The following is a 60948-nucleotide window of genomic DNA, read 5'->3' as shown; positions in this document are numbered from 1 at the left end:
TTTAAACTTGTAAGATGTTTCTCATGGGCTGTTTATAGACTGGTTGGCTCTTCCAAGGCCCAGAGGGAGTTTTTCAGTAGAGCGAGCCTGAGAACTTCACTCAGGAAGACCAGCCAGGAAACCAAGTTATTTATTTATTACCCTCAGAGGCACAGCTCACTGAAGAGGGTGAATCCTGCAGACTTAATGCAGCTTCTCAGCTCAGACTGACCACACTGATGCTGAGGGAACTGCTCAAAAGATTTCAAATAAAGGCTTGTATGGAGGTGTGAGGGGCTGGGGTCACAGAGACTCCAGTACCCCAAATCTGCCCCTTTTGAAAGCCAGGCTGCTGCAGACCTCCAGCTGCTGTGCTCCTGAAAAGCTGGAGAAGAGCACAGACACCTCACCAAGGAGAGCTTGTTTTGGAGAAGGCAGGGTCACACCTGACTGACTCAGTGTACACTGGTTTCCTACTTGGTTTCTGCTCTGCTGGAAAACTTGCAGCCTGACTGGATTCATTGCTTTGGGGCTTAAGGGGAGAGTTAAATCCCTCTTCTGCTCAGTAGTGCACATGGAGAGGTTTCTTCCTGAGAGCAAACCCCTCTGCAGTCAGGATTGAGCATCCATGTGCAGGAATAAAGGCAAAGAAATAAAGAGTCCTCTCTGAGGTTGTTATAGAAGGCACTGTGCAATAATACCTCAAATTATTGTCTGTATTTGGGTTATGTAGATGGACAAGATAGGATCTTTTCCCTGTGTTTCCTCAAATTCCAATTTGGTGGGAATGAATTGTTAAACTCGAGCAGTTCAACAAAGCAAAGGCAGGTAATTGGTCTTCTAATGCTTGTGTAAATATTTCCAGTTCTTGTGATGGAACAGGATGGTGTGCACTGTGACTTTAATAATCTTCTTTTATTTTCAATCTTTCTTAAATAGATGCAGAAATTCCTTCTCCATTGTTCATCGCTTTGGGCTGTGTAACTGTGTCAGCTGCTGACTGAGAGCCAGGGGAGCAGGAGCCTCTCTGTTCATTCTCCCAGGTCTCCTTTCTAAGGATGTTTTTATCTTTGGATCACAGCAACTTCTGCTGAAGGGTTTGTGGCTGGCACTTGGTGCATTTTTACTGCATTTAGATCAGCAGGGTGATGCTTGCATGAATCCTCATCACTGGAGTGTGACTGTGTTCACAGGGGTCTGAGGATGAGGGAAGAGATGAGGATCTGACTCCATGTTTCAGAAGGCTGATTTATTATTTTATGATATATATTACATTAAAACTATACTAAAAGAATAGAAGAAAGGATTTCATCAGAAGGCTGGCTAACAGTAGAAAAGGAATGATAACAAAGGTTTGTGGCTTGGCTCTCTGTCTGAGCCAGCTGACTGTGATTGGCCATTAATTAGAAACAACCACATGAGACCAATCCCAGATGCACCTGTTGCATTCCACAGCAGCAGATAACCATTGTTTACATTTTGTTCCTGAGGCCTCCCAGCTTCTCAGGAGGAAAATTCCTAAATAAAGGATTTTTCGTAAAAGATGTCTGTGACAGTACTGGTGTAATTCTGGTATAATTAATTTATCTGTTATTGAACTTGCTCAGAGTTTGATGGGAAACCCAATAAACACAAAAGCACTTTCTGGGTGCTGGATGTCATTCAGTTGTCAGTGGTGTGACTGGTGTTGCCCACTTTCTTGGGCAATATTCTCTAGGCATTAGGGGAGAAAAAGCCATATAGCCCATGTGGGAAGGCAAATAAAATCAATCACTACAGCAACTGCAGTCATTGTTCATCACACTAAGTTTAGTTCCCCTGTGCTATGTAAAAATAACCTGTGTGTCAGCTTCCTACCTGGCTGGGGGCTGTCCTGGCCCCAGAGCTGACAGAAACTCTGCAGGGTAACTCCACAATGAGTGCTGGCTGTACCCACGTGCCAGGAACCCCGAATTCCTTGGGATGAACTCCCTGCAGCTCCAGAGGGTGCTGCTCCTTCTCCTGCAGGACTTGGGCTTGTTCTCTTCTAATCTGGGGCCTTGGCCTTTTACAGCTGAGCTGGTATTTCTGTTCAATTCAAGGCGAGGCACAGGGGCACTGAGAACTGATTTGCTTTAAATGAAGTTTCAGCCTGTGGGCCTGAAGCGCTCTTACAGTGGTGAGAAAGCTCCCATTGCCTGGAGGGACTTTTCCTCATCCCTTCCTGGAACGGGGCCACCACAATCCAGGCAGAAAAGGAAAGAGTGAAAGAGTTCTTGGAAGCTTTTCCTGTGATGGGTACAAGGGGGTCTGTGCCTCTGGGAGGTGACATCTGGTGACATCTCACATCTGATGAGTCCCAAGGGATGTGCAAGGTTCCCTCCTCCCTGAGCGTGGTGCCTGTGCCCTGATCATCCTTTGTTCCTTTTGTGATGCTGGGAAGGGAGAGCTCTGAAGGACACGGAGCTGTTTGAACTGTTTAATGTTCATTTCCTTGCTGCTATCAGTTCTGCTTGACTCTAAACCCAGTTCTTATGTTTGTATCTGAAAATTCAGCAAAGTCTCCCTTGGGGTGTCCTCTGGGCATTGGGTCTGCATGCAGTGAGATGATTCATTCAAAGCCAAATAGATTTTCCTTATCACAAAAGAAAAGGATGCAAAGTAGTGCAAGGGGTGAATTTCAGTCATTTAGCTCATTTTTCATATATTGAAGGTGCTGAAAAATAGGTAAAGGAAGGTTTGACTGCTTGCTGAACACCATGTGATACTGCTGGTTACACAGTGCTTGGTTTAAAAAAAAATCCAGGTAAATGGTTATGAAATTATAATCTCTTTTAATGGCAGCAAACCTGCCTGCTGAAATGAAATTACAAGCTGCTCATAAACCTCAGAAAGTAGAGAGCTGTACAGTCATTGAAACAAATGGGAGCTGTACCTTCTTTTCAAGGAGGAGAATTTTGCTGTCACTTTGGAAGTGTGAATTGAAATCTGGGGATTCTGGTGTTGTTCTGCTTGTGCTGGTGTGTGTGTTTGGCCTTTTCTGTGTGTTTTTCATGAAATTGGTGTCACCTGGATGGTGTTATCCAGCAGTTTGGCCAGAGGAGCTGCTGGGCAGCCCAGGCCGGGTGCAGCTGCTGTCCCTGGTGCCAGATGTGGGGATGGGTGAGGGCTGTGGTGCTGAGCTGACCAGGAGAGGAGGCTGGGGAGGTACCACTGGAGAATATTTTTATTTACAGCTACAACATCCTGCATGTTTCCAAGCAGGGCAGGTACAAGCTGCTCTCAGGTGGGGTTTGCAGCAGGTTACAGGGTTAATGCGACAGAAACCAACAATTTGTGCTGAAAACACACATTTTTATCACAAACCATGAATTATTTCAAGTCTCCAAGACACCTACCAACACCAGATTTGTATGCTCTAAGAACAAATCCTTACGTGTACAAAACCCACCAGTCACAGAGCTGCAATACTGCTATTAATGCACAAATTCATACTGGAATTTAACAATCCACCTAGAGACAATATCAAGGGAAAAGATGAACTGGAAAATTCCTGGCATGCTTTCTAATTGGAAAATAACAAACTACTCTTTAAAAATATGTGCTTGGGAATAAATAATTGATTAGTATTGCTTAGCAGTAAGTGCATCTATTGCTTATATTTCATCCACTAATATCACCTCAGTAAAAACCTCAATTCATGGCTTCTGCTTCTGTATTTTAAAACATTTGGTGTTATGTAGGTTATTAGCACAGTTGTGGTTTAGGGATAAAAAAAGAAATAGGTTGTGAAATAATGTTGTGACTACAATAAAGATTTTGTTAATATTGCAAAGAAAAACAAACCCACATCCCTAGAAGAAAAAGACAGCTTTGATCATCTGAAAAATCAAAAATATCCTTTTGGAACAGGTACCCTGGTAATGATATGCACAGTGTTCACTCCCCAAACCCCTTTGCTGGCTAATTATGGTAATTACAGCACTGTGCTACAAATTTTTGACAGCTGTGATGGCAGGGCTGTGGATTTGCTTCTGTGTGAAACTCCTCTGAAAGAAGGCATTCCCATGTAGTTTGGGGCTAGAAAAGTAATTTTCCACAGAATAGTGCCATTTCATGTTTTCCTTCAAATCTGGGATGAAAATATTGTCAAATATTTTCAAATATGTCAAAATATTGAGATTGTGCTCAGAGTTGATGAGGGAGAAGGTTGTTCCCTCTTTGTTTGTTTATCATTTTTCCTCCAGCTGCCCTTCTGGGGCTTCCCAATGCTTTTCTGTTTGTAGGAGGCACCACTGTCCCTCCCTCCCCAAAAATGCCCAGGAGGAGGAACCTGCAGAAGGATCCCTGGGGGGAAACAGGGACAGCTCTGGGTGGAAGGAGAATTGTTGTTTCAGCAGAATTGTTTTGTCGGGATGTCTGTCTGGTCAGAAGGACCCCGAGAAAAGTTCCAAAGTCTCTTTTCCCAGCCCAGCACTTGAAGAAGGAGTCAGGGCTCTTCATTTCTCGGTCTCAAGGTTGTTTATTGCATCTTATCTATAAAATTCTTTCTCCTGCCCTGCCGAGGTCCGTCCAGCAGGACAGTTCCAGGCACTCTGCCTGCCCCCTTTATGTCCTTATACTAAAATCTACCTGTACAATGTTTACAATTACTTCCCAATACCCATCACCTGTGTTAGACAGTGAGCTTCTACTCTAAACCAATCTGTCAGTGCCACCATCACAGCAGAAGATGGAGGCCAAGAAGAAGAAGGAGAAAGGCTGGACATGCCCAGATCCCTCCATCTTGCCTCCTGAAACTCCATACCAAAAACCCCAAAATCTACTTTTCCACCCTGTGATAACTTCACTATTATTCTACCTAAACTGTTGTGACTTGCAGATCTTCATCTAAGGTTGGTAATTTGCTCCATGGGTCATAATCAAACCCACAGGTGTTTTGGGCTCTGTGCCAGGGTCTCTGAGCCCCCTGGCAGGGGTCTTGGCTGCTCAGGACAGGCAGAGGGATGTCCTGGCTCCTGACATTGCTTCCCCAGAATTGTTTCCCAGCTCTGTTGCCACTGCTGCCCAGGGCTGCCCTGCACTCTCAGCCTCCCTGGCTCCCCTTGCCCCCATAGGTGCCCCCAGAGACCCCCTGCCCAAAGGATCCCTCTGCTTTGTTCCTAAAGCTCACCAAGTGGCATTTCCAGAGATTCCAGAGACAGGGGCTGTGCATTCAGAGCTGCTCCTTCACTGAGTGCTGGGGGAAGTTATCTTTTGCTGCACTAACTTCATAAGCTGACAATTAAAAGGTCCCTCAAATACATATTTTCCTAAGCTTCAGCTGCAATTTCTAAAGTTTGAAGCATAACCAATACATGCACTTTAAATTTTAGCAGAGCTTTACCCTGTAACTGCATAGTTCATCATTATCTGTTTGTGTTTGTTTGAAAAGCAACATGAGACTTTTTAGAGGAGATAATCCAAGCCAGGGAGAGTGGGGCCATCTGCAGGCTGGCCATTCCCTCCTGGAGAGCCTTGTTCCCCTCTCCTCACATGCAGCTTATTTCTTGGAGCCCTCCCACAGCACCAAGCTCTGGATCTCTCCTTTGGGCTTGGCTGGGCTTTGGCAGAAGCTCTTCAGAACCTGGGGTTTGTTCTTGCTGTTTCAGCCTGGGCAAGGAGCTCTGGGGGGATTTGTTGCACCTCAGGAGCTCCACAAAGCACCTGTGAAACTGGCACACAAAGAGAACAGCAAGTCAGCAGGAGTTAAATTCAGCTCAGGTTTTATAAGCTGGGCTTTATCTCATGATTTGGTGTTAATTAAGTTCCTGGGATAGCTCTGGAACAGGATGGGTGTGACAATATTTTGTATTGGAGGTTGAAATGTTTTCTCAAATAAAATATATCTATTGAATGCAGGGGATGATTGGCATCTGAGTCCATTATTAAGAATGTTGAACAATTGTTTATTAAGCTATACTACATTACATTAATGCTATATTTTAACTATACTAAAGAGATGCTATACTATACAAAAGAGACTAAAGAAAAAACTGTGACTGAGACAGCCTGGACACAGCTTTGAGCTGTCACAGATATCTTTTATGAAAAATCCTTTCCTTAGGATTTTTCCTCCTGAGAAGCTGGGAGGCCTCAGGAACAAAATGCAAACAATGGTTATCTGCTGCTGTGGAATGCAACAGGTGCATCTGGGATTGGTCTCATGTGGTTGTTTCTAATTAATGGCCAATCACAGTCAGCTGGCTTGGACACAGAGCCCAAGCCACAGACCTTTGTTATCATTCCTTTCTTTTCTATTCTTAGCCAGCCTTCTGATGAAATCCTTTCTTCTATTCTTTTAGTATAGTTTTAATATAATATATATAATAAAAAAATAAATCAAGCCTTCTGAAACATGGAGTCAGATCCTCATCTCTTCCCCAGTCCAAGAACCCCTGTGAACACGGTCACATTGAGCCAACTGGCCAAGGAAACAAAACAATCCTCAGCAGAATCCAACTGACAAATCCCTTCAAGTGAACAATCTCCATAACACACTCCACATGTGCAAAAGCAACAGGAGCAGAGAATAGAGATAGGAATTTTTCTCTTCTTCTCTCTGTGCTTCTCCAGGAAAATCCTGGGAGGGAGAATTGTGTGTCTCTCTCTCCAGAGACTGTGAATGTCACACATGTCCTTGTGCTCAGCAGAGCAGCACAGAGGGGAGGGAGCCTTGAACAAAGTTCTGGGACAGGTCACAGGCCTCCAGCAGCTGTCCTGTGTTTTATTGATCACAGATATTACAGAGTTTGTGCAAGGCAGAGACTAGAAGGGACTAAAACTTCTCCTTGTAGGATCTGTCACCTGCTGCAAACCCTGCTGTGCACAGGGATTTTGGGGAGCTGAGAGTCACTCCTGCTGCCTCCATCAGGGTATGGATACATCCCCTTGCTCAGAGTGGGGAATGGATTGAATTAATTGAGTTACCAATCAAACTGCTGGCTGCTTTGGTTTGGGTCTGACCAGGGAAAAGATGAGATGTTTAAGCTCTCAGGAGGGGCTGGTTCAATACCCATAACTGGAGGGATTTTTTCAGTTGCACAGCAGAACATTCTGTGGATCTGAGAGCAGAGGGAATGTGCAAAGCATGAGGACAAGGAAACTGCCTGTAGCTGAAAAAATGGGGATTTTAGGTGGTGTGGATTGTGTGCATGGCCTCCCCAAGGCTGCAGGGTCAAAGGCTGGTAACTGATCTCTACACTCAAGAGTCCAAAACAACATTACTGGTAATTCTTTGTACAACACAGCTGCTAGAAATGAGCTCTGACAACTCTTGTTATCAACAGCCAAGTGGAAAATCATGCTGGTTTTTCATCAGCAGCCTTGCTTGCTGGGCAAAGTGGCTTTTTTAAAGTTTTACACAATTTTTGTATCAGCTGAGGTTCCTTTTTTTTTCAATGAGAAACTGCATTTTGTCAGGACTAAAAACTTACTTTGTAGTAATCAGAATTTTTTCATCAGCATTGAAATATTAAGCAGCTTCAAAACTCATGGGCAGTACTGTCTATTTTATATTTTTTCTTTGCCCTCATAGTCAAGCTCACATGGTTCTTCCCAGGTACCTTTCTGCAGCTGTTTAATCCCCAGTGAATTCCTGTTTCACTGGAGAGTCTCCTCAATCTGCTTAACCTTCACCTTGTCCTTGCCTGGATGCATTTCCTGCATGTGAATGTTATTTTATCTGGCCTGTTCTCAGATTTTATCCAGCCTCATTAGAGATTTCTGAGCATTGGCCAGAGCATGGGGGAAGCCTGGACACAGAATTGTTTCAGGAATAGCCCAGAATTAGAGGGCAGTGTCACTGTGGGAGCTCTCAAGGCATCTCCTCCAGGTTCCCACAGCCTCAGGAATGCTGTTGGTGTTGAATGTGGTTTTCTGGGTGACCTGAAACACCACAACAATTCATTAACACCTGAAACACCACAACAATTCATTAACACCACAACAACAGCTCCTGCTCTCCCATGCCTGGCACTCCTGGGTGGCTGCAGCATCTTCTGGCCTGAGGTTCTCTCCTGAGGGCAGGGAAACCCAAACTATTGACTTCTCATTCTGCACTGAGTATAGAACCCTGAGCACTGATTGCTGCTGAAATACCAACTGAGCAATGCAAACCAAGTGGAACTGAAGAAAAATTTAAAAAACCCAACCTCAAAACCCCCTCCACAAACAAAATGAAGCGTGTGTGGAGCACCTGGAGTAAAAGTTCATGGTGAACTTCAGGAGTCTGGCATGGACAAACCCAGTTTAATTTGTGTCTAGCTGCTGTTTGTGTCAGCAAGCTATTCAGTAAAAAGATTAATTTAGAATTGTCTGTAGAAGACTCCTGTGCGCAGTCTGTGTTGTTTTGGAGAGCTCTTTGCACATGAACAAGTTCAGATCAGCCTGGGGGCTCTGAGCTGCCTCTCTGGGGTGAGCAGGGCTGGGGGTGTTGGGAGTGAGGCAGAATTACCCTCTGTGTGCTGGGCTTTCCCTGGCAGGGGATGGCAGCAGCTCCCCAACACTGCAGGGGTTTCATCAGAGACCTTATTCAAGAGCTAAATTATGGAGGAGAAGGGAAAGAAGGGCTCCTATCCCAGGGAAGGTGTCAGGGAATTCTGCACCCCCTGGGCTGTTTGTGGCACTGAGTGGAGCTGGAGGATGCTGAGGAGATGATGGATGCTGAGGAGATGATGGATGCTGTCATGGAAACTTTGACTCCCTGGCAATTTCTCATGTCCCAGGAAAAGCACCCACAGCTAATTCAAGCCAGACTTAAATCAATCTTTTACCATCATCATTTGTTTCCGAGAGAGAGTGAGCAATTTACTGTCTGTGCTTCCTAACAGCTTCCAAAAACCATTTCAAGTGGACAATTTGCTGGACCCAGGGAAACAAATGATCCACCTGCTGTAATCCCAGCAATGCAAAGATTCAGTGCAATGGGCTGGTGGAGCTGGAGCTGCCTGAGGGATTGGAGGAGCTCTGATGCTCTCTGGTTTTCTCTGTAGATCTCTGCTCATCCTCACTTTTATTGTCAGTCCCTGTGCCAGGGGCCAGCCCAGCTCCTCTGGCACTGCAGATCCTCACCAGCTCCTGGAGGGGAGAGCAGGACAAAGAGTGGCTGAAGGATTTCAGGGGGGTTAAAAGAGTAAATCAGGAGTAAATCAGAGAGCTGGGGTTGTGAGGAGGAGGAGTTGCTGCGGGCAATGTGCTGGGCTGGGTGTGGGGCAGCAAGGGCTCACATCCTCACAACACTTCACATACCTGAGACACCTCAGACAATGCCTGGTGCTTCCACTCTTGCCAGAACACGGATTTCTTCTCTTTTTGGTGAATTGGGCAATGGAAAGGAAGGACCAAAAAATCATTTGCTATTTGCACATGTGGGGAGCTGCTTGCCCAACTGCCAAAAAATGCAGATTTGTTGAATAGATTTGCTCCTTGGAGCTGTTTTTCAGAGCTTCCCTCTCATGGATCTGGGTGATGTCACTGATGCTCTCTTTATCTCCCGTGGTTATTAATTGTTGTGTTGTTGTGGGTCCCAGGATGAAGTGAGAGATGAGAATTGACTCCAAGTTCTTAGAAGGCTGATATATTATATTACTTTACATTACATTACAATATTATATTATATTATATTATATTATATTATATTATATTATATTATATTATATTATATTATATTATATTATATTATATTATATTATATTATATTATATTATATTATATTATATTATATTATATTATATTATATATTATATTATATTTTATGATATACTAAAACTATACTAAACAAAGAGAAAGGAGACATCAGAAGGCTAGAAAGGAATGAATAATAAAAACCCCTGACTGACCAGTCTGACACAGCTGGACTGTGATTGGTAATTAATTAAAAGCAATTCACATGGAACCAATCAAAGATGCACCTGTTGGTGAGCAACCTCCAGACCACATTCCAAGCAATCAGACAATATTGTTTACATTTCTTTTCCGAGGCTTCTCAGGAGAAAATCCTGGTGAAGGTTTTTTATAAAACATGACAGTGCCAATCTCCCCTCCCTATTTTGTCCCTCCTTGCACAGATGGAATCTGGAGGGAAGGGAAAGGAAGGGAAGGGAAGGGAAGGGAAGGGAAGGGAAGGGAAGGGAAGGGAAGGGAAGGGAAGGGAAGGGAAGGGAAGGGAAGGGAAGGGAAGGGAAGGGAAGGGAAGGGAAGGGAAGGGAAGGGGAGGGGAGGGGAGGGGAGGGGAGGGGAGGGGAGGGGAGGGAAGGGAAGGGAAGGGAAGGGAAGGGAAGGGAAGGGAAGGGAAGGGAAGGGAAGGGAAGGGAAGGGAAGCATTTCACTGACCTGTTTGTTCAGAAACACGTAGATGATGGGGTTGTAGACAGTGCTGCTCTTGGCAAGGATGGCTGGGACGATGCTGGCTGCAGGGCTGATGAGGCCAGGCTGCCCGAAGGTGGCCAGCAGTGCCACAGCCGCGTAGGGCAGCCAGCAGAGGAGGAAGCACAGCACCATCACCATCACCATGAGCAGGACGCGCTGCTCCCGGCCCCGGCCCGGCCCCCGGGGCAGGCTGCTCACCTGGGGACAGAGCACAGCCACAGGGAGGGTGCTGCTGTGTCCATTGGGCATTGCACAAACAGGGCAGCCCTGCTGGGGAACCTTCCTCGAGCTTTACTGCAGCATCAGCCTCGGGACACGGCTGAGGCAGGGGGAGCATGGCAAAGCTCAGGTACAGCCAGCAGCAGCCAAAGGTGGCTTTGATACAGAGCATCTTAAAAGCTTTCTAGCCAATGGCACATTGCTAAAGCTTACAGACAGTTCTTCTAGCTAATTACTAAAAGCACATGTACACCTGCTTCACACAATGTTTGCTTGTCTTCTTTCTATTAACAATACACAATACAACATTATTTAGCTTAAAACCTTCTACCATCTTGCTAAGCACATTTTCCTGCAGTCTTAAGGTATATCTTAGCAAAGCCTAAGACCCAAGCTACTGTTCTATATCCTTGCTTGCTGTACCATTGCAACTTTTTCTACCTCCAGACTTTGCAGCTACAGCTGATTCTAAGTTCCTCTGCTGTTTCTAAGGTGTTCTTTCTTTTTTTTTTTTTTTTTTTCTGAAAATCTTCTTACCTTTACTATTTCCCACACCTGGGAGCTCCTGGGGTGGCTGCACTAAGGGCAGGGCTGGGGTGGTGAGTGCTGAGTGTGTCCCTGACAGCTGGGCTGTGATGCCTTTTGGGGCTATCTGAAAACCAGAGGCCAGACAGAATTAGGGGAATAAAAGCAGTTCTATTTATGGAAGGACCTTCAGGTACATTCAGGGCAGACAAAGCCCCCCAGGGGCTACACCCAAAATGGACCATGGCTCACAGGTTTCACACTTTATAAGTTTGGACCATTTGCATATTGGGGGTTCATCTGACAATTCCAGCTTCAGGTAATGAAGCCATGTACCCCAAGTTTGCTCCCCCCAACTCACTTTTGTTTCCATCTCTGGGGCCTGAGGCAGTGAGGTGTCCTTGATTGGAGAGGAATTGTTGCGTCTGCCCAAAATGGGAAAGCAGCAGCTCACACTGTGTGTGGAGTTTAGAATCACAGAATCACAGATTAACAGAATCACAGAATAATGAGGTTGGAAGAGACCTCTAAGATCATCCAGTCCAACCTATGCCCTAACACCTCAACCAGACTATAGCACCAAGAACAATGTCCAGCCTTTTTTTAAACACATCCAGAGATGGTGATTCCACCACCTCCCTGGGAAGAGCATAAGGAGTTATACACTAAAGAACTGCAGGATTACAAATACATGAAAAATATACAAGCTGAAATCCCAAGGCATCAGCGGGACCAGCACAAGTGCTCTGCATCTACAACAGCCCCCTCCAGCTCCCTGCAAACCCCAGATTTTAGCAGGATGCCCTGGGCAGGAGGCAAGGAGGGGAATGAGCCTGGTGTGAGCAGAGGCAGCAGCTCCCAGAGCCCCAGAGCCCGTGCCCAGTCCTGCAGGAGATCCCCAGGCAGGATGGATGTGCCTGTACCCACAGCACTGGGGCTGAGGGAATCCCTTCCCTGGATCCATGGCAAAAGGCATCGCCTGAATTAAAGTGATTTACAGCAGGTTCCTCCTCTGGGCTCGGGGCTCACAAACCTGAGAGTAAATCCCACTGCATGAAACTGTGCTGGCCTGCTTTGCTGTTGTCTGTGTGCTTGGAAAACCAGACTTTTCAGTGGCTGCTGTGTCATGCCTGCACTCAGAAGTGCTGCAGTAAGCACAAGGAACTCATTATTACAAGCAGTTTTATGGGGAATCCCTCAGGATGTATTTGAGTGTTGGAAGTCACCTTGAGACTAATTGAAAAGCCTAACCAAAACTGTTCAAAAAATAGAACATATCTGTAATTGCCTGCTGAGGGAACTCAAATATCAAGTACTTTATAAATATCTTGTTAATGTGCAAATGAAATCTTTTATGACACTTGTCTGTAATTTAAAAGGAAAAAAAGTGGCATTTGCTGCTAGGCAAATAAAGTTGTTAATCAAAATATTTCCATTAGCAAGAAGTGAGTATTTCATTCAGAGCCACCCACAGGCATCAGTAGCTCAGATTTATTCACAGTCATCTCAGACAAATCTCACATTTATCTTCTTCCATTGTATCTCGTGGAGCTGATAAGAATTTTGCACTCCACATTTCTTGTGGATTTCTTGAGAGTCTGCCATGCCTTGGTATAAAACTTCACCCAGGCTGTGTGATGAAGTCCAGACAGCTGGACTGGTGTGGGAGCAGGGCTGGAGACCAGAGAGGGGCTGAATTTCCATATTGTGTCCTTGGTTTGGTTTGTGAGGGTCCTGAGGAGAGGCACTGGAAGGCATCAGCACCAGCTGCCAGGGCTCTGCATCCCCACACCAATCCCATCTCTGCATCCCCACACAAATTCCAGCCCTGCATCCCCACACAAATCCCAGTTCTCCATCTCCACACCAATCCCAGCCCTGCATCCACCACAAATCCCAGCTCTGCATCCCCACACCATTCCCAGCTCTCCATCCCCACACCATTCCCAGCTCTCCATCCCCACACCAATCCCATCTCTGTGTCCCCACACAAATCCTAGTTCTCCATCCCCACACAAACCCCAGCTCTGCATCCCCACACAAATTCCAGCTCTGCATCCCCACACCAATCCCAGCTCTGCATCCCCACACAAATCCCAGCTCTGCAATCCCAGCTCTGCAATCCCACCTCTCCATCCCCACACCAATCCCAGCTCTGTCCCCACACAAATCCCAGCTCTGCATCCCCACACCATTCCCAGCTCTGCAATCCCAGCTCTGCATCCCCACACCAATCCCATCTCTCCATCCCCACACAAATCCCATCTCTCCATCTCCACACAAATCCCAGCTCTTTATCCCCACACAAATCCCATCTCTCCATCTCCACACAAATCCCAGCTCTTTATCCCCACACAAATCCCATCTCTGCATCCCCACATCAATCCCAGCTCCTCTGAGCCCCCCTGAGCCCTCCTGTCCCCCCCATGCCAGGAACACCTGAGGAGGAGGTGGGTGAGGCCTTGCCTGTGGAGCACCTCAAGGAAAGCCAAAAGCTCTCTTTGGTTCTATTGATTTCCATCAATTCCAGAAAAGGAAACCCAACCACCTCTTCCTTCAAATAAGGCCAGAGAGGACAAATGTTTTACTGGTGTGTTCTAGCTGGACAGCAGTTTCATGTTCACACTCAGGTGTTTATTATTCCTTATCAGTAAAACAGTCTCACTGCTGTGAGTTCAGCAGCTTTGCATTAGAAGGCACAAAATGGCCAACAATCTCTTGGTACAAGGTCTTTTAAGACTAAACTATCCAGTTAAGAGCTGACACCTGGATTATTTTCCCTTTTAACCCAATAACTGATCCCACAGAGCCCACAGTGCAGACTCTTCTGCCCAATTACAAAATGCCACCCAAACCCATGGAGAAGGAGGAAGAAGAAGCTGAAGAAGAAACCCAGGACAGCACCCTGTGCCCTCCATCTTGCTGCCATCCACAACACACTAAAAACCCCAAACCCTCAATTTCTCACCCAGTGACGCACCTGCACTGCTCTCTGTAATCTATTTCACACTTTTGTGGGTTCCAGTCTGTCTTGAAGTGTGGGAAACTTTCTCCATGGATGAGGGTCAGAGTCAGTGCTGCCCTGGGGGTCAGGGCACCCCAGAGCATGCAGAGAAATATTCCCAGTGCCCTGGGTTTCCATAAGAAATTTTGAATGTCCTGTCACTTCTGTAACTCTCCTTGAAGCATTTTTTGCTTTTGGCTACAAGACTCCCCTGGTCAGCCAAGGAAACCTGAGATATTAATATTTGGCACACATGCAGAAAATTTCTTCAAAACCAAATCAAACCCATCAACTTTGAAATGTTGCTGCCCCCCATAAGCAGATGGAGACTTGGCTTCACCCTGTGGCTGTGGGCTGTGCCTGGCACCAGATCACCCTCTGGAGGTGGGCAAAGCAAAGAGCTCTGCTAAAGTGATGCTGCTGAATGGTGCTGTGGGCTTTTAGCTTAATTTTGTCGTAATTATTATCACTGCATTAATTAAAGGGGGGGGAATATTTTGGGGCTATGATTTACTGCTCAGATAACCATCAGTCTCAGAGGCTGTGAGATTTTAGAGGAGCAAGCAGCCAGCCACAGCTCAAAGCAGTCACAAGGCAATATAAACCTTCTGATCCAATGGACAGTTGCCACAGGATTAATTTTGCTTTTCTAACCTTTTACCTTTACTCACTTCTACTGCACTGTGGATACTTTTACCCCATGGTGTCACATGCTCACGAATGCTTCTATCATAACCTCTGAACTCTCAGCTTATTCCATACAACCCCATCCTTACATTATGAACCCTTCACATTTTATCAATCCAATTTTTTACTTACTTAAGGCATATTCTTCCTTACAATAGAAACATAAGTTTATGATTTTTCTGCTTAATGTCTGTGTATTGTATTTTTACATCAATCCAGGCTTCTCCCAAGGCTGCAGACCAAACCCTCCTCTGTGTGTGGAAGTTTCTGCCTTTCCATTTCCCACAGTCTCAATAACTTCCAGGAGAGCCAAGAGCACAGGTCTGGCCTGTGCCTGCCCTTGGTTCTGGCCCATGGAGGGTGGCATTCAGCCCAGGCTGCTCCTGGCTCAGCAGCAGCAGCAGGAGTTCAGCACAGGGGAACCCTGGCTCTGCATTGTCCTCTGCTTCTGGCTTGACCAAAAATCTCAACTTCAATCTGCTCTGCAAGAAATGTGTTTTTAAAATCTCACTGTTTCTGTAGGGTTTGGTAGAGAAAACAGCTGTGAAAAATGTGCTTTAATTGCCTTTGTATTTTCTTCAGTGGAAATTGAGTCTCTGTTTCTTCTAAAATTATCTTTTCAGTTTCCTAAAATTCATTTTGCCTCCGTATCACAGCTTCAGTGTTGAATGTGTGTCCCAGTGTGAGCTGCCCAAGGTGGATCCATTGAGGAGATCCTTTTAATAAATCCCTAATTTATTCTTTAGCCCCATCCATCCTCTGTTCCAGGCCAGCCTTTTCAAGGCATCCCTGGGAGCTCTGCCAGGTCAGGCAGGACTTGGGATGATTCCTGATCTTGGGTTTCTTCCCAGGTTCCCCAGTTCCTGCCAGGGCAGGATGAACTCTGCTGCTTCAGGGATGGTGTTGAAGAGCCCAGGAGAAATTCTGCATTCCACTTTGCTTATTTTAGCAAAGAGAAGGGAAAAATTTTGGGATAGGAAGGGAGAAATCCATGTTAGCAGGACTGGGGAGCTGTGAGCCCTGGCCCCACCTTGCTCTTACAGTTTTTTTCCTTTTGCTTCCCACGGCTGTTGGTTTTTTACTGGCTGAGTTTCTTTGTGTTTTCTCCTGCAGAGAAGCACCTCAAGGTGGTGATTCAGCCTGCAGAAGTGATTAATTTGCCCTTTAAAAAAATCTCACTGACCATAATTGGGATTGTACACAGTCATCCTCCCAGTGCAGGAGCAGAAATGCTCACCAATGGTGTTTGTGTGGGGTGGCACAGACAGGAGCTGTGGGTGAGGGAATAACGCAGCAAACAATGAGGACAGGTTTAAACAGAGGTCACTGTGGACACAGCACATCCCTGGCTGGGGCTGCTGACTCTGTGCAGGAAGAACACAGTCAGCACTTCACCAGGAAAGCAAAATCCGTGGTTTCAGCACTGGGGGTGGAAATTGCTCAGCCACATCCAGGCCTGGAGGGCACAGCTGAGGCATCTGGGGGGCTCAGGCACAAAATCCCCTGTGAGGAACTCCTGGATCCACAGGGTTACCTGAGAACCTCAGCTGAGGGCCTGACTGTGCTCTCTCTGCCTTTCTGTGACAGCACCACACTCTATAGAGCCTGGAGAATTGACTGCAGCACTCGTGGGACTGAGAGGATGAGAAATGTCAGAATAAGGGAGATAAAGGGGAAAAAAACCTCAACCAAAGTGTGCATGTGCTGGCCTGAAGGTGCCTGATATTGGGGTCTCCTTGAGCCGGGTCTGATAAGCTCTTGGAGATCTATGTGACAGTGGTTGCAGGGGTCTGAGGATGAGGGAAGAGACGAGGATCTGACTCCATGTTTCAGAAGGCTTGATTTATTATTTTATGATATATATTATATTAAAACTATACTAAAAGAATAGAATAAAAAGTTCTCATCAGAAGGCTGGCTAAGAACAGAAAAGAATGAATAAACAAAGGTTTGTGGCTCGGACAGAGAGAGAGCCAGCTCTGCTGTGACTGGCCATTAATTCCAAACATCCACGTGAGACCAATCCCAGATCCACCTGTTGCATTCCACAGCAGCAGATAACCATTGTTTACATTTTGTTCCTGAGGCCTTTCAGCTTCTCAGAAGGAAAAATCCTAAGGAAAGGATTTTTAATGAAAAGATGTCTGCGACAGATCTATAGCACACCTGAGGCATCTCAGCCACCTCAGATGGCATAAAATCAGCAGGATGGCTTCTATGGTACTGTTGGAAACAACAAAAGTTTTATAAAAGACAAAATAACAAACTCTTTACAGAGAAAAACCAATCCAGGTGCAAGAACCCCTCCTGCTCCTGGTAAAACACCTCACAAAAGTGATTATTTCATTTTGTTATCTTCTTTATCTAGTAAATTGCTCAGGTGGGACTTTTTGGCTCCTGTCCGATTGGCTATCCTTAAGTTTGAGGTGAAGTCCCCAGGGTCCTAAGAGATGTCATTTTACCTAATTGAGGAGAGAAACTTCTGGGCTTTTTTCCTTTTTAGGAGAGAAAGGATAATTTTGCCACTCCATGAACATGAGGCACATTGCTAGAGGTGCCAGCTGAGCCCTGTGGGCAAAGCAGGGACAGAAGGGGCAGCACAGGCAGCCCTGAGCATCTCAGGCATCACTGCCTGCTCAAAGGGAGCCCAAGAGCTCTGAAACCAGACACAGAGAGTTCCTGGCTGGGGCTGTTTGAGCATGGACTGAGGAACCAGGCTGTAACCCAGTGGAGATGGGATTAAACTGCACAGCCTGGGCATTGCAGGTCAGCCTGGTTCCTTCTGAGGAGGATGTGAGAGCTCCTGGTGCCCCTGCCCATCAGGGGCTTCTAATAATTGATAAATGTAGGGAGCTGAATTGGATGCCTCCACTATTTGGGGCTGGGATTAGAGGATCTTTAAGGTTCCTTCAAACCCAACACAACCCATTCAATGATTATTGAGAATTTCCTTGAAGTCCCTTCAAATCCAACGCAATCCATTCAATGATTATTGAGAATTTCCTTGAAGTTCTGGTTTAACAGTGCTGGTTTAACAATATTTCATTATCCGTGCTAATATTAATTATTAAAATACTAATTAGCATTTTAACTAATTAAACTAAGACTTTAATTAGTTAAAATACTTATTTTAACTAATTAAAAACGAAAAAAAGTTTTGCTTGGAGAAGAAATAAATGGCTGGCACTCCCATGAAGAAATGTTGCAAGAACGAGGGTTTTTTTGTTTTGGTGGGTTTTTTTGTTGGTTTTGGTTTTGGTTTTTTTGTTTGTTTATTTTATTTTATTTTATTTTATTTTATTTTATTTTATTTTATTTTATTTTATTTTATTTTATTTTATTTTGTTTTATTTTATTTTGTTATATTTCTAAGGAAGCTTTTCTTCTATCCCTGCTAACATTCAAACCTTTGAATTATATTAAAACCTCTAAGTACAGTGATAAAAAAAGCTAGAAACTCCTTATCTGCACTCACAGTGGAGCACTGCCTTTCTCACAGCCCCATCCACTCATTGCCTTGCCATGAGGATGAGAGTGGAACAGGTGCCAGCTCTGCTCCCTCTCTCTTTTAATGCTGTGTGTGAGAGGGGAGCTCTGCTCCTGACATGTGGGAATCCAGAAAATCAGAGGGTTTTGGGAAAGCTGCAAAAGGCAGAGAGACAGCAGAACTGTGATTGGAGGTCAGCAGCAGCCATGAGATTGGTCAGCAGGAAAATTATTTAAACTGTAGAAAAGCAAGGACAAATAGAACAATGGTCTGTGGATTAACGCATGTCTGAATACCTCTCTAAGATGTAGAAAGTTTATCTAGCAAGATATTAGGAAGTTTTAAGCTTAATAATGGAGCTCTGTGAATTGTGTTTTAAGGCTTACAAGCAGGTACTGTATTCAAAATAAGCAAGCATTGTTTAACCAAAGGTACCTGTGCTTATAGTGGTTGGATGGAACTACTGTCAATGTGCTTTTGCTTTGTGTGATTGGTCAAGAAGCTTATAAAGTAAGTTGTAACATTAAGTTCTTGTTCTGCTGCCTGGGATGTGAGCTGCTGGCATCTTCCCATTGTCATAACCATGGAATGAGGCTGATGGTGGAAAATCAAACGGCTCGAGGCACGTTCCCAGCAGTCCTGTCCTGTTTGTGATTTGTACACAGACCCCGGCTGGCGTCACTGACAGACCTGGGGCTGTACCCCAAAACAGAGATGGAACAGCCCTGAGCCAGCAGAGCAGCCTGCAGGACAGCACAGATGAGGCAGAGCAGAGCTGGGGACCCAAAGTGACACGAGGCCAAAAGCAGCTGCACTGCTGGTTTGTCACTGGGAGCTTCTGCTCCCAGATCCCCAGGGTGCTGCACTCCTGCACTGGGTCTGGTAAACTGAAATATCATCGGGCTAAGCTTCGTCACTGGTGGCAAAACCCAAATTCCTGTGTCTGAGTGAAAGAGGAACCTTTTGTGGTGTCCTTCGTGTAACACCAGCCAAGCCCTGTCCCTCCTGGCTGGAAAGGCCCAGGCCTTTCCTGTAGGAAAGGGGACAGTTAGAAGCCCCTATGATTTATCTTTATATATAAATATTTCTGCATATAAATAAATAAATAAATAAATAAATAAATAAATAAAATTTTATAAATAATATATATTTTTTATAATTTCTATAATTTTATATATTATAAAATATATATTTTATTATATATATAAATATTTTGGGGGAAATGGGGGAATGTGAGGTGAAATATGTGGAATGGAAAGGGTTTATCATTCCTCTGAGAGTCACAGAAGAGGCAGCAGCTTTTCCTGCAGGGGCAGAGGAGCTCCCTGCCCTGCCCTGCCCTGGCTGGAGCTGGGGGGCTCTGCCAGCCCCAGCTGCTCCCCCAGCAAAGCTGAGCTGGCAGGAGATGGAGATGGAAACTGATTGAAAGCAGTGGCTGTTAGTGTCAAGGGCAACCCCCCACAATTACTGTCAGGGCTGAAATCCTTGCTCAGAAAGAGAAGCAAGGCTGTCTGTGGGCTGTGCAGAGCCTTCCTTCCAACCACAACCACAGCATTCCTGACTCTTGGCTCCTCACCTGGCACTAAAGGGATTTTAATGGATAATGGAACACCTTATGCACAGGAAGGAATAAAACATCTGTAAGAAATTCTTTTTGCCTCCAGCTGCTGAATATTTTCAACCAGAGTTCCATCCTTCTTTTGCAGAAGAGGTGTTGGGCTGGGGGAGCTGAGCCTGGAGTTTGGCTGCACTCAGGAAGTCACTCTCCTTTCCCTTTTGCTCTCCTTTCCATTTTGCTCTGCTCTCCCTCTTGCTCTGCTCTCCCTATTGCTCTCCTTTCCCTTTTGCTTTGCTTCCCCTTTTGCTCTGCTCTCCCTCTTGCTCTGCTCTCCCTGCTGGAGGTGTCTGGTCACCCTGCCCTGTGGCCAAGCAGAGATTGCAGCAGGTGTCTGTGTGTTGGGAAGGATGAAAGTTTGGCAAGAAAGTCTCACAGATATGTGTGCTTGGCAGAAAGACTTTTAAATGTGGATTCTGATGAAGGAATAGAGATGGAAGCAAGTTTTGATATGGAAGAAAAGAATTGTTGAGTCTTACAGGATAACCAAGGAGGCAAAGGGTGTGCTAGTTAGAAGGGGTTTTATGGCTTAGAGCAAAGGATAAACCCACCCCAAACAAGAAGATGTTTTTACCAAGCAGGAAGATGGCACAGGCAAACAAACAAGCCTGCTGATGTGGCAAGTAGAAAAAAGGTCTCAGAATTCTCCACTGCAAGAAAACTGAAAAAGCAACTTCTAGCTTAAAGTGTAATGTACTAACTGTTAGTGATTGGAGAACAGTAACATGAATATGGTAATTACAGTAGTTATGACAGGCTATAGATAATAGTTAAGGTATAGATTGGTTCTACTGTGTTAAGATGCTCTGCAAAGAAAAGTATCTAATGCATTATAACCAAAAAAAAAAGTACATAATGCATTTGTAACCAAAACCAAAGGGTCTCCAGGCCTGCCTGCAGCTGGAGCTGACAGCTGTAGGCACAGCTCTGTCATCCACAGAGCTGTGGGTGCTGTAACCTCTTGGATGGAATAAACTGCATTTTGTATACAATAAACTGCATTTTGGATAGAATAAACTGCATTTTGGAGAGCCCTTGGAGTCCCACATCCCTCATTTCAGCTCTTACAGTGGCACCCAATGTGGGGCACCATCAGTAAGAGCCTGATTTAGGGATGCAGGACTCCAGGCCTGCCTGCAGCTGGAGCTGACAGCTGTGGGCACAGGCTCTGTCACCCACAACCCTGGGCTGCTGTAACATCTTGGATCTAATAAACTGCATTTTGAAGTGCCCCTGGAGTCCCACATCCCTCATTTAGGCTCTTACATGTGTGACTTGCACAGCTGAGAGGTGCCACCCTCTCTTCTGAGGGCTGTGGAAAGGCAGAGGAATCCTCAGCCACATCAGGACATTTGTATCACCCAGGCTTGACAAGTCCACATAAATTACTGCTTTTTCCAGTCACACATTTCTTTCCCCCTGCCTTTTTCCTGTGCTGTTTTATCTTTGTCTCCCTCGGTTACTGAGGCACAGTTTGGGTTGCCCTGAGCATTTCCCTGCTTTTGGAAAGCTGTGGAGAACTCCACCTCACTTGGCTGTGCTGTGAAGGGGAACCAGATGACAAATGTGACCATTCCTGGTGTACAAAACATGCTCCAAATGCCACTGATGCTTCTGCCTCAGCTTCAAACCTAAATACAGGCTCTGTTCATGTGCCTTAGTGCACCAGAACACCCCAAGTTTGCCTGCTCATACAAAGAGGGCACCCCCAGTCTGGTGGCTCCAAACAAAGCCCTCTGACCCTGGGCTGTGCTCCTGGTGCTGCCCAGCACCAAGAGCTGGGGGAGGATTTGCCTCTGAAAATCATCTTTTCTTTTCCTGGAAATGAAGGCTGTGGAAAATCTCCCATGGTAAGTGAGTTAATGAGATTGGTGCTGTGGAAATTTGGCCAAAAGCTCTTAAAGCTAGCTCTGAGAAAGGCAGGTGGTCTCAGGCTGGCAGGGGATCACAGAGCCCATGCAGGGACCAGCCACTCCTGATGGCTCTCTGCTGTTCCAGAGCTCTGGCAAAGCTGCTGGGGACGTGAGGAGAGAGAGAAGAAATCAATTTCCATCTGCTGGGCTGATGCCTTTCACCTCTGCAGCAGTAATTTTTCTCATTTTTGAGAGGGCTTGGGAAGTGCTGGAGGAGTCATTGAATGCCCTGTGGGCTGCAAGGGAGGAGCTCTCTGGCTCAGGTACCCTTTGAAGTGCTCACAGCATCCTCTCACACCCACCTCTGTCCTCTCAAGTGTGCACCTCATGATATAAGATCAAAATTTAAATTTCAATTCAGTCTCTCAGTTGCTGTTATAGACATGGAGGGTTGTAAGGAGAGGTCTTGTAGTCACTAAAAGGGGTTAATGTTTAATTTCAAATGCCAGAATATTAGAATAATTCATCCTGGTTGTTGTTTTCAAAGTCTGGAGGATCAAGTGTGGGCACCAAGCAGCACTGCTGGGTTCCAGGTGTGGCCTCGTTCTTCCCAGTCCCTGTGTCTGAGGCTGGAAAATGCAAGATGTGGCTGCGGTGTGTATTCCATCCCCACCTGTCAGAGCTGGGGCAGTTCTCTGCTGTCCCTGGGCAGTTTTTTCTTTCTCTCTCCCCCAGCCAACCCTCCCTGCAGGAGATCTCTGCTGTCCACGGCCACTGAGTGTCCCTGCAGGGCTGATCCAATGCCAGCATCCCATGGGGAGATGCTCCGCCCAGGGGAGGAGCCAAGCATTCCTGCCTGGATCCAATCTGAGCCTGGCACAGCACAGCAGCCTTTGCCCCCTGCACTGCCAGAGGAGCAGCTTTCTGCTGCCCTGCATGGCCAGAGGGAGCCCAGGCCCATCTGCAGCAGCCCTGGAGCTGCAGAGGAAAACTCCCCCCTTGTGCAGGATCCCTGCTGCAGCAGAGCCACAGCTGGCACTGCAGGAGGGCTGAGCCCCCCTGGCATGGGGCTGGGACACCTCCCTGGCACACAGGGGGCAGGGACTGCTCTGACTCTGGCAGGGTTGGTTTGCATTACTGCATTTTTATTTATTTTTATTTTCTTCCCTATCAAAGAACTGTTATTCCTGCTCCCATATCTTTGCCTGAGAGCCCCTTAATTTCAAAATTATAACAATTCAGAGGAGGGGGGTTTACATTTTCCATTTCAGGGCAGCCTCCTGCTTGTTCCAGATTGCAAGGCAAGATGTTTTCCATTACCATCTGTATGGCAGATTACCTTTGTCAAGTGGGCAGTTTGCCTTATCTCTCTCTTTGAGTGCTCACAATCACACCTCCCTCGGGAGGGGACATCTGCTGATAACAGCTATTGAATGTCACTGCATGGCTGATAAGAACTACAGCATCCCATTGGGAGATGTGAGCCCAGAGGGAGGAGCCAAGCATTGCTACCCAGATATAATCCAGAGGTTTTGAAACACCAGCATGGCTTCTGCACTGGATTCCCCAGAGGAACAGCAGCTGCCTCTCCTTCCACTGGATCTTCAGAGGAAGAATCCATCCTTCTCTACAGGATCCCTGCTCCAACAGAACCACCCCTGACACTGCAGGAGGGCTGAGCCACAATTCCAATGGGACTGCCACCAACACCCTGACCCACAGGGTGTCAGGTTGGGTTCTGACTCTGTCAGTGTTGTTCTAGTGTTCTGCATTGTTTATTTTATCCTTTTTTTTTCCTTTCCCTATTAAAGAACTGTTATTTCCTGCTCCCATATTTTTGTCTGAGAGCCCCTTAATTTAAAACTTATAGCACTTCACAGGGGTGGGGAGGGTTTACATTCTCCATTACAGGGGAGGCTCCTGCCTTCCTTAGCAGATTCCTGTCCAAATCCAGGTACCCTGAGCTCCCTGTAACACAGCCAGGGTGCTTCCAGGCTGGGGGCTCCCTGTGCAGGGATGTCCTCTGGGGTTCTGGATCTGCACAGCCCATCTGTCAGGGAGAATGGCTGCTACAACATCTCAGCACCACTGATGCTCTCACTGGTCTGGTTCCCCTCCTCCTGCACCTTGCACTTATTCTTTAATTAGTAATGACTGGTGGAGTCCGTTCCTCTCACTGAGGATGGAGCTGTTCTCAGTTGTTGTTGTCTGGGACACACAGCAGAGCACCAGGGAGAGCCAGGGCAGTGGAGCTCAGCCTGCAGGGCAGGGCTGCTCCTGCTGTCCCTGCAGGCTCTGCCTCCCTCACTGCCTGTGCTTGGACACTTTCAAGGTTTGGAAGCACCTGAGGGAAAATATTGGTGCTACAGGAGGAAAAAAATACCACAGCTGGCTTGTTTTCAATCAGAAAAACCCTCAGTGTGCTCATAGGTGGGTGGGTGCTGTTGGAAGGTCATGCTGTGGCACACCCAGCAGAGGTTATCTCCCCTGCAGCTCTCTGGACAGGCAGAGCCCCTCTGAGCAAATCCCCCAGGGAATCCCAGTATCCCAAAGGAGGGAAGGGTCTCCTGTTGTTCCAGAGCAGCACTGGGCTCTGGCCCTCCTTGCACCTGTGCTTTGTATCCACATGATGCCTTGGGATTTTAGGATTTGTATATATTCCATGTATTTGTAATGCTGCAGTTCTTTAATGTATAACTCTAAACTCCACACACAGTGTGAGCTGCTGCTTTCCAATTTTGGGCAGACACAACAATTCTTCTCCAGGCCTGGCAATCAAGGACACCTCACTGCCTCAGGCCCCAGAGATGGAAACAAAAGTGAGTTGGGGGAGCAAACTTGGGGTACATGGCTTCATTACCTGAAGCTGGAATTGGAAGATTGACCTTCAATATGCAAATGGGCCAAACTTATAAAAGTGTGCAAACCTGTGAGCCATGGTCCATTTTTGGGTGTAGCCTCTGGGGGGCTTTGTCTGCCCTGAATGTACCTGAAGGCCCTTCAATAAACAGAACTGCTTTTTATCCTCTTAATTCTGTCTGGTCTCTGTTTTAGGTAGCCCCACAAGGTGCCACAGGAAGGGATCAGATCCTCCACTGCCCACAGAAGGAAGAGCCCTTCCTGCAGCTCTGTGCAGAGACAACCACGAGCATCCTGCATGGGCAGAGCTCCTGCTGCCGTCCAAGAGGGGAAATACAGAAACATCCCCGCCTCATTTTCCCTGGGACTGAACTCAGCTGCAGCCAGGAAAGGCAATTCTTGGTTTTCCTGAGCGTGGGTGGATTGACCTGAGGTGATTTCCCTCTTCCATCAGTGACCTGCATGGCCTCTGCAGCTCTCTGGGCTCAGCTCAAGACTGATTTTCCCTTCCCTGGTGGCTGAGGTGTTGCAGCTGTCAGGATTCCTGCCTTTGGGAATGTGTCTGTCTCCCATGAGGCCCAGTTTAGCCCAGTTCAGTGGCTATTCAGGCTGTTATGAGTAGAAAAGCTGCCCATTTTTTAAAAGGTTGCAGAGTTCCCAGGTTGGGCCAGTTGCTGCCAGGGTGGGGTTCTAACTGTTTGTCACTGTAATCACCTGTCGTTTTCATTAACTACCTGTCGTTGATGGTTAAGAATTCCCCCTTTTGTCCAGTGCTTCCTGGAGGATGGCACCCAGACAGTGAAGGGGAAGGGACATCGAGTTGGCAGCAAATGACATCGGAACCAGCATGCAACGGGAGGGACCCCTCACCAAACCTAGCCAAAAACCCCTAAAACAAAGAGCCAACACACAATTGATGAATCAAAGCAATGTCTAGACATGAAGAACAGAATCCAATATCCACCAAGACCCTTTTTACCTCTCACCCTAAATCAAAGATGTCGGCTAGACAGAGCACCTCAAATGTTGACCTAAAAAGGGAGAGAATTTCCTGATGCTCTCATGAGGACAGGACCTCCCAGCTCTGCCCACAGACCAATGGACACTGCTGCACTCCTCTTCCTCCTCTTCCTCCTTCTCCAAGTTACTCCTGGGAGCAGCAGCAGTGTGAGCACGACCTGTCAGTTCTGCCCCCAGAGCTGATCACTTTTAATAAAAGCATTACAAAGGAGAAAGGTCTCCTGCCCTGTTTGTTTCAGGCTGTGCAGAGGGATGCTGGAGGAGCAGTGTGATCACCCTTTCCCCTTCCTGCCAGGAAGGGAATTGCTGAACACGGAGCTGCTCTCCCCCAGTTTCTCCTGCCCGTGCTGGACCAAGCTGTTTCCTGCATTGGAAACTGCTGCACTTGCTAATTGACATAAGGAAATGAACATGGAACACATCAAAGGCCTCCTTGCTGCACTTTTTTGTCTTTTCCGTAACACATGAGGAACCAATGGGGCAGAGGGCTGGCGGGAACCACGCCAAGGTGTTGGCTTTTCCTGCCCTGCCTGTGACTGCTGCTCCAGGCAGATTTACCCTGATGTGACTCAGGGCAGGAGCCTGTGCAGAAATGCAGAATATTGAGCCTTGCACTGGTGTGCTTGGATGGATAATTTGAAGGCAGGCCCTCAGATTCATTTGTCAAGGAGATAATAGAAGAGTAGGCTGTCTGTGAATTAAAGGGAAAATCCCTGTGACCATGTTAAAACTATACTAAAAGAATAGAAGATAAGGTTTCATCAGAAGGCTAGCTAAGAATAGAAAAAGAAAGAATGGTAACAAAGGCTTGTGGCTCAGACTCTCTGTCTGAGCCAGCTCACTTTGATTAGCCAATAATTAGACACAACTAACATGGGCTAATCAAAGATCTACCTGTTCCATTCCACAGCAGCAGATAACCATTGTTTACATTTTGTTCTTGAAGCCTCTCAGCTTCTCAAGAGGAAAAATCTTAAAAAAAAGATTTTTCATAAAAGATGTCTGTGACAAATCCCAATGCACAGTGTAACACAGTGACACAAAGGCTGGGATTGATTGGATTTGCATTGTGACAAGTCATGTGAGAGGACTTGTCAATGACTCTGACTAGTGACTGTCTAACCCCTGAGCTCACAAAATGATTTATCTGTTTCCAGCAAGCATTTTTAAGGTTGCACTTGCTGTTCCAAGAGCTGGGAGCAGGATGGTTGCCTGCTGCAGGATTCATGGATTGTGCCTGTGTGCTGATTGCAGTGAGCTGGCTGCTCCCAGATGAATCTGGGATGCTGATCCTGACCAGGTGCTTTGCACAAACAGATATTGGGATATACACAAGACAGATGATGGACTTTGGATCTGGTAAGCATAAGAGATTTGATAACAGGAGGTGCCTTTGGGGGTCCATGTGCACTGGGGGGGCTTGCAGAAGTTACAGACACTACCAAGCTTCTCCAAGCAGCCAGGAGGCTTTGGGTGAGGATGAATCCAGCCTCCCTGCACTGCCTGTCCCACAGGGTTTGTGTGACCGTGTTCACAGGGGTCTGAGCATGAGGGAAGAGATGAGGATCTGACTCCATGTTTCAGAAGGCTTGATTTATTATTTTATGATATATATTATATTAAAACTATACTAAAAGAATAGAAGAAAGGATTTCATCAGAAGGCTGGCTAAGAATAGAAAAAGAAGGAATGATGACAAAGGTTTGTGTCTGAGCCAGCTGACTGTGATTGGCCATTAATTAGAAACAAGCACATGAGACCAATCCCAGATGCACCTGTTGCATTCCACAGCAGCAGATAACCATTGTTTACATTTTGTTCCTGAGGCTTTTCAGCTTCTCAGGAGGAAAAATGCTAAGAAAAGGATTTTTCCTGAAAGCTGTGTGTGGCAGGTTTGCCCTGGAACAGGTCACCCCACAGCCTCTGCCCCTGCCCTCTAAGAGCCCTGCAGAGCAAGGGGCAGATTTGCTGTTCACCTCCTCAGCTGGCTCAGCCTCCCAGGCTCTGCCTCACTTCTGTCATTTCCAAACCTTGATGACTCTGTCATTGTCCTGCAGTGACCTGAGCTGGGGGATCACAGCTCCTCTGCTGGGCCATGGGTGCTGTGAGCTGCTCTGGAGCTGCACACTCAGCTCTGGAGCACCAACACACTCTCCATGCCCTGATAACAGAGCCAAGGCCATCCTAAAGCAGCCCTGCTCTCTGCAGATTGCTCCCTGCAGCAAACCCAGCTGGCAGATTTCTGCCTTTCGGGAATGGGACTGGACATGGGGGCACAGGCACCTGTTGGGGAAGATGAAGCAGGAAAGCCTTATAAATATGATTGTCTGGCAAAAGATTTTGAGAACATGGAAACTATAAGCGAGACTGAAATGAAAGCAAGCTTTGAGATGCCTCAGTTACTGAACAACTGGAAAACAGTGGTGTGGCCAGCTGAAGGTAATCCCCTCCTGATGGAACAGCACCCTCTGCTTGCAGACAGCTCCAAGGGTCAGAGCAGACCCTACAGCTTGGCAGAAGGGGCCCAAAGAGGAGTTTTTAGGGTTTAAAATGTAGCACAATATGGTAATGTAGTGATTCTTATAGGCTGTATGTAAATGCTATAGGATTTGTATCTTGTACTAGATTGGTTAGTGAGAATCAGAATATTCAACACAGAAGATTTATGGTATTGTAATGGGAACTTTGCTCTCTTAGCTCTTACTCTTAGATCTTACTCTTAGCTCTTGCCTATTAGCTCTCACTTTTCTATGCTCTTACCCCTTTTACTCTCTTACCCTCTCACCCTCTCTCCCCCTCTCTCCCTCTCTGGGGCCTGCTCTGAGCTGTGCCTGGCAGCTTCCAGCAGGGCCCTGCACCCAGGCCCTTTGCAATAAACCCCAAATCCCAGCAGGGCCCTGCACCCAGGCCCTTTGCAATGAACCCCAAATCCCAGCAGGGCCCTGCACCCAGGCCCTTGGCAATAAACCCCAAATCCCAGCAGGGCCCTGCACCCAGGCCCTTGGCAATAAACCCCAAGTTCCACGACCTGGCTGCAGAGATCTCTGCTCTCCATCTGTCCCCACTGTGCTACCCCTGTCAATCCTACAGGCACTCCCTGGCATCTCTGGGGCACTGTGCTGAAGCCAGGGAAGCTGAGATGGACCCCCTGACCCAGCTGTGTGCCAGGGCACACCTGCATGGTGCCCCTGCACCCCCAGGAAAGCTGCAGCCTTCTCTGGGGGTCTGCCTGGGCCCTGCACAGGCCTTCAGGAGAGCTGTGAAACCTCAATCAAAGCAGAAACACTTCTCAGAAATTACATCATTAACACTAAAGCTCAATGTCATTGGAGACCTAGATAATCCTCCAATGGTTATCTAGATAAACCTAGATAACCATTTTCTAGTGGCTGTTTTCAGAATTCAGATTCATTGTTGGCAGTGTGCTGTGATCATCCCAGCTCCTGTGCTGTTCATTTTAAACTGCTCAGAGCAATCCCTTCCCTCTGGCCATTCCCTGCCAGCCTCAAACAGGGCATGGGAGGAAAAACAGAGCTGGCCTTAGAGGTGGAAATTCTCTTCAAATTTAAGGAATCTGTGTGACCTTGAAGCAATACAGTGGGAGAGGGAGCCTGGACTGATCTCCCAGAGTTTAAACCTCCCTGCAAATCTCCCGTGGTGACAATCAGGTCAGAAATCAGAGCATGAAAACATAAATGTCAAGCAAAAGGATACAATTTTTCATGCCTGGCTGAAACCAAGCACCCTGATCTCCCAGCACAGTTTTACTCCTGTAAGTGGTGCAGATAATCTCACTTACAGCAGATATCCACGGCGGGAGCCAAAGGCACCATTAAAGGCTTACACAGTGCTGCCTGTAATTTAAATCCACTAAAAGCACAAATGTCTGTTGTTCAATTCCTTAAATATTAAGCTGGCATGTGAAGCTTATTTTTGTTCTTTTTTTTTTTTTTCTCTCTCTCTCACACATGAGGGATTTTGCCGTTTCTGCACCTTGCTGCCCTGGGGATGCTGGGCAGCAGCCTGGGTCAGGAATTGCAGGGATGGCACAGGTCATGGGAGGCAGCAGGGAGGCTCTGCCCCTGCCCACCCCTCCCTCCTGCCTTCCCAAAGGAGCCCAGGTGCACCCACAGCACCATCCTATTCTGACTGTCCCTCTTTGTAAAAATCCCCCTTCCTGAAAGGATCATTTCGATCCAGACTGAGCAATTTTCATTTTATTTTCCCTTGTTTGGGGGTTTCTGCAGGACCAGGGTGTGACAGGGTTCACAGGGGTTTTCAGGAGAAGGAAGAGATGAGAATGTTGACTCCATGTTTCAGAAGGCTTGATTTATTATTTTATGATATATATATATATATTACATTATAACTATACTAAAAAGAATAGAAGGAAAAGTTTCATCTCAGAAGGCTGGCTAAGAATAGAATAGAAAGGAATGAATAATAAAGGTTTGTGTCTCAGATAGAGAGTCCAAGCTAACTGAGCTGTGGTTGGCCATTAATTGTAAACATCTGAGATGGGCCAATCACAGATGCACCTGTTGCATTCCACAGCAGCAGATAACCATTGTTTACGTTTTGTTCCTGAGGCCTCCCAGCCTCTCAGGAAGAAAAATCCTAAGGAAAGGATTTTTAATGAAAAGATGCCTGTGACACCAGGGAGCACAGGGAAGACAGCTCCTGACCTTTAGAGCTGTCACCCGTGTGACAGGGAGGGTGACAGCCCCTGCCACCACCCTGTCCCTTTTCCAAGCCACTGTGGTCCCTTCACTGCAGAGATCCCACTGCTCCCTGCAGGCACCAGGGCTCTGCTGTTGCCTGAACTGCTGCTGCATCTCCCCTGCCCCACCCATGTCCACAGCTGTCCACTCTCCTGAGCCCAAATACAACATTTCATGTGATGGCTGCATCAATGGGAAGAATATTTAGTGTAAAACCTTCCCCCTGCGGTGCTGCTGGAGCATAAATAAATGTTCTGTTGGCCCTCGAGAGGGCAGTCCCAGCTCTGGGGTCACTCTGACACATCAGACAGCACAGCCTTCACAGCAAAGCAGGTTTGCTTGCTGTTTCTTGCCCTTGGAGGAACTCTGGAGAGGAAAAGACCTGCTCCAGCCCCAGCTGCTTGTAACAAGCAGCACCTCTAAAACAGGATTTTTAGCCTTAAAAGATGGAAAATCACTGAAGTGCTGTGAAACCCAGCCCTTGCCTGTGCCCCATGGTGGTGCAGGAGCAGCAGCTGCCCCCAGCACAGGGTGACCAGAGGGGACTGAGCTGGCTTTTGTGGGGAGTGAAGGATTTGTAACAAAACAACGGGCTGGGGGTTAATTGAGGATTAATTTAAACATCTCCACTGATTTAATTTGCTTCTGCCCAAAGTCCCTGAGCAACAGTAAGCTTAAATTAAAGTTTACATCTGCAAATGTGGCTCACAGAGTGATCTTTATCTAATTTTCTCTTTGCTTACTGCACGAGGTGAGCCCAGTCCAGCTTTGGGAGCACTGATGGAGCTGGGGCCAGCCTGGGGTGGCTCTCAGGGTGCAGCGTGGAGGTGTTTGGGGGTGAATAATCCTTTGTGCTGGGACAGTCCTTGCCTGTCCTGGCTCCCCAAGGGGGCTCTCCAATCTCTCCCAGCCTCTCCATGCCATGAGCAGCCAGTGCTGGTCCATCACTCATGGCTAAATGCAGATTTCTTCACACAGGAGGGAAAACCTCTGCACTGGCACTTCCAGCTGCCTGACAGTGCTGCCCTGATGGTGTTTGGTACCAAATGTTCCACTGGGGTAGCAAAATTTAGAGCTGCTATTCCTTATCTTGGCAAAAAGCTGTTGGAACCCTGGTTACTGAGAATTTCAGGCTTTCTGTGCTGCCAGGCACTGACCCCCCAGGAGAACACTGCATTGACCTGAGGCCGTGGAGAAGCTTCCAAAATGGAATGGCAGAACTGGGATTGTGGCTGTGGAGTTTGAATAGAAGTGTGTGATATCACAGGGTGGGAAACTTAGAGTTTAAGGGTCTAGAATATAGTAATATATATAAAGCAAAATGGAGGTTTTAGGGAACACTGGCTTTTAGGGCCAAGGGTAGTCCTTGGTTTTAGGGAACACTAGGATTTAGGGCCAAGGGTAATCCTTCTTCTTCACCTTCTCCATGGGTTTGGGTGGTTTTGTGTAATTGGATAAAAAAGTCCACATTGTGGGCACAGGTGGTTGGTTATTGGGTTAAAAGTAAAAATAATTTCAGTGTAATTTCTTAATTAGACAGTTTATCCTTAAAAGGCCTTGTAGAGGGAGAGAGATAGGACTCCATTCTAGTTTATTAGAGTGAAGTGCTGTAGAACTCAGGGTTTGTGAGACTGTAGCATAGATAAGAACTAACAGACATCTGAGTCCCAACAAGAAATTCCATCTCATGCATTTAATCCTGATCCTGGCAGAAAGAAGTTAAGACTCAACAATGGTCATTTATGGACTGGCTTTGCTTTGTGCCCATGGTTATCTGCCTCATGCCATGGCTCTGTCTTACAGTTCAGATTTGTTCAGTTCCATCCTCCTGCTCTGCCTGATCCCACCAGCAGCTTGGTCATGTGTGACTCTTTTCCTAGCAGCCTTTTCTGCAGGGTTCACTTTCCTGCTCTCAGAAGAGAAGCACTGATCTCCAGAAATCCCTGCTCCCACACTCTGCACTGACCCTGCAGCTGCTGGAGCTGCTGCTGATGCTCACTTCTCTCCACTGCATTCCTGCAGATTTCAATCTTAGCATCAATCCCATCAAGGTGGGTAAATCTTTCCTGGTTTTAATTAGGAGTAATTTGAAGTATCTAGAGTGCTCTGGCAAGTTTCCTCATCTGTGATGCTGACAAAGGGGCCTCTGATGCCTTAGGATTTTCGTTTTTATATTTTTCAGATCCAGTACTGCATCGGTGCACAACTCCAAACTCCACACAGAGTGTGAGTTACTGTCCTCACATTTTGGTCAGACAACACAATCCCTCTGGGCCTGGGATCCAAGGACACCCCACAGCCTCAGGCCCCAAAAAGTACAAACAAAAGTGAATCAGGGGAACAAACTGGGGGTAAATGACTTCATTAGTGAAGCTGTAATTCAGGGATTAACCCCTGATATGTAAATGGAGCAAACTTATAATTGTGTGAAAAACTGGTGCCCATTGTCCAGCTTGGGTGTAGCCTCTGGGAGGCTGTGACTGCCCAAGGTGTGGCTGTTGAAGGCCTTCAATAAATCCCCACTTTATTCTCTGAATCTTGTCTGGCCTCTGCTCTAGGCAGCCCATCCAAGGCATCAGCACCACCACTGACAGAGCACTCTGCATGCCTGTAGCACTCTGAGCCACAGCTAAAATCAGAGATGAAAATGAATCCAAAGACTTTACCAAGCTCACAGGAGGCTCCTGTTCCAGCCCAGTGGCAGCACATTTGCCATGCCACACTTGGTGCTGCTAACACCTGAGTATGAACTTTCAGAGCCCTGGCAGGCTGGAGCTTGTCCCCAGGACAGCCCCAGGAGAGGCATTTCCAGGGCTGGCAGCACATCTGGCAGCAGAGGAGTTCCAGAGGTGGAAAATGGGCATCATGGGCTTGGAGTGACACTCAAAAGGCAGCTGAGGAACCAACTCACCTGTCTGACAGCACAGAGCAGCTTCCCATAGGAATAGACAATGATGGCAAACGGGATCACGAGGCAAAAGATGAAAAGACAGATGATGTAGGAGGCATTGTTGGCGTCCCTGGAATGCCAGTTCACAGAGCAGGTTATCCCTGCTCCCTCTGGCCCATAGCTGCTCCAGCCAAGCAGTGGGGGCACAGTCCAGAGCAGGGAGTATGTCCACGACAGGATGATGGCTGCCCAGGCTTTCCTGTAGTTGGTGGTGTCAGGCTCTGCTGTCCTGGTCATGGTGCAGCAGCGCTCGTACGAGAGCACGGCCAGGGAGATGAGGGAGATGATGCCTGTGCCAAACCAGAGCCTGGTATCAGCAAAAAATCAATGAGTGAAGGCTTTGCTGTGCCTCCCAAAACAGTATTTCAAGCTTTGGATGAGCCTGAAGGCACTGGCTTTGGAAACAAGGCAGGCAAGGAGTGGGACTGAGGTGTCCCCTAAGGGTGAGAGGTGCTGAGAGCCTGGCCCCACTCACAGGAGCTGGGGGTGTGCAAACACATCCAGCCACAGCAGTCAGTTATAAATGCTCATCAGTAATTAACCACACCTGTCTGAATGGATACTTGTGTGTGTGTGTGTGTGTGTGTGAGTATGAGCTGCAGCAAAACCCTGCCTTCTCCATCAGATCTGGTTCTTGCTGCACCTGTAAAAATCGAGATTAATATCTAGATTTGCCCAAAGTGTGGAGCTGATCTGGTGCTCCTCTGCCAGCTCTGAAGTGCAGCCTTCTGAGCCCTTCTTGGGGCAGTGCAGCCCCATGAGGATTTCATGCTGTGCATAATGCAGAGCTGTAGGTCAAAGCCATGTCCTGAAGCTCCCTGTGCCAGCAAGAGCCCCTCTCAGGAGGGCAGGCAGCTCGTGAGCCTTTGCAGAGACAGTGATGGATCTCCTGCAGTTGGGGTACTGCCAGCAGACACCAAGGGGGCAGTAAAACCACCAGCAGCAAATCAAAGGCTTCTTTAGCATGCAGAAATGCTGGAGGGGAGGTCATTTCTAAAGCTGATATGAGTTTGCAGTTTCCCTCCACGCACACCTCCCGGGCTGCACTGTGGATCGGTGCTGGCAGGTACAAGGGGATGTTGCTGGATGCTGACACACTCCTGCTAAACTTTCCTTGCCGAATAAAGGTTTTACATGCACAAATTTGGCTTTTTACCCTGTGTAACTTCACGAGGGAAAGAGATGGCAGCAAACAGCTGCTGCAAATATCTCTTTAGAGTGTGCATCAACAGTGTCAGTGTCTCCTAAGTGGCTGTGGGAAGCCTGGATGCCGGCTGTGTTCCCGGGGTGGTTCAGGTCTGTTCTGACAGCAGAGGGATGCTCTGCTGGTAAAGCCTCTGCTCCATGGGAATGCTGGCTGGGGAAGAGCCCCGCCGATGTGTGCCAGAGTCTGCAGAGCTTAATGGTCTTTTATAACCTAAACGAGGCTGATTCTATCCCCGCTTTAATCCTTTAAAGTTTGTAGAGCTCTTCCTCAGCCGCTGGAAACACGCTGTGGAGCCTGAATGAGGACTCACACCTAACGCTGCCTGGGCTTTTCCCAGCGAAACAACCACCGAAGCTGGGAAGGATTCCCCCAGCCCTGTGCTCCTGGCGTGCCCGGGGTCCCCTCCCCAGGCACAGCCCGAGCTCCATCGCGGCCCCGGACACGAACGCAGGGGCTGCACCCGCTGCGGGCTGGCTCTGCCCTCCCTGGCCCCCGGAGCTGCCGGGGCTGTCCCGTCCCCTCCCTGGAGCTCTCCCGTTCCCTCCCCGGAGCTGCCATCCCGTCCCATCCCTTCCCGGAGCTGCCGGGGCTGTCCCATCCCCTCCCCGGGGCTATCCCATCCCATCCCATCCCGTCCCGTCCCGTCCCGTCCCGTCCCGTCCCATCCCATCCCCTCCCCGGAGCTGCCGGCGCTGTCCCATCCCATCCCATCCCATCCCGTCCCGTCCCGTCCCGTCCCATCCCATTCCATTCCATCCTGTCCCATCCCGTCCCATCCCATCCCATCCCATCCCATCCCATCCCATCCCGTCCCGTCCCGTCCCGTCCCGTCCCGTCCCGTCCCGTCCCATCCCATCCCATCCCTCCCCGGAGCTGCTGGCACTGTCCCGTCCCGTCCCATGCCATCCCCTCCCCGGAGCTGCCCAGGCTATCCCATTCTCTCCCCGGGGCTGTCCCTTCCCCTCCCGTCCCGTCCGGTCCCGTCCCTCCCGGCGTTGCAGCCCCGCAGCCCGGTGGCACTCACCGCAGAGGGCGGTGGCGAAGCCGTGCCAGGCGCAGGCGGCCCCGGCAGCGGTGCTGTTGCTGTTGTCGCTGTCGCTGCTGCCCGCGGCCAGCCCGAGCGGGGTGCCCAGCGCGCAGCCCAGCAGGTCGCTGAGGGCCATGTTGAGCAGCAGCAGGTTGATGGGGGAGCGCAGCGCCGGGAAGCGCCAGAAGAGCAGCAGCACCAGCAGGTTGCTGCAGAAGCCCAGGCTGCCCACGGCGCCCAGGCACACGGCGGCCGCCAGCCTGCCCCCGGGGCCCAGGCAGGGCTCGGCCTCGGCCCGGCCATTCCCGCAGCCGGCTCCGGCCTCCCGCATCCCCGCGCTGCTCCGTGCCCTGCCCGGGCTGGCGCCGCTGCCCCCGGAGCGCCCCGGACACCCACGGGCTCGGAGCTCGCTGTGCAGCCAGCGGAGCGCTAAATCCGTCCAGAACCGAGCGGGATGTGCTTCAGACCGTGTGCGAGCCTCAGCTCGGGACGCAGCGCTCTCAGAGTAAAGAGCTGACCCAGGCTGTCCTGGAGCACTGCAAAGGTGAAGCTTGAGCTGCCAACCTGTGACAGTGGTCACAGGGGTGTGAGGGTGAGGGAAGAGATGAGGATCTGACTCCATGTTTCAGAAAGCTTGATTTATTATTTTATGATATATATTATATTAAAACTATACTAAAAGAATAGAAGAAAAGATTTCATCAGCTATGTGTGAAAAATGCATGTATTTTATGATCAGCTTTTTGCAAATATTAAAATGAATATGTGTTGTGTTAGAAAGTAGTGCTGCATTAATTCTCTTAAGTAGTGTGTTAAATATAGTTTTAGGTTATAACAAAATGTTAAAATAGAAACTATGCTGTGTAGGATACTTTTTTTAAAGAAAGGACTCGCAGCGAGATAGCAGCCACAGGACACCTGAATCTTTCAGAGAAAGAGAATTTATTGCTCCATTATCAGAAGAAACAAACTTCTTCCTGCCTCAAGGGCGCTGTCAGGATTCAGAGGAAGAAGTTGATGATGACCAGACAAAATCCTGTATTTGAATGGAATTTATGCAGCATGTATGAGATGTATGAATATGCAACAGGCTGTTGCTTTTAAGGGTTAACCCTTTGTTAATGTGGGTCCTTTTTCGGGCTTGTGCTGCCCAGAAAAAGGTACCCGGACGTCCATTACTCTTTGTCTCTATTGTCTCATATTGTCCTAATTCAAATTGTCAAAATTGTTATTACTCTAATTGTATTACTATTTTTATAACAATTTTCTTACTATTAAACTTTTAAAATTTTAAAAACAAGTGACTGGCATTTTTCACACTAAGAATAGAAAATGAAAGAATGAATAACAAAGGCTCATGGCTCAGACAGAGAGTCCAAGCCAGCTGACTGTGATTGGCCATTAATTAGAAACAACCACATGAGACCAATCCCAGATGCACCTGTTGCATTCCACAGCAGCAGATAATCAATGTTTACATTTTGTTCCTGAGGGCTGTCAGCTTCTCAGGAGAAAAAATCCTAAGGAAAGGGATTTTCAGAAAATATCATGGCTACACCAACCAGCTACAGAAAAAGTATTTATCAGTTGAAGTTCCTTAAAATCTAAGTTCTGGAGGAGAGCACTCTCAGACATTTTAATGTATTGAGGTGCTGACCCAAGAGGGAAAATCACCCCCACTGTTCTACTCATAAGGGAATTTTTCTTTGTGTTTGCAAATAAAAAGTGAATGTGTCCAATTTCCTGCAGCTTGGTTGCTATGAGCAATTAGTACTGAAAAGGAGAGTGTGAAGCCTGATGTCTTCCTTCTTTTTTTTCCTCTATTTTTTTTAGTTGTTCATTATGGGGAGGAGGCAGTTTCAGAGTATTTCTGCTTGAAATGACCTTCAAGGTTTTTTTTTAAACAAAACCCCTGCACTTTGGGAAAGCTGGCTGCTTCTTGCCTTCCCTCTGGGCTGCTAAGGGGATGGACAGGGTCCAGCATGATGCTCTATCATTTATTAGCATTTCTGAAGGCTAAGAATATAACTGGGCAGGGTAGTTCAAGAGGTCAGTCACCTGAAACTCTGCACTGTAGCTAAAAAATAAGGATGGAAAAACAGACCCTTCACCAACTTTGTTGCCCTCCTCTGGACATGCCCTTCAATGTCTTTCATGGAGCGAGGGGCCCAGAACTGGGCACAGGATTTGAGGTGCATCCATCCATGTAGTTTTTAATGCAGCAAAGGACGTGCCTGTCCAAGCTGTGGGCTGCCAGTTTTCCCAGGAGAATGCTGTGGGATGTGTCAGACCCTGAAAATATGTCAAGAAGTCCTTTTGATAATGCAAAATTGGTTTGATTGCCTGGAAAATTATATCACTTACTATTTGTTGAGGCAAAAGAACTTGCCAACTCATTTGGGGGAAAGGTGCTGTGGTGCAGCATGTCTGTCTCCTTGATCATCTGGGAACTTGGCTGGAATTGCACAGCTGCTGGTGAAACTGGTTTTTCCTCTGGAAAAAAAAAAAAAAAAGGATAGGAATTACTAAACCTAAATGTGGAATCCGAAGCGATTTAGTGACGTTCCCCTCGATTTTAGCAACGGCCACAAGATGGCTCAGGGCAGCTCCGAGTAGGATAGGAATTGGATCCCTGGCGAAAAGGGATTTCCAAGGTGCCCGGAGCCATGGCTTGGCTGGGCATGGCTGGAAATGAGCCGCGGGCACACGGTGACCTCTCTCAAGCCATGTGCGTGACAGCCGGAGCGAGGGTGACCCGCACACGGTGGCCTTGGCACTGCCAGAGCAGCTCGGGGCTCCGGGAGAAGGTGATCTCCAGTTAAAGAAACGCCTTGTCCAAGGGCCCTGCTTTGGCCCAGCTCCTGCCGGGCTGGGTGAATTCCCTGCCGGGCTGGCTGGATTCAATGCCGGCCTGGGTCAATTCCCTGCCAGGCTGGGTCAATTCTCTGCCAGGATGGATGAATTCCCTCATGGCATGGGTGAATTCCTTGCCGGGCTGGGTGGATTCAATGCCAGGCTGGATGAATTCCCTTCCAGCCTGGGTGAATTCCCCACTGGCCTGGGTCAATTCCCTGCCTGGCTGGGTCAATTCCCTGCCGGGCTGGGTGAATTCCCCACCGGGCTGGGGGAATTCAATGCCAGGCCGGGTCAATTCCCTGCCGGGATGAGTGAATTCCCTTCCAGGCTGGGTGAATTCCCTGCCGGGCTGGGAGCTGCCTGTGCTGGCCCGGGCTGTCCTGGGGTGACCGCAGCTCAGGGACCGGACAGGCAGGGACCAGGGCAGGGCTGGCAGCAGCATGGGCGATGCCCGGGCTTTGTTGCGTTGTGATTTCATGGTTTACCTCAGAGCCCCGGGTCCCTCCCCTGAAGATTCCCTCCCAGGTGTGTCAGTCATCCCTCCTTTCCCCTTCCTGACCCCTCCCAGCACTGGCTGTCAGTCCTGGCATTCCAGAAGGGCCTCGAGTGATTGGCAGATTCACAGGATGCCCTCTACCCCTGGGGGGCATTGGGCCATCCAGGTGTCCTTTGTCCCTTGAGACCTCCCCTCCTGTCCCTGCTTGGTGGCAACCTGCCCCTTCCCTCCCCTCTCCCCGGGGTTAAAAGGAGCAGCAACAACAGGCTCAGGGAGTTCTGTTGGAGCTGTGCTGGATTCAGAGGCCTGTGGGCCAGAATAAAGCTCTGGGTCCAAACCCTTTATCAGAACTGGCTCCTTTCCTTCACCATTGCCTTAAAGCTTCTCTGCCAGAGGGAAACCTGAGGAGCAGCCCCTGTTATGGGGGGAAGCTCCATCCCAGTACCACCAGAGCTCCTGCAGGCCTGGAGCTCTCTCCACATGCCCAGCTGCAACACCCAGCCAGCCCAAAGTGTCTGTGGGGTGAAACACCACACACCCAGCCAGCCCAAAGTGTCTGTGGGGTGAAACACCACACACCCAGCCAGCCCAAAGTGTCTGTGGAGTGAAACACCACACACCCAGCCAGCCCAAAGTGTCTGTGGAGTGAAACACCACACACCCACAGCCCAAAGTGTCTGTGGGGTGAAGCACCACACACCCAGCCAGCCAAAAGTGTCTCTGGGGTGAAACACCACCCAGCCAGCCAGCCAAAAGGTGTCTGTGTGGTGAAATACCACACACCCACAGCCAAAAGTGTCTGTGGAGTGAAACACCACACACCCAGCCAGCCCAAAGTGTCTGTGGAGTGAAACACCACACACCCAGCCAGCCAAAGGTGTCTCTGGGATAAAACACCAGAGTTGCCCCTAATTTGGTTCAACAGCAGGGCCAAACAAGCCCAGGCACATCCCATCCACAATATTGGTGATACCAATAGGGCAGGATGCTGGCCCCACAGGAGGCAGTGTTCCCAGTGGTTGCAGCGCTAAACATGGTGTCTGCAGCTCTGCTGCTGTGAAAAGTGCATGTATTTTATGATTGGCTTTTTGCAAATATTAAAATGAATATGATATGTGTTGTGTTAGAAAGTAGTGCTGTATTAATTCTCTTAAGTAGTGTGTTAAATATAGTTTTAGGTTATAACAAAATGTTAAAATAGAAACTATGCTATGTAGGAGACTTTTTAAAAGAAAGGACTTGCAGCGAGATAGCAGCCACAGGACACCTGGATCTTTCAGAGAAAGAGAATTTATTGCTCTCTTATCAGAAGAAACGAACTTCTTCCTGCCTCAAAGGTGCTGTCAGGATTCAGAGGAAGAAGTTGATGATGACCAGACAGAATCCTGTGTTTGAATGGAATTTATGCATCATGTATGAGGTGTATGAATATGCAACAGGTTATTGTTTTTAAGGGTTAATCCTTTGTTAACGGGTGTTCTTTTTCCTTTTTCAGGCTTGTGCTGCCCAGGAAAAGGTCCTGGATGTCCGTAACTCTTTGTTTCTATTGTCTCATATTGTCCTAATTCAAATTGTCCAAATTGTTATTACTCTAATTGTATTACTATTTTTATAACCATTTTCTTACTATTAAACTTTTAAAAATTTTAAAAACAAGTGATTGGCGTCTTTCACACTGCTGTGCCTCCCTGCTGGCCATCGAGTGTCAGCGTCCAGCCAGCATCCGGACCCATTTCCCACACCGATATTTCCATAATGGCTGGAAAGGGGCAGGAAGGAGACACGGGTAATTTCCTCTGGCAGCACTCTGTGGGTTGTGCTGTCCTGTAAATCCCTTGTCCCCATGTGGAAATCCCACCAGCCACAGCCTCCAATGGCACTGAAGTCAACACCGTTGTAGCAAATTATCTTTTCTCTCTTACTAATGATAAGAGAAGTAATAATCCTCCTACAGGACTAATTACAGCCACAGAAATTGTGGTAATGAGAAAAGTCCCTCTGCTAGCATTCGAAAAGTTACAATTTACATGAACTAAGAGGCTTATGTAAATAATGATTATTATTTTGTACATGGCTCTCTGTGGTCCTGTCTATTCTGATATCAGTAAATCAGGGTGTAATTAATCGCAGAGAATTAAATGTTGAAGGAGAAAGACTGGAAAATTCAGTAAAAACAAAACTTTGGTTGGTTTGGACTCAAAATAAGCTTGGCTTACCTGTCCCAAAGGATGTGACACACTGCTTGCCACTGCCAGCTCCTCTTGCTGCTCTCAGAAATCAGTGTAATTCTTGTTTCAAATGTTGGGGTTGTGTTTTTTTATTTCTTAAAGATTCTTAAAAAAAAAAAAAATAGAGATCTTTATAAACCATCACATCCTTGTAGGGCTGTAACCCCAGAGTGTCTCAGAGATGCACTGGCCCTGAGCTGCAGGCTTGGGTCTCCCAGCCTGGATCAGGCTGCTGACACAGGGATTCAGATCTCTCTGTTGTTCTTGTGGTGTTTATTAGTGCAGATCTGTAGTCTGTGATCCTCTCCAGCCTTTCAGCTTCCCCAAAAGATGGGGTGTGATGGAGCAGGTGAGCACAGCACTATGGCCCTTGTGGAGAAGGTAACATGGTCCTCCATGGCAGGGGAGAGGTCTGATTGTCTCAGAGAACCTCAAAATTAAATAAAATGGGCATCAAACTGTAAAAAAAGATTTTAATTTAGCACTTGGGGCAAATAGACACCTAAAAGGCAAAGAAAAAGCAAAATAAATGTATTGCTTGGGCTGCTGAAGTCAGTAATGTCTGTGTGAAAGACAGCCTGGTACAGAAACAGGGCATTCCCTGTGTGAGAATCTCCAGAGCAATAAGGGAAGGGCTTTGGCTCGTTGGAGCTGTCACTGGCCTCTTCCCTCTCCCTTGGCCCAGGCAGGTGGGTGTGTGAGAAATAGCTACTCACTTTTCATAGTTTAGAAAGGTTTGCTAAACTTTATCAAAAATACAACAGAAGACTGAATAAAGAAAAAATGTTACAGCGCTGGGAACAAAAGATTTTCCCTGCCATGTGCTCAGCCCCCTCACCATGGAAGTTTTCCCTTTTTAACCCTTTAAGCCCTCCCAAAGTTCTGTCCATCAGCCCCTTCTTTGCTGTCCAGTGGTGGAGATCCCCTCCTCAAACCCTGACTGGAGCTCAGGTGTTCCACAGTGACAAGCCAGCCCTCCCAGCTGTCCCTTGATAACTGCATGAGGGGTAAAACATCACTATAAATCTATAAAACTTTTCCTAGCCTATATACTTGATATCTGTCTGTTAATTGTGTGAGTCGATCATTGCATTACTCATCTATCACAGGGTGCATGGCAGGTAAAGCTCCTGGAGCAGAGCTCAAAGGCTGCAGAGGGGTTATGAAGCAGAGCAGAGAAGCAAAACAAGAAAAACAAACAAACAAACAAACAAATAAATAACCCAGGAGTGTGGCAATGTTCTTCACTCAGGGCTCACCAAATGTGGTGGTGTTCACAGGGGTCCCAGAACCAGGGAAGAGAGGACAATCTTGACTCCATGTTTAAGAAGGCTGATTTATTATTTCATTATATGTATTATATTAAAAGAAAATGATATATTAAAACTATACTAAAAGAATAGAAGAAAGGATTTCATCAGAAGGCTTGAAAGGAATAGAAAGGAATGGAATGAAATTTTGTGACTGACCAGAGTCTGAGCCAGCTGAATGTGATTGGCCATTAATTAGAAACAACCACATGAGACCAATCCCAGATGCACCTGTTGCATTCCACAGCAGCAGATAATCATTGTTTACATTTTGTTTCGGAGGCTTCTCAGCTTCTCAGGAGAAAAAAATCCTAGCAAAAAGATTTCTCATAAAATATGTTTGTAACACAGGAGAAAATAAGAATTAACTCTTTTTAACCTTGAAACAGCCACAATTCTGAGCAGAGGTGTCAGTGACCAATTTCTTAGGATACATTTCTCACAGCAGGAGCTATGAGGCATCCTCACAAGGATGCATACAAGTGCATACAAGCACTACTTGCCCTATGCTGGATCACAAAAGAGGCTGTCAAAGAAGAAGGTAGATAATAAGCTCTGGAAACAAGGAAAAATCTTAATGACTTTTTCTCATCTCTCTTTTCAAGGCCTATTAAAGCTCCTGGGATGTGCTAAAAGCCAGAGAGATCCCTGTGCTCTGCACGTGTACAGACATTCCCAGAATTTTCTTTTATTTATTTATTTCTTTTTTCAGAACTGGGCAAGAGCAAACACAGGGGGAGTCTCTCAGCCATCAGAAGCTGCCCTGCTGCCACAGCTGTGGGTGCCCTGGTGCCCTTGAGGCAGGGTGGAAATTTTCCAGGGTAGAAATCCATTTTGATTTAGGTGAAATGTACATTTCTGAGTTGAGTCTGTGTTTAGAAAACATAGCTATTTAGCCTGGCTGCAGAACCTAGGCTCAGAGAAACTGCTTCAGTGAAGGACAGAGATAAAGGGGGGGGAAGAAAGAGGGTGATAGAGAGAGACAGAGACTGCTGTGAGAGCAGCTCAACCTGACCTAGGAATTCTTTCTGATAAAGAAGAACTAGCGGCAAATGTCACGCGAAATTCATAAAAATGAATATGTATGAACCTATTGTGAAATTGTATGGATATGTATTTGGGAGTGGGATAAAAGGAGACCTGAAGTTCCCAGAGGCACGCATGTCATTTTAGGGGAACGATTCCCACATGCATCCAGCCCTGTAATAATAAACATACCGGCTTTAAAACTTTCACAAAAGTTGTGGAGTTTTGATTATCTCTGCAAAACACCCTGAGAGCAGCACAGCTGGCTCCTGGCCACTGCCTTTGGAGTGGCAGCCACCTACACAAGGTTTAATAGGTTACCAGACCCATCACTCACCTCTCTGCTGCAAAACCCAGGTGAGCAAGCTGAGCCTGGTGTCAGCTGCCCCTGTCCCCTTGAAGGGTGCACAAGTGCCACAGCAAAGGCCATGAGGGAGGGGATGAACAGCCAGGGTGTCCTGGGGCACTCAGCTGCACACAGCCAGACCCCCTGGATAATTGTGGACCTCCTGAATTATTCAGCTTTGTTTTGGCCAGCTGCAAGTACTTAAAATGCCCTCAGCAGCTCTGGGTAAGTGATGTCCCAGTCCCAGGTCCTGCTGTCACCAGAGCAGCCTGAATTTGAGACATCACCCTCACTGCTTTCTAAATAACCAGCTCCAATGGTCAAAATAGAAGCCTGAATTACACCACAGCTTGGTGGTATTCACACCTGATTCTTGTGGCATTGTGGGGCCATCTGCTAGACAGACCTTAACACCACAAATGAACCCATTTCCTCTCTTTGGCTGCGTTAAAAAAAAAAATTGATCATCAGTTTTCCCAGCCAAATTGAACAGTGGTGTCAGCAAAGCACTTTAACTGGAGGTACCAAAGCTGAGGTTCAGCAGGGACCCAGCCCAGCAGACACAGCTGTGCTCACAGGGGCTGCTTGGGTGTGTTTTGACTTACCTTGGTGATGCCAGTGTCTTCAGAAGTTGTTTCAGGCAGGAATTACTTTTACTATGAAGATGGAGCACCTAAAAGCAGCCTGGACCATGTTTAGGACCTGAGGTGCTCCTGCACTGGAACAGGGGCCTGCCTCCCTCCCGGGGATGGGGTCTTTCCCTGGATGGAGGCTTGAGGCTGTGAGAGCTGCAAGTGCTCAAATGTCAAGAGGAAATATCACTGTCACAACGATCTGCCCACGCAATGTGGGGCTAATCTGAATTTTGGAGTGCAAACCCTTGCACTTCTGAACTGTCTTATCTGGAAATGATGCTACAAAGTTAAAAAATGACCTTTAGACACCTAGTTCAGACACCATTATAACCTTCTGATCACCTCGGATGTTATAGCATCCAGCAGGGTGATAAGAAAAATAGTATTAAAGCCTGGCAGAGCCACTGCAAATTGGCTGTGGGCAAAATGGAGATTGATCTCTGTTTAGAGGAAAAGCAACACAGTGACCTGCAATCAGGAAAGCAAATCAAGCAGAGATTTCCTGAGATAAAAGGTTTGCAGTGAGATTGATGTGACTGAATGAAGAGAAAGGAGGAACCATGACTGGTTTCATTAAACACGTAAGCAAGGTGAGCAAATCATTTCTTCCTTGCTGCCTGTTTCTTTCCCTAAAAGGATGTGGTTTTGCTTGGATTTACCAGTCCTGGGTACTTCTTTTTAAGGATCTACACCTTGTTTTGTCCAGCTGCACGTAATTAAAATGTCCTCAGCAGCTCTGGGTAAGTGATGTCCCAGTCCCAGGTCCCTGCTGTCACCAGAGCAGCCTGAATTTGAGACATCACCCTCGCTGCTCTCTAAGCAACCAGCTCCAATGGTCAAAATAGAAGCCTGAATTATGCCACAGCTTGGTGTTAAAAAATTGGTTGAAAAAAACTGATCCTCAGTTTTCCCAGCCAAATTTAACAGTGGTGTCAGCAAATTTCCTGAGAATCATAAATTTTCCTTAAAAATAAATAATAAATTTGATCTAATAAATAAAGATCTAGACCTTAAAAATAAATAATAAATAAAATGGCTGATAAATTGTCACTGAGGGTTTATGTTGGTATGAGAGGAACCAGAACACAGCCGTGGGGCAGCAGCTCACAGAGCTGGGGGTGTGAGGACAGGAAGGCTGGGGCAGAGTGGGTGCTGGAAGTGCCTGGCCCAGCTCCCCATCCTGCTGCTCCAGAGTCCCCTGACATGGTCACATTTTCTGGAAAAATCCCCTTGCCCAGGATTTCTCTCCTGGGAAGCTGAGAAGCCTCAGAGAAAAAGGAAAACAATGTTATCTCATTTGCTTCTCCTGTGTTTTGCTGATTTGGAAAGTGGTTGGAGATTGTTTATCCAACAGGTGAATTGTTTTTACTTACTGGCCAATTACAGCCCAACTGTCAGGGCTCTGGAGAGAGTCATGAGTTTTTCATTAGTATCTTGTTAAGTCTTCTGTAAGTATCCTTTCTCTAAATATCCTTTCTCTATTCTTTAGTATAGTTTAGTATAGCATTCTTTACTCTAATATAATATCATAAAATAATAAATTAGCCTTCTAAGAACATGGAGTCAGATTCATTCCTTCCTGCCACAGGGGACTCCAGAAAATACCACAGCCCCTCTCTATCCTCACTCTGGTTTATTCACTGCTCCAGCCCCTCAGAACAGGGAGCAGAAAGGAAATTCCCCCTGTGTGCTGGAGGGGATGTCCCTGCACACACACAGGCCTGAGGTGGGCAGCTGTGTGCTCACAGCATGCAGGATCAGCATCTTCCTTCCTGTGGCACTAAAGGGTTAATGGGAACAGGGTTTAGGCACCCCTGGACTTCCACAAAGCAATAGAGAACTCTGTCACCTTGTAGCAAACTGGGAAATTGCTTTCAAATGTAATGGAAGTAAGTCATGGAAGGTTACTTCCTGTGCCTGCAAGCTTATTAAACCTAAACATTTCTCTTCACAGAGAAAAGCAAGGCACAATTCTTCCCAAGAATATTTCTGAGATTCACATTCTCTGAACATCAGAGAACGAAAACACAATTCTTATCATTTGCTGTGCCTGTGTTTGTGCCAAAGCAGAATGCAATGTGGAGATTGTTTACCCACAGTGATGGGGTTTTGTTCCCTTGGCCTGTCAGGGCCAGGTGTGTGTGTGTGTGTCAGGACTGTTGGTGACAGTCACAGATTCTGGGCAGTTCTGTGCAGGGTTGAGTGCTTGGCAGATTCAGTTTAGATGTAATGTAACATAGTGTAATATAATATAGAATAATATAGAATAATAAAGTGATTAATTAGACCTCTGATATCAGTGGAGTCAGATGCATCATTCGTTCCCTCATTGGGGCATTTCCCTGCAGACTATATAAGGATCTAGGAGGCAAAAAATCAACATCACATCTCATTTGTGTCCTATGCCTTCTGGTAATACCAGCAGTAGAGGCTGATTTTCCCCTGACCTTTTACTTCAGGGAGGAAAGGAGAACCATCAGGTGAGAGGTTTCCTCTGTGTGTGCTTCACACTGCACTGTGCTCAAGGCCATAGTGAGTAGTCACTGACATGTCAGTTGAAATGCCAAAAAGATACTGATGCAGTGAGAGAAATAATGCACATTTTAGGGGCTGCTGGCATGAAGCAATAGCCTGAAGTCACATAAGCAACTTAGAGCAGCACACATGTCCCCAGAGGCTCCTGCCCAGCGTGGCCCAAGGAGTCACAGCCTGCTCAAACTGCACTGGACGTGACTTTGGGCAGTGCATTTCAGGCAGCAGCAGCAGCAGATTGGCTCAGGAGCCTCAGGGTGCAGGTGGGGCTTTCTCAGGCCCTGCTCTGTGTGCAGCAGTGGTGCCATGCACAGCAGATGGAGACTCCCAGCAAGTAACCCCAAAATGTTTTCTCTCAGGTGGGGAGCACTGGTGTGCTGGGAGAGGGGCTTGTGGGAAATGGAAAGGCAGAAACTTCCACACACACAGGAGGGTTTGATCTGCAGCCTTGGGAGAAGCCTGGATTGATGTAAAAATACAATACACAGACATTAAGCAGAAAAATCATAAATTTATGTTTCTATAGTTGTAAGAATATGCCTTAAGTGAGAAACTGCATTGATAAGATGGTGAAGGGTTTATAGTGTAGTAATGCAGTTATATAGAGCAAGTTAAGAGTTTAGAGGTTATAATAGAAGCATTTGTGTGTATGTGTGATAATAGCCCATTGATAAATGTATCTGCAGTGCAGTAGAAGTGAGTAAAGGTGGTAGGTTAGAAAAGCAAAATAAACCCTGTGGCAACTGTCCATTGGATCAGAAGGTTTATATTGCCTTGTGACTGCTTTGAGCTGTGGCTGACTGCTTGCTCCTCTAAAATCTCACAGCCTCTGAGGCTGATGTTTATCTGAGCAATAAATCATTCTTAGCCCCAAAATAGTCCCACCCCTTCATTAAAAAGCAGCCACAATGATAGAGGTCAGTGCTCTAACCCATCCCAGGGCTCTGGAAGCAGCTGCACAAGTTGGTTCCATCACTGTGCTCCAGTGTTCTGCTGGACAAGCAGGCCAGGAGATATCTGTGCTGCTTCTTAAGGACCAACCTCCCACAGGAGGCCTTTTCTTCTCCAAAACAACCAATACTGCGAAAAAGGAATATTTTAAAGCACTGAAAGTATTTCAGCCATTGAAGCTAGGGAGAGGTAAAGGGCAGGGACCCAGATAAGGGTAAGGGGGCTGCTGTCACTATTGCAGCCACAAAGCTGGGGCAGGTTTGGGTGTCCCTGACCAGCACCAAGGGAAGCCCTGCCCTAAAGAGGCATGAGAAGGTGCAGGGTTGTTTATGTGCATCCTCAGACACCTGGAATCTGCACTGTGGTCAGATATTTGCACAAAGGGGCTCTGGGGAAATCTGCTGCCTTGCTGAGTCACAGCCTGTGGTGATAAAGGCTATCACACAGGAGAAAAGTACTGGAGCAGAGCAGCCACCAAGTGAACCTTCCAGTGAAATGGGATCCAGCACAGCTTTGTGGGGTTCTTGCTTTCCCTTCCTCACGTGCTGCCTGATGAGCTCAGTGTTCTGCACAGCCCCTGCTCACTCACTGCTGGGAAGGGGAGCAGCCACTGCCACCACATGGGGTCTTTTTGGGCCAATTTTCCCACCCAAATTTTGGGTTTTTATTTTCCTGGACAGCAGGGAGGTCTGGAAGTGGGAGACCTATGGGAAGCCTGTGTTTGTTGGCAGAGCTGTCAGTGTTGTCAAGTTCTGGGCAAAAGGATGTGTCTGACACGAGGCCAGGGGGGTGAAAGTGTCGTGCTATGTTGATTTCTTACCCTTGATGAGTGGTTGGATAACAGAGTGATTAAGTAACAGTGAAAACGCCTTGGTGTAAATCAGTGGCTCTCCAAAGTGCACAAATTCACATGTGTTTTAACTGTGAGATGCTGAAAGCCAAGATTTCCAAGCTCAAAATTAAATTCCAGTGTTAGATGCTGGAGCTGACCTTACCAAACCACATTTTCCCTGCTTCCTGTCTGTGCAAGTGAGAAATATGCACATCTCACAAACGTGTTCTTCACCCAAGTTCATGTTCCTTGCTCTTCTGTTTTATTCTCTGAGCACAGTGTATCAGCACAGCCCTGCAAAGGGGAAAGGTTAAGATATATATATTTTTAATAGATATTTGTAGATATGCTTATATGCCTCCCTGGCCTGAAAAGCAAAGCAAATATAACCAGCTTACTGTTTTACTCCACAAGGCAGCCCTGCAAAGGTTACCACTCCATCCCATCACTGACACTTTACATTTTCTACAACTTCACAGGCAGATCTGTGGCTCACAGCACCCAGCAGGATCAGGGTGGTGTCATTGCTTTCAGCCCTGTCATGTCACCATCATATTTTCTGAAAAATCCCCTTGCCCAGGATTCTTCTCCTGGGAAGCTGGGAAGCCTCAGAGAAAAAGGAAAATAATTCTTACCTCATTTGCTTCTCCTGTGTTTTGTTACTTCGGAATGTGGTTTGGAGATTGTTTATCCAACAGGTGCATGTTTGATTGGTTTCATGTGAATTGTTTTGACTCAATGACCAATCACTGTCCAGCTGTGCCAGACTCTGGAGAGAGTCACAAGATTCATTATATTTCTTTATAGCCTTCTGTAAGTATCCTTTCTCTATTCTTTAGTATAGTTTTAGTATAGCATTCTTTAATATAATATAATAAGATTAAATAATAAATTAGCCTTCTAAGAACATGGAGTTAGATCCATCATTTCCTTCCTGCCATGGGGGACCCCAAAAACACCAAACTGTCACTGCAATGGCACAATGTTGTTATGTTGATGCTCTGTAGCTTGCACAGGAAGGTAAAACCCATTTGTCATCATCAGCTGGTTGCCCCCTGTCCCAAGTGCTTTGGTGCTATTGACAGATCTTGTCAAAATCACTATTCCTAAATTTCCATTTATTAAAGTTATTATTAAACTGTATTTCTAAATTTGCATTCAGTTTCAGGAAACGGAAGCAGTCTGACGTAACAGGGAATTTTTGGTACAGACTCATCATCACCTTTCCAAATGAGGTGAGACTAACTTGAATCTAATTTATCACCTCTCCTTTGCCAGGTTATTTCTAGTTCTTGACTGCTGGGGTAATTTTCCTTCTGAAAAGTGGATGTTTATGGAGCACTCTCCCTCCCTGTACCCTCTGATGGCTGTCCTGCCTCCTGCAGCAAAAGTTTCCCAGTTTAAAATCCTCTGAGCTAAACTGCTCATTCTCATCCAAACTTATGAAAAACCAAATGGAATGGAGTTTAGAAGGCAAGTGGAAAAATAAGCAGGAGGAAGAAGGGTGATGCATCCAGTGAGTTTTAGGAACCCTTTTATTTCAGGAAACCAGCATATACACATTTCAGCCTAGCCTGTGCTAGAATACTGAGAGCAAAGCACTTCTATAGGCAAAGTTCAAAAGTATAAGCAAAAGCCTCTAACACTCATAAGTACTATGTTGCAGGAGAGGTGCTTCTCCAGGCTGAAAGTGCCTCTGTGCAAATGCAGAAATGGGAGGATAACTACAGGCAAATTACAGACTTCTAGTGAAAGCCAAGGATAAATTGATTTGTTCTCCTGGGACTAGACAAGGTCAGAGCATGGGTTACAATTACCAGACCTACTTCCACTCTCCTCTGTTGCTTCCCATTAGCAAAACCCATTTTTTTCTTTTTATTCTTTATTTTTTTGAGTGTTTTGTGGTTGAGGGAGAGTGATGAAAAAAATCTGGTGGAGCTCTTGAAGCATTAGAGGTCTCCACTCAAACACAGGGCACTCAGAAACAAAACGATTCTTAGAGAGGGAGAGAGAGAGAGCAAAAGGGAGTTTTTAATCTCAGGAAATCAATGATGTGAGTCTTTAGCATCAACATAACCAGTCTGGAAAGGCTGGAGTGCAGCCTGAAGAGCACTGAGGATTTGCTCCATGTATGAAATAATTCCAAACCTGTGAGTTGTATTTGTACAGCACTGTACAGGTGGGTATTGCTGCAGCCCATCCTGAATAAAGCATGGCTGGCTGTGCAAACACTGCCATCCTTAGCCCATCTTTGTTTTCCTCCTTCTTGGACATATGAATGTAAACTGTAAATAAATTAAGCTTTGAATTTGGAATATTAATGAAGGTGAAGACCTTCCAAACCCAAAGGACTGCATAACAAAGTGACCTTTCAAACTGATTATACAGGAAAGAGATGTTGGTGACTGAGGGAGGGGAAGGGGAAAATCCCAAACCAGGTTTAAGAGTGTTTTTGCCTTGCTGTCATGGCAAAGGTGGTACCTTCAAAGGTTGTCCAGGCTGGCTTGTGAATGTTTGCAGCATCCTATGTAGGTGTTGCCCCTGTTTCACACCACAACCAAACCCACTTTGTTTAGCTCTGCTTACTATACTGTATTTTAGTAAACACAGATGTAATCTGTACCAGGTCAGCATCTTCCAGCACTGAGATTTGGTAGAGGAGAGGTAAAAAATGCCAGGTGCTCAGGCAGACCCAGCATGAGCAGCCTTCTCCTGTCTCTCATGGGGGACTGAATCCTTCTGTCCAGGCTAGACACTGCTGCAGGCAGTGCCACTGTCACAGCCTGACCTTCCCCAGAGCTGCTTGGCTGCCACCATCCCAGAGCTCCTCTGCTCCATGTCTCTGTGTTCCCTGGCCCCTTCCAGTGGTGGAGCTCATCAGTCCAGACAGTTTGGCCAGCCTGTATCCAACCCTGTCTCCTATCCATGGTCTTCTCTCCCCAGCCACCTCACCCTCCTGCTTTACACCCCTCTTTGGGGTTCTTTCCTAGATCACCACCTCCAAATCAGCTGGAACTCCACAGGCTGAGTTCCATCTCCTTCTGACACTGGCAGCTTTTAGTCCTCACCATCAACTGCAGCCCCTGCAGATTGTGGTGGCACAAAGTAATTTTCCAGTGCTGCTCATCTCCTCACCTTTTACAGCCAGGCCTGCAGTGAGCTGACACTCACGGTGTGCTCTTCCCTTCAACACTGCTGTGTCCCTCAAATGTCACCCTCCAGGAAAGAGCATCCAGAGAGCTGCAGGACAGTCAGGGCTTACAATTCCTTCAGCTGAGGAGGAATGACTCCATGCCCCTGGGCAGGCTGGGGCTGACCCCTGGAAAGCAGCCTGGCAGAGGAGAGCCTGGCTCCAGGAGGGAATGCAGCTGCTGGAGAGGCAGCAGTGTGCCATGGCAGCAGGGAGAGGGAACAGCAGCTGGGGCTGCTGGGGAAGGAGCACAGCCAGCAGCTCAGGGGAGGTGAGCCCTGCCCCTCTGCCCAGCACTGCTGGGAAGGAGCAGTGCCAGCAGCTCAGGGGAGGTGAGCCCTGCCCCTCTGCCCAGCACTGCTGAGACTGTACCCAGTACAAGAAAGACCTGGACTTACCAGAGCAGGTCTAGGGAAAGGCCACAAAGATGATTAAGGGACTGGAATATCTCTTGAAACAGCTGGGACTATTCAGCCTGGAGGAGTCTCTCAAGGATCTGATCCATGTGTATAAACACCCAGTGGCAGGGAGTAAACTTCTTTTTTAATGTTTAAACAGACTTTCATATATTTCAGTTTGTGCCTTTTGCCTCCTGCCCTCTCCCTGACACAGCTGAAAGGGCAAGAGGCAAAAGGCACAGCCTGAAATATAGGAAAATCTGTTAAAACATAAAAAAAAGTTTAGTCTCAGAATGATCAAGCACTAGAACAGATTGCCCAGAGAATGTGTGGAAATATCCTTCAAGCTATTCAAAACCAAACTGGACATGGCCTCAGACAATGGCTCTGAGCAAAGGGTTGGTGGAAACCTCCTTTTGGTGGAAGGAGGCTCCTTCCAGCCCCAGTTGTGAACAAGACCATCACCATGGGCTCTAACTCAAAAATAACTCACATCACCAGCCTCTCTGGGGAATGCAGCTGCAGCTACCACAGGCAAAAACAGCTCCCACCACCTTTGCTTTGTGGCTCTCTTCACACAGGTCTTTCCCATCCCTGGACATCTGCAGTGACCCTCCTGTCCCTTTTTCACACTGTGACCCACAGAGCCACTGCAGCATTTCGTTTCACCCTGCTCCCCTGCCCCCCTCCTGCACAGCACCTTACAAATGCCAGATGCTATCCAAGGGTCTTATCAGCCTGTGGTTCTGAGCTATCTGACTTGGCTCCTGCCTTTCACACGGGCTGCTCCTCCTGTGACAGGCACACCCAGGACTTTGGATGCCTGTTTGCCCCCTGAGGGCTGTGATCAGCACGCACATCTCTGTGGTTATGGGATGGCTGCGAGCTGCAGAAGCCTTGTGGTGGGGCACAGTGAGTGGGGCTTATCTTCAGGATCCTGTGCCTGAAGCTCTGCCCTGTTTCACAGCTGTGCTGCAGAGCTTCCTTTGCCTGGTGCCACCCAGTGCTCCTGAGGCAGGCACCTGTGGGCATCCTGCCACCCTTCACTCGCCCGGGCTCCAGCCAGCTTCTTCCTTTCTCACAGCTCCCCCAGCCAGGACAGCACCCATGGTGCTGATTGAAGGGCACCAACCACCAGGGCATCCCTGCAACTCAGCAGTGCAGCAGCTGGCCAGTGCCAAGGCTGAGTGTGCAGCGAGGCAGTCCCCACTAGCAGCTGATTACTGACACCAATTAACAACCCATTACTGAGCCCTTTGGGGCTTACAGCTCTGCCTGCTCCCTGCACTTCTGCTAATGCAGAGTTTGACAAGTGAGGCTCTTTGCCACCCATGTGAGATGCCTTGATTTAGGTGCCAGCTGAAGCTCCCCATGGTTTGGCTGTACCTATGCTCACACAGGGCTGCAGGCCAGAGCCCTAATGCTGCCCCATCATGACCCTCTCCTGCTCCATCCATGCCTCAGACACCATCTCAGTGCAGCATTTGAGGAGGGCTGGGGAGGCTTTCCTACACTACATGCCAAGCTGCTCCCTGTGCCAACCTTCACATCCAGAGCTGTGCAAACACAACTCAATGCTCAGGTGTACCATGAGCTGCATGAGGCCATCCAGACCAGGTATTGCACCTTCCTGGCTTTACTTAGCTTAGACTTCAGCACTAGTGAGCATTTCAAATGCCACTTGCTGAACATCTCTGTTGGCCATAGAACACCCCCTTTCAGAAACTGCAGAGTGGTGTGGAGCCGTCTGAATTGCTGCTAGCACAGTCCAGGGTAAGGAAGCAAAAAGGACCTTTGCATAATATCCACAGATGTTTGTCGCAGACATTTTTTCCCAGAAATCTTTTCTTTCAAATTTCTGCATCTTCTGGAAGGCAGAAGCCTCAGAAGAGAAGGTAAACAATTGTTATCAGCTGCTGTAGAATGCAATAAGATACCCCTTAATTAACTCATGCTTCTTGTTTATAATTAAGGGCCAATCACAAAGTGCAAGCTAGAGATAAAGTCTTTAGACACAACTTTATTTTAAATTCTTTCTTTCTATTCTTAGCCTAGCAGCAGCTTTACAACTTTCTCTCTTATTTCTTTTTAGTATAGTTATAATGTATTAGATATCATATATCAATAAATTCAACTTTCTGATCTAGAAACAAGATTCACCGTCTCTCTCTCACCAGCAGCAACCCGCACAAGATGCTGTAATAGATGTTTTATTCAGCTGTGTGGTGAGATGTGCAGGTCCAAGCAGCCACACACAACGGGTCAAGCTTTTTCCCTACAGGAGCCTGGGGGCTGACCCTGTTCTTGGGCAGTACAAAGATGAGGGCGATCAGGAAATAAGGAAGGAGTGGCTCGGGGACATAGGAACAGACAGGAACAGGGGAAGGAGCCCATGGGGTCTAACAGCTTTTTGAGGGAAGCTTCTTGTGTCTCCCTAGACCAGGGAATGTCCCCCCAAAGGTCTCCACAGTGGTGAGGCACCAGAGCTCACTGTACAGTAGTGCCAGCATTGATTTAGCCAGGAGGCTGGCATTCAAAAGCTAACTGATGCGAAATCTGCTCTTATTCAGGAGGAGGAGGTGCTGTGGAAAGCCTCAAGCAGCAGGCAGCTGCTGGTGCCAGGCCCCTGCCCTGCACTGGCAGCCTGTGCCCAGCCTGCCCTGCCTGGCTGCACAGAGCCCGTGTGCCCTGCCTCGGGTGGCACCTGCTGCTGACTCTGGCACCTTAAATCTGCAGGTAACATCACTTTGTTTCTCCTCACTTGCTGCCTGAACACTGCTGAGCAGGGTCCTGCTGTGCCTGGGGGAGGCAGAGGAGGCTTTGAGTGTGGTTTCTGCTGGGCAGGAGTCCCTGGGGTGGGCTGTGATCTCTGAGCTTTCCAGGTTCTGTTCTTACTCCAAGGTATTCTCTGGGTACTTTACCTGGAATATCACAGCACTGAGAACTGGAAGTTAATTCATCCCAATATGGGAAATGAGCGATTCTAAGAAATTTTTTTTTGGTCTAGGAGAACTCCTTTCAGCATCTATCAAAGCAGATCATGGTTAGGGTGACCACATTACAGTTTTCAAGGGATGCAGTGATAGATGAGCCAGAAAGAACACAAGTTTCAAAAAGAAGAGAAGAAACTGCTGTGCCTTAGATCCTTGCATTTGAGAGAGGTGTGAACACCAGCAGCAAGGCTGGAGCAGGCAGTTTTCAGATTTCTTTATGCTATTTGGAAACAGAGAGGAAAAGCTCCTCACTTCAGTACCATGGCAGGGCCCTCACCTGGGTCTCCTCTGCCATGGGGACACTTTGCTGCTCACTCTTTCTGGCCATGCTTCCCCCCAGCCCAGCTCCTGTCCAGGCAGGCCAGCAGTGCTGTGGGTACATTAAAACCTCTGGGAGGTGCTGCCCTGCCCAGGCCTGTTCTCACACCTGTGCTGCATCTTCCCTGAATATTTACTGAGAGCCACCCATTCCATTTGTGGGTCTGTTGGTGACAGTCAGGGCTGTTGCCATGGAGGTGGCAGGTCTGAGGGCAGCTCATGTACAAGATGCTGTGCTGTACCTGACTTCACCCCCATTTTCCTCCTTGCTCTCCCTCTGCTCAGTTCCAGGTTTCTTCCCTCCCCCACCAGGGCCCCCATGCTGTCCTTAGCCACCTCACCCACCATATTCACCCTTTATTTCACCCACCAAATTCACCCTTTATTTCACCCACCATATTCACCCTTCAGCTCTTGGTGCCTGCCCACTTTTGAGCTCTCCCAGAAGGAAGGAGAAGAATTTTCCATGCAAGACTCCCCCTTCAGTGCAGCTAATTTCCTGCTGGAAAAACACTGTATGCAGCCACCACAGTGCTGCTGCAACATCCCCTGTGCCTTCAGCCTCTGCCTTGCATCTCTTCCTCCAGCCTCTCTGTTCAGGGTCTGGCAGAAGCCTCCTGTTTCTTGGAGGAAACAAGCCCAGCCCAGGCCTTCCTCCCCAGATGGTCACCAGCTTCTGGGCTGGGGGACAGCTGCTGTGCAGCTCTGCCCAGCCTGTGGTGAGGACAGCAGGACACCCTGCACAGCACTGGTGACCTTGTCTGTTGAGCCCCAGCCTATTGCTGGTCTTCCAGCAGCAGCAAGACGCTGTTTCACAGCTGTCTCCATCCTTTTTCACAGCTGTAAGTTGCTGCCTGGCCCCTCTGATGCTGCAGGCATTTCATCTACCCCACATGAAGCATTTCCACACAGCCAAAGGATATGCTAGCTGGTCAAGCTGAACCTCTTTAAAGGTTTGGGGTTTGTTTTTTTGCTCATTCATCCTCTCTCAGTGCTTTTTGGACTGCTTTAAACCCTCTACTCATTTCCTCCATCTTCCTGCCAGTCTCTGGACTGCCCTGTGGGCTGGAGCACTTGTGAGCCCTGCTGCTGGGAACTGCACGGGGCCAGGTCTCCAGCTCCAAAGGCAGAGCTGGCCAGAGCCCTTTGATGCTGCAGAGCCCAGCAGTGTGGTTTGCCTGTGTTGCACCTCTGCAGAGGCTGCTGCAGGCACTGCAGACCTGCACTGCTGCAGGCACTGCACACCAGCACTGCTGCAGGCACTGCAGACCTGCACTGCTGCAGGCACTGCAGACCAAGGCAGTGAAAAGAAGCCTGGGCACCAGTGCAGCTGTCAGACTTCTGCCTCGTGCCATAACCAGTGACCATAAACAGTGACAGTTCCCTGCTGCTACTGTCCATAGTGCAGAGATGTTTTCCTCAGGGCACAAGTGTCCCCTTCCCTGTAGGGTACAGGCAGTGAGCAGCAAGCCTCTGTTGGGAAAGCCAGGCCTGAGCATACAAGAACTGTGCAGCAGTCACATTAGTGTCTGCTATTGCAAGACACTCACACATCTCTCCAAAAACTGAGTTATTTGTGTATTTTTCAGTCACTTCAGGACTGAATTCTCATTTGAAGGCAGTGTCCTCACCCACTGGCCACAAGGTCTGCATTGCTGGTGGAGGCACATAACTGCTTAACTAGGCAGAGGTGATGTCCCTTCCCAGGTCTCTGAAAGCTGTGAGATTTCACCAGATCCCTGCCCACTTCACTCTGTAAAAAACTTATTTTACATTGAAAGCAGTTTTTGGTTGTTTGTTTGTTTTTTTCTGAAGTGAATTTAGATGCAAGCAGAAGTGACAGATACTGAGAATCACTGGTTCAGAGAATTTTTCCATGTACTTGTCACATGAAACCACGGTGCACAGGAAGGGCTCTGCTGAAAGACGATTTTTATCAGCCCATGAACTCACACTCTTCACGCAACTAATACTCCTGCAAAGCATCTTGCAGCTAGTGTGACAGATGCTCAACAGGTACTACCCACAACATGGATTTCTGAGGGTGGCTGCCTGCCTGCCTGGAGCAGGAGCCATCTAATTTAGCCTTTAACAGCAAGCTCCTTGTTCTGCAGTGGTGTTCCCTCTTCCATATGTAACCTTCTGCTTTGCATCTGTAGACTCCTACTCTCTCCTGGAACAAAGGGACTTAAAATCAGGTAAATCCTTCCACATTCCCCTCCTGGTGAGGCGGAGAGCAGCACACCTCACTCTCTCCCTTGGGAGAGCAGAAATACAGATTCAGCTGGTTTCCTCAGCTTGGAGGAGGAGCTCCAGGTTCACAAGGTGGTGCAAAGGCTCAGAAACTTTCCCAGACAGAACCAGAGAATGAGAATTTCTATCAAGTGACATTTGCTATGTACTCCCACCCCTTCACCCCCAGTCTGAATCCAAACCCAGTAGATCTGACAGAGGAACTTTCACTCATGGATTGTGCTGGGCTTTAGTTTTGGTTGCTGCAAACCCTCCCTAGCTCAACACCTAAGCTAAGGGTAATTTTACATCATCTGCACAGCCTGGCTTAAGGAATTTGTGTTCACATTGTCACAGGATGTGCCCACTACCTATGGAGGCTCTTCTGAGTGCCATGTTGCCTCCTGCCCTCCCACACTTCAAGATCTCCTTATTTAATAAAGGCTGTCTGCCATGTCCTCTTGGAAATGTACCCTGACACACTCATTAACTTGACATAAACAATACTTGACAAAGGATGCCAAAGAATGACACAGGCTGACTGAGAAAGACAGCTCTGGAAAGCTCAAATTCACATTTTTAACAAAGGACATAAGTACTTACATGTGGTTTGTTTTGGTTTTTGGTTTTTTTTTTTTTTTTTTACAGCTACTAAGAGGTCTTACCATGTCTTTTCCTATTTCAGGTCTCAGAACATCTGTAACTCAGGACAATGAATGTGTCCAACAACTGCAGCACCACAAATCTAGAACCTCACCCCCATGTTCGCCTCATTGAGTTTGCTCTGTATAGCTTCATTTTCTTTTTTGGAGCACTATTTAATGTCCTTGCCTTCTGGGTGTTCTCCTGCAAGATGAAGAAGTGGACAGAAACCAGGGTGTATGTGATGAATTTAGTCTTTGCAGATTTCTCTGTCATCTGCACCTTGCCTTCCATGGTTTATTTGCTCTGGAATAAGTCAGCCCGAGGGGAGCTCTGCCAGTTTACAGAGACAATGTATTTTATCAACATGTTAGTGAGCATCTACATCGTTTCATTCATCTCCATTGATCGATACATTGCCATAAAGCACCCTTTGAAAGCCAGGGCCTTCAGGTCCCCGTCAAAGGCTGCCCTCCTCTGTGGGCTCCTGTGGGTCCTGGTGATAGTCAGTGCCACCATCCAGCTGATGCACCGCAGACATGCAGATCTCTGCTTCCAGACCAACACCCTGCCTGCTGCTCTCAGCCTGCTGGCCATTTTCTTTGTTTTCACTCTCCCATTTGCCATCTTGATCTTCTGCTCCACAGAAGTCATCAGGGACCTCAAGAAACATCTGAACACAAATTCACAGGAGGAGAAATCGATCCATAAAGCTGTACACATAATTTATGCAAATCTGATTGTATTTATGATATGTTTCCTGCCAGCCTTCCTCGGGCTGCTCGCCAGGTTCATCATGGAGAGCTTTGGAGCTACCTGTTTTCTGCTCTGTGTCATGAAGAACTTCTCCTCCGTGTTGAGGTGCATTGCCACGTCCAACTGCTGTCTCGATAGTGTCTGCTACTACTTTGTCACCAGGGAGTTCCAGGAAGCCTTTCTAAAGCCCAAAGCCAGCACTCAACAAGCAGAGGCAACCCACCCCTTGCAGATACAGACATGCTAAAGGAAAAAGGGGAACAAACCCCAGTATCTGCAACATAAAGAGAAAATACAGCTTCAGGGCTATTGGGATAAGTATTGCTCTTTTTCTCTAGCAAGTTCTTTGTTAGGTTTAGAAAGTTATACTCTATGTTTCCATTAAACAAAACGGTCACAGAGATATGTAAAAGTGTGTATGTAATCAATTGTTGTTAATGTGCCTCCATTCCACCCTCCAGCACCTACTTGTTACTGGTACAGCAAGACAGGTGAGCCATGTACCTCTTTTAGTTCCTTCTGTAGCTAAAATCCACTGATCCTTCTTGCCAACATGTACAAATGTATCTATCATATCATACCTCATTGTGTATTTCAGGTTGTTTCCAGTATTAAACTAATCCAGTTGTCCCAGACTGCAAGGCAAGATGTATTCTGTCTGCCATCTGTATGGCAGTTGTCTTCTGTTCAGTGGGCAGTTTGTTTCATCTCTTCCACACCCACTCCTCCCTTATGCAGTGACATTCAATAGCCTCTTATCAGCAGAATATCTGCTGATAAGAGGCCATTGAATGTCACTGCATGGCTGATAAGAACTACAGCATCCCATTGGGAGATGTGAGCCCAGAGGGAGGAGCCAAGCATTCCTATCCAGATATAATCTGGAGATTCTGGAACACCAGCACGGCTTCTCCACTGGATTCCCCAGGAGGAACAGCAGCTGCCTCTTCTCCCACTGGATCTCCAGAGGAAGAATACATCCTTCTCTACAGGATCCCTGCTCCAGCAGAACCACCCCTGACACTGCAGGAGGGCTGAGCCACAATTCCAATGGGACTGCCACCAACACCCTGACCCACAGGGTGTCAGGTTGGGTTCTGACTCTGTCACTGTTGTTCTACTGTACTGCATTGTTTATTTTATCCTTTTATTTTTCTTCCCTATTAAAGAACTGTTATTTCCCGCTCCCATTTTTTTTTGCCTGAGAGCCCCTTAATTTAAAATTTATAGCAATTGGGAGGGGTGGGGAGGGTTTACATTCTCCATTTCAGGGGAGGCTCCTGCCTTCCTTAGCAGGCACCTGTCTTTCCAAACCAAGACAGCAGTTTATATTTATCCCATTCCTTTGGCAGCCAGGGTGCTGGGTGGCTGTTAGATGGTTCTGGCATATTATTAAGCCCATGTCCCTACAAAACAACCTAGGCTGTCCTGACCTCCTTCCCCTTCACCTCAACAGGTCAGACAGGTGTGAAGGAACACTTCTAGGATGAAAGCAACACTTTTCCAATGCCATAAAGGCACAAAGTCCAGATTTCAGAGCTGTCCTCCTGCCAGGTGCCTCCAGCTGCCCTGCTGAGCCCTGGCCCCCAGACAGCTCCTCAGAGCAGCCATCCCTGCAGGGCTGTTCCTCCCACACGCTGAAGGCCTTTCACTGCTGCCCTGGCACTT

The 60948-nt window shown here is 47.5% G+C and overlaps 2 protein-coding genes across 2 annotated transcripts; one reads left to right on the top strand and one right to left on the bottom strand.

Moving 5' to 3' along the window:
• Positions 1-1641: 1641 nt before the first annotated feature.
• LOC132077613 (pinopsin-like) lies at positions 1642-35870 on the bottom strand. Its single transcript, XM_059479427.1, has 6 exons — positions 35537-35870; positions 33267-33595; positions 10330-10563; positions 5523-5672; positions 1912-2046; positions 1642-1692 (listed from the first exon to the last, which is right to left on the bottom strand). The coding sequence occupies exons 1-6, from the start codon at positions 35868-35870 to the stop codon at positions 1642-1644; spliced, it is 1233 nt and encodes a 410-aa protein (XP_059335410.1).
• A 22724-nt stretch (positions 35871-58594) lies between these two features.
• LOC132077344 (G-protein coupled receptor 35-like) lies at positions 58595-59527 on the top strand. Its single transcript, XM_059478935.1, has one exon. The coding sequence runs from the start codon at positions 58595-58597 to the stop codon at positions 59525-59527; it is 933 nt and encodes a 310-aa protein (XP_059334918.1).
• The last annotated feature ends 1421 nt before the right edge of the window (positions 59528-60948 follow it).

This window comes from Ammospiza nelsoni, chromosome 10, assembly GCF_027579445.1.
Source record: "Ammospiza nelsoni isolate bAmmNel1 chromosome 10, bAmmNel1.pri, whole genome shotgun sequence".
Taxonomy (NCBI): Eukaryota; Metazoa; Chordata; class Aves; order Passeriformes; family Passerellidae; genus Ammospiza; species Ammospiza nelsoni.
The sequence above is the reverse complement of the archived record's forward strand: the minus strand, read 5'-3'. Positions and strand labels throughout refer to the sequence as shown.

What these genes read in the sequence shown, in the direction of transcription:
- LOC132077613 (XM_059479427.1), bottom strand. Translation starts at nt 35,870, where the DNA reads ATGCGGGAGGCCGGAGCCGGCTGCGGGAATGGCCGGGCCGAGGCCGAG. An exon ending in GAGATCCAGAGCTTGGTGCT is followed by an intron (nt 2,047 to 5,522) that starts GTGGGAGGGCTC and finishes TGAATTGAACAG; the next exon opens with AAATACCAGCTCAGCTGTAA. An exon ending in TCGGGGTTCCTGGCACGTGG is followed by an intron (nt 1,693 to 1,911) that starts GTACAGCCAGCA and finishes CCTAATGCCTAG; the next exon opens with AGAATATTGCCCAAGAAAGT.
- LOC132077344 (XM_059478935.1), top strand. Translation starts at nt 58,595, where the DNA reads ATGAATGTGTCCAACAACTGCAGCACCACAAATCTAGAACCTCACCCC.